Genomic DNA, 60,948 nt, shown 5'->3' with positions numbered 1-60,948 from the left:
TGACACAAACAACAACACAGAGTTAAACAAGGAATAAACAAACATACAGTTAATAATACAGTAGAAAAAGTATATATACAGTGTGTGCAAATGAGGTAAGATAAGGGAGGTAAGGCAATAAATAAGCCATGGTGGCGAAGTAATTACAATATACCATTAAACACTGCAGTGATAGATGTGCAGAAGATGAATGTGCAAGTAGAGATACTGGGGTGCAAAGGAGCAAGATAAATAAATAAATACAATATGGGGATGAGGTAGTTGGATGGGCAATTTACAGATGGGCTATGTACAGGTGCAGTGATCTGTGAGCTGCTCTGACAGCTGGTGCTTAAAGATAGTGAGGGAGATATGTCTCCAGCTTCAGTGATTTTTGCAGTTCGTTCCAGTCATTGGCAGCAGAGAACTGGAAGGAAAGGCGGCCAAATCAGGAATTGGCTTTGGGGGTGACCAGTGAAATATACCTGCTCGAGTGCGTGCTTCGGGTGGGTGTTGCTATGGTGACCAGTGAGCTGAGACAAGGAGGGGCTTTACTTAGAAAAGACTTGTATATGACCTGGAGCCAGTGGGTTTGGCGACGAGTATGAAGCGAGGGCCAGCCAATGAGAGCGTACAGGTCGCAGTGGTGGGTAGTATATGGGGCTTTGGTGACAAAACAGATGGCACTGTGATAGATTGCATCCAATTTGTTGAGTAGAGTGTTGGAGGCTATTTTGTAGATGACATTGCCGAAGTCGAGGATCGGTAGGATGGTCAGTTTTAGGAGGGTATATTTGGCAGCATGAGTGAAGGATGCTTTGTTGCGAAATAGGAAGCCGATTCTAGATTTAATTTTGGATTGGAGATGCTTAATGTGAGTCTGAAAGGAGAGTTTACAGTCTAGCCAGACATCTAGGTATTTGTAGTTGTCCACATATTCTAAGTCAGAGCCGTCCAGAGTAGTGAAGAGTAGTTGAAGAGCATGAATTTAGTTTCACATGCATTTAAAAGCAGTTGGAGGCCACGGAAGGACAGTTGTATGGCATTGAAGCTCGTCTGGAGGTTAATCAACACAGTGTCCAAAGAAGGGCCAGAAGTATACAGAATGGTGTCGTCTGCGTAGAGGTGGATCAGAGAATCACCCGCAGCAAGAGCGACATCATTGATGTTTACAGAGAAGAAAGTCGGCCCGAGAATTGAACCCCGTGGCACCCCCATAGAGACTGCCAGAGGTCCGGACAACAGGCCCTCCGATTTGACACACTGAACTCTATCAGAGAAGTAGTTGGTGAACCAGGCGAGGCAGTCATTTGAGAAACCAAGGCTGTTGAGTCTGCCAATAAGAATGTGGTGATTGACAGAGTCGAAAGCCTTGGCCAGGTTGATGAATACGGTTGCACAGTAATGTCTCTTATCGATGGTGGTTGTGATATTATTTAGGACCTTGAGCGTGGCTGAGGTGCACCCATGACCAGCTCTGAAACCAGATTGCATTGCGGAGAAGGCAGTGGCGGTTCTAGACCATTTCAACTGAAGTCCCACAATTGGCCGAGCGTTGTCCGGGTTAAGAGAAGGTTTGGCCGGGGCAGGCAGTCGTTGTCCGGGTTAAGAGAAGGTTTGGCCGGGGCAGGCAGTCGTTGTCCGGGTTAAGAGAAGGTTTGGCCGGGGCAGGCAGTCGTTGTCCGGGTTAAGAGAAGGTTTGGCCGGGGCAGGCAGTCGTTGTCCGGGTTAAGAGAAGGTTTGTCCGGGGTAAGCAGTCATTGTAAAATAAGAATTTGTTCTTAACTGACTTGCCTAGTTAAATAGAGGTTACATAAATAAATATTTGTAAATGAAAATTGTCTCAGACTAATTTGGTTGTATTATAAATAAGACACACCAGGACACTGAGAAAAAAACAGAAATGTTTAATAGTTAATATTCATTTCATCAACGCACAAATAATTAAATACGTGAATTATCATTATTTGGGTTTTCCTACAAGACACAATCAGTCTGTGCAAAAAGTGCAATTTCTAGAAACAGGCTAATGAAAGGTAGAGTGAAAGAAATGTCCTAAAGAGGAACAACGACAGGACAGAGAAAATAAATGAGAAGGAACAGAGAGAAAAGGACAGTGACAGAGAAAGAGGGACAGAGCATTGTTGATACATTCTGATATGAGACCATTATGAGTTGGGACTTCCTCCCATGGAGACCTCTTATCTCTGACAGAACTGTTACAGTCAGTAAAGTAAGAAGATAACTTAACTTTGGTATAATGACCACAGTCCAGCCATTTACTAGCAAGCAAACGGTAAGCATATCAGTTAGCTACCAGGGTTGGGCTCAATTCAAAGTAAACTACAAATCAATTATCAGGAAAAAAATAGCATTTACTTTCAAGGACTTCTCAAACTGAAAAGAAGCAGCTATTTATTTCAATTTTATTTTAATACAAAATCACTTCCTGAACTGACTGTCTTCAATTAGAATTAAGGCCAACCTTGCTACTGTAGCTACATGCCGGGTGTAGCTAAAAATGGACTGACTCTAGCTAGCATGCTAATGATTGCATGCACTGGTAGCTAACATGACAAGTTACCAGCAACACACAGCAGACTGACTTGTTTTCATGCTAATGGATACGTGCAGTGACTAGCTAGCATGCTAACAGCTACGTGCAGCATCATACAACATTCCAAGATGGAATACAATGTCCCTTTGTGTTTTGCTATTGTACAGGGTGTCTAGCCCTCTAGAGACCTAAAGGCACGCTAGTAGAAACAGAGATCCTTAAGGTCATAGTCTGAAATCCACAGAATGAACATGAGGAAAGTAAGAGAAGGTATACTGCATTAACATTAGCGCATCAATAATTGGCACTTGTGTTGAGTTCATGTGATTTCATTTTGGTGTTAAGGGCAGGGCTTTAAGATTTCACCTGCACAATGTGACTGCAAGGGCACAGAGCTCTCTCTCACCTCCCCCTTCCTTTCTAACAGTCTCCGATATCACACTCTCCTTTTTTTCTCCCTCTTGTCTTTTTTTTGTCTTACATTATTCTAAGGCCTTAGTATGTTTTCATAGAAACATCACGCAGAGGAGTCTGAGCTGCGTTCTCCAGCCCTCACGGCGATCCATAGTGTTAGTAAACAGTACAGAACAGTTACAGAGCAGTCCGTTACATTCCCTTAAACTACACAGACAGGTATGTGTAAGGTCACACAGTTAATCACTCCATTGTCCTCGCCTCCTCCTTTGTTATCTTCTTTTTAATGTAAACGTGAAGGTGCTGTCTGCTTTTCAGACACACACTCCAGAGTGGAATGACCTCATCACTCCAGACACTGGTAGAGTTCTCTGGTATAGAATGTGGAGTGTGTGTGTGTAAAGTCTCTGGTCTCGGTCTCAGGTCCAAACCTCCATGGGGACCATGGACTCCTTGGAGCCGATGGGAGGAAGTAGATTCTGCTCAGATAGGAAGTCGAGCGGAAATTGGACCAGGAAGCCACGGATCTTCTTCAGCTCCTCATGAGCGCGTGCAGAATCCTCCCTCTCCAACCCCGGCTTGGCTAGATAGCCTTCCAGTTCCAGAATGTTCCTGACATCACTGGAGGGAAGGCACCGGAACACCTGGGGGGAAAGAGGGAGAAGGTCAACTCTGTACTCTCTGTGATAGCAAAGCATAGTAGCATTATGACATAATACTGACGGGGTTGGTTCTAATGTTGCATGTTAGCGTTTGTGTACATTCTGGTAGATGGAGTGTTTTTGTGTGTCTGTTAGCTACCTTCTGATAGATAGTGGCGTTGCGAGCACAGGTGGTCATCCAAATCTCCTTGTAGAAGTGATCACTGAGAGGGTCAGACACGTCTATAGACAGATCAGTATGGGCCCCTAGGATAGTCCTGATGGACGGCGGGAGAGAGGGATGGAGGGAGTGACAGGAGAGAGAAGGGAAAAAGTCTCAGTATTAAAGAGAAGAGTTGATTCCTCAGTGAGGTCGTAAGTCAAAGCACTTGAAGGCTCACACACAGACACACACCTGAAGCACTCTAGACGTAGTGCCAGTGCATAGCGACCAGCCTGGTACTCCTGTCCATCCATCACCGCGGTAACGGTCTCCGAGTCTTCGACGATCACCGCCACCTCGCTGTCACGCTTCCCCAACATGCTGCGGTCGTTGATGTTGGCCGAACCTACAACATACACAGAGGAAGTGTTAGGTGTGTGTGTGGGTCCTTTGTGTCTGTCATTAGGACTTTCTCAAGCTCTTCTTTGGCGATGAGTTGGTGGATGGATGGATGGATGCAGTAATAACACTGACCAGCAGATGGTAATGTAAAGCTTAGGTTACAGACGTACATTAATCCAAACTTGCACACAGAAATCAAATACAATTTTATTGGTCACATACAGTTGAAGTCGGAAGTTTACATACACCTTAGCCAACTACATTTAAACTCAGTTTTTCACAATTCCTGACATTTAATCAGAGTAAAAATTCCCTGTCTTAGGTCAGTTAGGATCACTACTTCATTTTGAGAATATGAAATTTCAGAATAATAGAGAATTATTTATTTCAGATTTGATTTCTTTCATCACATTCCCAGTGGGTCAGAAGTTTACATACACTCAATTAGTATTTGTTAGCATTGCCTTTAAATTGTTTTGGGTAGCCTTCCACAAGCTTCCCACAATCAGTTGAGTGAATTTTGGCCCTTTCCTCCTGACAGAGCTGGTGTACCTGAGTCAGGTTTGTAGGCCTCCTTGCTCACACACACTTTTTCAGTTCTGCCCATAAATGTTGTCATGACTCTCTTGATCAGGTCAGGTTACAGGAGACCCCAACCCTACAGATTATCTCTCAACCACAAGAGGAGAGAGCTGTGGGTCTGAAAACATGGGGGGGGTTTATGGCCCCACGCCCCTTGTAAATCTCAGGCCACAGACAAATTCCTTTGTCCTGTCACTATGGAGAACCAACCTCAGAACATTAAACATGAAATAAAGAGACTTTGGAACAATGGTTTCCGTCAGCCACAATGTTGGTCATGACGATAGATGGAATATGAAAATATATGTCATTTTTGTTCTGTTATTAAAAGGTTAATAGATGACGTTATTACGAAAACATTGGAATGTGAAGGGTTTTCCTAGTATATGTTTGATGTTTATATATTGTACGTTGTATGGAAAATATCCAAATCAAAGAGAATGTTTTGGGGAAGATGAAATGTGAAGTTAGTTGTCTAAAATGGGATTTGAGAAAACCTAACCCTTGCCTCATTAACTTGGTACGCCCAGAGAATTGCCCTAAAGGCGGTTATGCCCACTTCTGACCCAAGGGTATAAAACTTGTGAGTATAGAATTTACGATAAGACTATGTGACCCCAGCTGCAGCAGGGTCTGAAAAGTCAAACCAACAGAGAACGCAACGCAAGTTTGAGGACAAAGAAATCCTTTTCTACCCAAGCTACGGATGAGTAGCTGTGTCTAAGAGGGTGAATTCAAGTCGCACCACCTAGCCTCCATCTCCCATCGAATCGTGGTATCTAAAGGGTTTCCTTCCTATGCTGTGAGCTCTGAGCTGTCTGTCCTCAGAAGACCCCTTCCAGAGAAAGGGGTGAGGGAACAGACTCCTAAGCCACAAAGGACACGGATACCGGGAGGACGAGCAACGAGGCGTGCAGGAGAGGTGCGTCATCGAACAACGGAACGGTCGACGCAGAGAATCCCCGGAGATCATAACCACAGTAATTACATCATTATATATTCTGACCCATGAGGGCGGCGTTTTGAGGCAAGGCTAGGGTTAGAATAGCATAGCTGACAAATTCACCCAAATGTATATTTCTCGTGTACTTTTTCTCTCTCTTTTGAAATTCCCATTGTGGGTAACATGCGCCATAGTGTGTTGGCCTGTTATACTAAGTTCTAATCAAAATCATAATTTTAGCTTTTTAGTAAATAAATATTCAATTAAAATTGGTGTGGCACGAATTCATTAGTGGGACCCGGGTCCGTGAAGATTCAAGGGCTATACGACGTTCAGATTATGACACTAATATAGGCAACTGATTAATTAGCGGCTGTTGTAAAATCGATATTCTAATATTCTTTGAGTTAATTTGGGAAATAGAAACTCAATAAAAACTAGTTTTCCCATGGTGCCCCAGGTTAATGAGTTAATAATTAGTCGCCACATTAACCAATACAACGTCACGACAATGTTCTACAGGATGGAGGTCAGGGCTTTGCGATGGCCACTCCAATACCTTGTCATTAAGCAATTTTGCCACAACTTTGGAAGTATGCTTGGGGTCATTGTCCATTTGGAAGATCCATTTGGAAGACCCATTTGCGACCAAGCTTTAACTTCTTGACTGATGTCCTGAGATGTTGCTTCAATATATCCACATACTTTTACTTCCTCATGATGCAATCTATTTTCATGATGCAATCTATTTTGTGAAGTGCACCAGTCCCTCCTGCAGCAAAGCACCCACACAACATGATGCTGCCACCCCCGTGCTTCACGGTTGGGATGGTGTTCTTCGGCTTGCAAGCATCCCCCCTTTTCATCCAAACATAACAATGGTCATTATGGCCAAACAGTTATATTTTTGTTTCATCAGACCAGAGGATATTTCTCCAAAAAGTACAATCTTTGTCCCCATGTGCAGTTGCAAACCGTATTCTGGCTTTTTTAATGGCGGTTTTGGAGCAGTGGCTTCTTCCTTGCTGAGCGGCCTTTCAGGTTATGTCGATATAGGCTAATTTTACTGTGGATATAGATACTTTTGTATCTGTTTCCTCCAGCATCTTCACAAGGCCCTTTTTGCTGTTGTTCTGGGATAGATTTGCACTTTTCACACCAAAGTACGTTGATCTCTAGTAGACAGAACGCGTCTCCTTCCCGAGCGGTATGACGGCTACGTGATTCCCATGGTGTTTATTCTTCCGTACTATTGTTTGTACAGATGAACCTGGTACCTTCAGGTGTTTGGAAATTGCTCCCAAGGATGAACCAGACTTGTGGAGGTCTACAATTTTTTTCTGAGGTCTTGGCTGATAAAAATAAAAAAATCCCATGATGTCAAGCAAAGAGGCACTGAGTTTGAAGGTAGGCCTTGAAATATATCCACAGGTACACCTCCAATTGACTCAAATGATGTCAATTAGCCTATCAGAAGTTTCTAAAGCCATGACATCATTTTCTGGAATTTTCCAAGCTGTTTAAAGGCACAGTCAACTTAGTGTATGTAAACTTCTGACCCACTAGAATTGTGATACAGTGAATTCTAAGTGAAATAATCTGTCTGTAAACAATTGTTGGAAAAATGACTTGTGTCATGCACAAAGTAGATGCCTTAACCGACTTGCCAATACTATATAGTTTGTTAACAAGAAATTTGTGAAGTGGTTGAAAAACGAGTTTTAATGACTCCAAGATAAGTGTTTGTAAACTTCCGACTTCAACTGTATTTTGCAGATATTATCGCAAGTGTAGCGAAATGCTTATGTTTCTAGCTCCAACAGTGCAATAATACCTAACAATACACACAAATCCAAACCTACCCACCTATGATGACGGTGTTGTCGTCTGCGATGAGCATCTTGCTGTGGACGTAGACGAGCTCTGTGACCAGGCGTCCCTCCAGTTCAGCATGGGTCCTCAGACCACAGAACGAGATGTAGTTCATCCACTGCTCGTCCACTGAAACACACGCACAGAACCAGTCCACTGAAACACACGCACAGAACCAGTCCACAGAAACACACACACAGAACCAGTCCACAGAAACACACACACAGAACCAGTCCACAGAAACACACACACAGAACCAGTCCACTGAAACACACACACAACCAGTCCACTGAAACACACACAGAACCAGTCCACTGAAACACACAGAACCAGTCCACTGAAACACACACACACAACCAGTCCACTGAAACACACACACAGAACCAGTCCACTGAAACACACACACAGAACCAGTCCACTGAAACACACACACAGAACCAGTCCACTGAAACACACACAGAACCAGTCCACTGAAACACACACACAGAACCAGTCCACTGAAACACACACAGAACCAGTCCACTGAAACACACACAGAACCATAAATAAAAGCAGAACCAGGAACCATAAAGGAGACAGTCTAATGTTAATCAAAGAGTAGGTCTGTGTTCGGCTAGGTGCGTGTGTTATTATTATTATTTTTTAAATGTAACCTTTATTTAACTAGGCAAGTCAGTTAAGAACAAATTCTTAATTACAATGACAGCCTACCCCGGCCAAACCCGGACGACGCTGGGCCAATTGTGCACTGGCCTATGGGACTCCCAATCACGGCCAGGTGTGATAAAGCCTGGATTCGAACCAGGGACTGTAGTGACGCCTCTTGCACTGAGATGGTGTGTGTTAAACTATGATTGGCTGTTTGTACTGGTCAGTATGACACCACTCTGGTGAAGAGGTTAGCCTAACTGTGTAATGTGGAAACTGGCATGAACTTCCCGTCACCCTTGCGCGCGCGCACACACACACACACACACACACACACACACACACACACACACACACACACACACACACACAACTTACTTTCTCTCTTCAGCTGAGATATGATGGAACAATCTCCTCTGTTCATGGTTCTACAGAGAGTGAGAGAATGTTAACTCCAGTACCTGCCACTTCTAGATTGATGAGTCACAGGAACAGGGAGGGATGTGTAGACAGCCTAGCCAGTGTGTGATGTAGTGTTTCCACAAGGATACTAATTTGACCCATAAAGTCCATCTCCATGGGTGGAGTACACACACAGACACTTTACTGCTGTGGTTGTAAAGTGAAGGCAGGTCTTCTCAGTGTCTACTCTGTGTAAACAGAGGTAGATATAAACCCTTTAACTGGCCTCCCAAGTGCCATCCCAAGCCTCCTCTGGCCACAGCCTTCTGAATCCCCTTATATTACAGCAGAGATACATTACACAGCCAGACATGTCTAATTTGATGACATGCCGCTCACACACCTGTAGTTGTAGTGCATGACAGCCTGAATGGCACTGCCTCCTCCGGTGTTGATGTCTCCTTCGAAGCCGGGCAACAAGGGGGTCACTACGTACACTCTGAACTTCTTACCCTCCCTAAAAGGACACACACACACAGTTTATTTCCCCCCCGGAGAAAGATGTGACCTTAAACAGTGGGAACATCCTCATGAAAGCTGCTGTTGCCAAACCTAACAGTTGCCATGTGGAGCTGGTTATTCTCAATGAGTGTGTTTCTACTGTACGTGTCATATCGTGTGTGTGTGTGTACATATGTGTGTGTACAGTACCAGTCAAAAGTTTGGACACACCAACTCATTCAAGGGTTTTTCTCTATTTTGACTATTTTCTACATAATAGCGAAGACATCAAAACTATGAAATAACACATGTAGTAACCAGAAAAAACAATAAATCAAAATATATTTGATATTTGAGATTCTTCAAAGTAGCCACCCTTTTCACTGATGACAGCTTTGCACACACTTGGCATTCTCTCAACCAGCTTCATGAGGTAGTCACCTGGAATGCATTTCAATTAACAGGTGTGCCTTCTTAAAAGTTAATTTGTGGAATTTCTTTCTTTCTTAATGCGTTTGACCTGGCCTCCACAATCAACCGACCTCAACACAATTGAGATGGTTTGGAATGTTGGACCGCAGAGTGAAGGAAAAGCAGCCAACAAGAGCTCAGCATATGTGGGAACTCCTTAAAAAAAGCATTCCAGGTGAAACTAGAGAGCCAAGAGTGTGCAAAGCTGTCATCAAGGCAAAGGGTGGCTACTTTGAAGAACCTCAAATATATTTTGATTGGTTTAACAGTTTTTTGGTTACTACATGATTCCATATGGGTTTTGTCAGTTTTGATGTCTTCACCATTATTCTACAATGTAGAAATGTTGAGTAGGTGTGTCCAAACTTTTGACTGGTACTGCACATGTGTGCATGTTTGTGTGTGTGGAGAGGGGCAGGTTACTTGTATGCTTGGATGATGCGTTCAGCGATGGCGTCTCCTATCTTGTTGAAGACATGTCTGTTATCAGTACAGCTGATGAAGAACTGGTTCTGAGAAACAGCAGGACATAGAAGCATGTTACACTACATAACGCCTATGTAGTGTTATGTAATGTACTGTATATGTACAACAGTACCTCTATGTAGATGTAGTGTTGGCTGTTCTTGATAGCATGGACGTAGGCGTTGTGGATGGATTCTTCATGGTACTTTATACCAGCTGACCAGTCGGATGCTGAGCGCAGGATCTGACAGTGGACACAGACAGGAAGAGAGTGGAAATGTGCAGTTGGATATTCAAGCCATAAAACTTGTGTGTGTAGGATGGTGCGTGTGTTAGTGTGTGTTTACCTGTACTTTTGCAGGGATGCAGTTGGGGACCTGGTATCTGATCTCTCCTGCGGTAGTGTGAGACTTGGGCAGGAGGTACGGGTAGGAGAGAGAACGATACTTTGGCTTCATTATCTAGAGCCAGATAGAGAGACAGACAAAGAGGAAGTGAAAGGGGGGATGCAAGACAGAGAGAGAAATTATCAATTACCAAAATGCTGTTCTTGTACAGAAATTGTGAAGGAGTCAGACATGTTACCTCTGACTCTTATTGACATCACTGTGACCTGTGTCTGACCTTGCAGAAGTTCCAGCGCTGGATGAAGTGTCTGGCCACATCCCTGGCAGCCTTCCCATGGACCACGGAGGCGATGTCATGCCACGGCATCCTGGGGTGGGTGTGTCTGTCAATGAAGTCTGGCGAGACGGGATACAGTGATGTACAGGTAGGTGTGTGTTTATGACCAGGTTCAAGTGTGTGTTCAGGTGATGTGCTTACCGTCAAAGGGCTTGTCCAGTTGGATCCAGTCTTTGTATACGAAGTTGCAGTAGTCTTTCCCATGCCAGAACCTTGTATCTCCAACCAACTCTCCTACTCCTCCTATTCCTGTTTGCATGCTACGCACCGTCTCTAAAGGCCAGACACATAGAAGTTAAACATTAAGCGTATAGGGCCAGGAGGTTTTCCTGACTGAAAACATTTCCCTGCACCTCCCAAAACCAGCAGCAGGGGGCAGTGGAAATCAGAAGGGGAAAGGGAAAGGGGGATACCTAGTCAGTTGTTCAAATGAATGCCTTCAACAGGTACCCTCCTAGTGGTTAGAGCGTTGGGACAGTAACCGAAAGGTTCGTGGATTGAATACCTGACCTGACAAGGTAAACAAACATCTGTTGTTCTGCCCCTGAGCAAGGCAGTTAACCCACTTTTCCAGGGGCGACAAAGACGTAAGGCGTCCCCCAGCACCTCTCTGATTCAGAGGGATTGGGTTAAATGCGGAAGACACATTTCAGTTGAAATCAGAAGAGACTCCAAGAGAGAGAGGTTGTTTACTATAAGTAGTTAGTTTCAAGGTTTAAATTAGTTTTATAAGGATTTGTTTCCTCAATGCATTAAACAAACAGTGGACAGAAAGACAGTTGAGAGTCAAAATAGTCCCCGGATGGACGGACGCACACAGAGAGAGAGAGAGAGAACACACCCCACAGAGAGAGAGAGAGAGAGAGAGAGAGAGAGAGAGAGAGAGAGAACACACCCCACAGAGAGAGAACACACCTCACACACACACAGAGAGAGAGAGCACACCTCACACACACACAGAGAGAGAGAACACACCTCACACACACACACACACAGAGAGAGAGAACACACCCCACACACACACACACACACACAGAGAGAGAACCCCACACCCAGACAGCCATGACACAGAGTCACAGTCCATCCTGTTTCAGACAGATATGTCAGCTCATTTACCCGCAGCAGCGGTCTTGTCTGAGTCTAGCTACACAGATTAACAACATTCACAGTAGTAAAAACATAGTGATCTGAGGAAAACATCTGAACATTCCCAGGCATAACCACAACCAGAAGTTGTGTGCGTGCAAGCTGCAGTAAGCTGACATTTTAAGGGATAATATGTCTGGGTGGGTCTTTGCCTCCTCCACATTCCTTGAAATTCTTCCGCCATAAAAACACACTGCAGAGGGCCTAGTCTGCAACATGGGGGATGCTTATTGACCTTGTACAAATAAAGTCTTGACATGAGCACAGACACTCATGCCATGCCAGGCCACGCCACACGGTGCAGAAAGACCTGGGGCCTCATTTATAAACATTGCCACACAAAATATGCCCCAAAACATGCGTGCACCAGTTTTCACGCAAAAGTCGGCCTTTATAAAAACGGAAATTTATGTTACAATGTGCTTATTATCCTCCCGTAAATCTCAGACCATGTGTACGCACAGTTTCTAATGGTTCAAGTATTGCATTGCAAATAGGCAACAGTAGACTAGCCTTGTGCAGGAATATATGTCACGACTTCCACCGAAGTCGGCTCCTCTCCTTGTTCGGGTAGCGTTCAGAGGTCGACGTCACCGGCTTTCTAGCCATCGCCGCTCCATTTTCCATGTATCCATTTGTTTTGTCTTGTTCCCTGCACACCTGGTATTCATTCCCCAATCACACTACATGTATTTATTACTCTGTTCCCCCTCATGTTCTTGTGTGAGATTGTCTTGTGTTACGTGTCTATTTTGATGCGCTATACTGGTATGCGTTTATTCCGTGTTTTATTTCACGAGATATGTTTATTTGTTTGTACATATTATTGTGACTGTTTGCGCGTTTGCCAATTGGCTGGAGGTTTGGACGCAGTGGCGTCCGTCTGTTGGTTTCTCCTGCCTAAATAAAGTGTGCGCCTGTTCACACCTCTCTGCTCTCCTGCACCTGACTCCGCTCCCAGTACGCACATCATTGACAATTTATGACAGTCTTATTTAAAACAAGTAGCTAAATATAATAAGATGCACTCATTTGCCATTAGTTAGAAGAGCAAAAATCTATTTATTTTATCTTTGCATTCTAAAATCATTTGAAATAATCATCTATTTCCTATTGTTTATTTAATTTCCACAATCATTGCAGACTAAAACCTTGTCTGACTGGGATGTTTTTATACTCGCTACATCTGAAATAGCCTATAGGCCTACAACAAGGTAGGATAGGCTACCATTCTTCCCATGTCTCTTAATTGGACCCACTTCACAGTAGTAAATAAACAGATATGCTTTTTAAGTATTTTGCTCTATGCGGACCGATGGTCCACTTTTCCATTGACGTTTGTAGACTACGTCTGAATATTGTAGCCTAATGTAACATTTCTTGAGTAAATAATATTTAAATTATAAACATAATAGCCTACATAATACATAGATATATCATACCATAGCCATTGCAGAATAAATTCCTCACATTTTCTGGCATGAGTTCATATTCCTGAAGTAGCCATGCAATAACTTAACATGCGCATCTCTCATTATGCCTAATAGATAGGCTATTGTACTTTCAGGTTATTGCTCTCTGCATCCGAATGGGAGCACGTTTTATAACATAGAGCTTAACAGGTGAACAGACAGTTGATATTTAGCGTTGAAGTGTGTTAACTACCACTGTAGGTAGGCCCACTGTAGTTTACATTTTTTCCCCCTGAGTAGACAATGTTTCAGAATTCGCTGGCAGTGCAGCATATTTAGGTTCGGGAAAAGGTCAAATGCAAAACATTAGTGAATTAAACCCATCTGTTTACAGGTCCACAACAATGTTCAATAGTTTGTCTTTCAGACACGGTCAGATACAGCAAATGTCACCGCGAAAGAAAACATTCTGCCAAAATCTCCAAAGACATTGATCAAGTTCGCCATTGCTATTTCCTTTAGATACTGTCTTGACCTAATTACAATAATTACAAAGTATACAGCAAATAAGGGCGTTGTCACCATAATAGATGAATGATGAGGGTTTTCAGGCGGAGTTATAATGCTTGTTTATACACGCAGTTTCTGCAGGTCTGATTTATAATGGGAAACTTGCCTATTTATGGCAGGCATGTGCCAAGTTGATCAATCTCAATATTTTGGTGCATGCTCAGTCTACAGATATTTCATATCAAATTTACACAACGGTTATAAATGAGGCCCCTGAGATATTTGCACTCTTTCAGAGAGACACACGTGATGAACACTGCAAAGCACACTGGGTGATGAGTTTAGCAGCGGGACAGTTGAAGCCCCGATCCCACAGCGCATCTTCCAATCAGAGACTCACTCACCAGCCTGTGCCAACCCAATGGGAGGGGCCAGTCTCAGCTCCACCCCTCTAGTAAGGATCAGATTGTGTTGGCTGTTGACGCTGTTCGTCCAACCTGGACACACAGACTGCCATTTAACCTCTGCAGACTATGGTCCTGTCCCTCTCTCTGCTACTGTGGTCTCTAAATGCGTGCTAGTGCGTGAATTTCTCATTCTGGGAGACTCCAGACCAAAATGGGGATAGCGAGCTAGTATTATAGTACCAAAGATACTGGTAACTAACCAAAGATATCTCATCGGCGTTGTTTCCAATGGGAGCAAATGAAGCACAGTGGGCAGAACAAGCAAGGAGGTGGGCAGAGCCAAGCATGAGCTGGCGAGATCCTATTGGAGCGTTTTAGCATGTAGTTGCATATTTTCCTTCTCTGTGAATTCCGTGTGTGCAATAACTCAATTTGCCCTTTCACTCCTTCTAAACAACGCATTTTCTTTTTACTTTGGCAAATGGTCAAGTCTACAAATGTTAGTGCAATCTTGTTCGTAACAAATTCTAGTTTTGGGAACAGATAACTGCATCGAGATTTATCGATCTGAAAGTTAGCAGAATGTCCGCCAGGTTTCATCTAGCTCCATCTTCTCCCACAAGTTCCAAACGGACGCTTCAGATCTGATTCTTCTATCTACATAATGCTAACGTGAACTGAGTAGATTGCTATGCTAACATTGGTATTGTTTACCAAGTGATAAGCAGAGCACCAGCATCAATGTAGCGTTGTGTTGAGTAGTTAGTAGAGAAGAGTTAGTGATGTTAAACATTCAAAACAGTTAGGCATGACGGTTAGATACACAAAGCAGCAAATGACTCCGTAAAATACAACAATTTGGGCAACGTTTAGCTTCTGCATGCGTTTATGACATGTGCATGTACGGACTCACTCTCTTCTGAGCTATCCACACTGCTAACAGAGTCGGCGTGGGCCAGTCCATGTTTCTGCAGGTGTCTCTTCATACTGAACCCTGTCCTCCTAATTCTCCCCAGACCCTTCAACTTGGGCTGGTCCCCTGAGTCCACTACCAGGGCAGCAGCACCCTTCCCATTGCTAGGGGCAGAACTACTGGTCGGTGCGGTGGCCATCTTGAAGGAGGATCCCTCAGCCTGTGGAGAAAGGAGGCAGGAGACAGAAAGACAGAGCGAGAGGAAAGTTGGTGTGGATGTCTGGTCCTCACATGCTCTATGTTGGCTAGTGATCATGTGACACTCAGACTGTGTGTGTGGTTGTGTGTCTGACCTGCTCCAGGGCTACAGAGCGCGTCACACTCCCCATGTCCGTCAGACGGTGCTCTCTGTCATCCCAGCGACCGTAAGCCAGGTCGATCCCACCCACGAAGGCCACTGATTGGTCGATGATGATGATCTTCTCGTGATGCGCCCACAGGTATACAGAGGAGGAGACATGGTCCGGATGACGCATCACCTACAGAAGAAACACACACACACACTTTTACTACATAAAAGGATACCTCTATACCAGTGGAGGCTACTGAGGGGAGGACGGCTCATAATAATGGTTGGAATGGAGTGAATGGAATGGCATCAAAAACACATGGAACCCATGCGTTTCATGCATCTGATACCATTCCATCGATTCCGCTCCAGACATTACCACAAGCCCGTCCTCCCCAATTAAGGTGCCACCAACCTCCTATACTCTATAAACAACTATAAACACACTGTAAACACATTTCACACACACACACACACACCTACCTTGACATTGGGGTGGAGGTGCATTAGTGTTCTCTTGCTGTATTCACTGTTGATGCCCAGAGCTAGCTCCACCTCCTTATACAGCATCACAAAGATACGCACTCCCTGTTGCTATAGGGACAGAAAGACAGAGTCACCGTTACTAATCACCACATAATCAAATCATTTAATCAATGATAAGATCCACACTAAGGCAGTTTGAGTGGTGCAAATGGACCAATGAGACAGCATTTTGTTGCTCACCGCTTTGCGTCTCAGGATGCAGTCAAGGCGCCAGCGGTTTCCCTCGACAACCGGCCTCTTCATAAAGATCTCAGGGCTCAGCCTAAAAACACACACATACAATCAAATGTATTTTTTAAAGCCCTTTTTTCATCAGCCGATGTCATAAAGTGCTGTACAGAAACCCAGCCTAAAACCCCAAACAGCAAGCATTGCAGATGTAGAAGCACGGTGGCTAGGAAAAACTCCCTAGAATGGCAGGAATCTAGGAAGGAACCTAGAGAGGAACCAGGCTCTGAGGGTAAACCAGGCTCTGGCGGCTGACAGCTGTGTGGGGTGGGTGTAACAGTATTCCAGGTCTCTGATTGTAACTCATCTGTTTGACCACAGTCTGCCTTGGAGGTGTGACCGCTCTGTGCTCTCCACACACACACACACACACACACACACACACACGTACCACCAGTCAGTGATGAAGATCTCTTCTTCAGCCTCCTCCAGAGCATCTGCCACGTCGGCCATGTAGGTCTTCCCATTCACATACCTATAAACATAGTTATATTATAGTCACACACTTAAAACACAGTGCGGTCTCTCTTTCATACACACACACACTCTCTCTCTCTCGGGTAAACAGACACACAAACCTTCCCACGCACGCAAGCATACAACCACCCACAGACTTTCACTGTTGCACCCCCCCCCATGTCTCACACAGACAGTATAGTGTTGCCCCAGCAGGTGACAGGTGATGAGAAGCCCAGTGTCATTTTCCCTCTCTTTGTGTCAGGTTACTCCAGTGAGACAGATATCTTTAAGGGCTGTAACTGGGCCAAAGTGTACCTGGGATTACCTGGGATAACCCACCTGCCACACTAGCTGGCCTTTATGCTCTACTGGGACTTTGGTGTGTACAGTAAATGTGTCTGTTACATTCTCTGGGAATGTAAAAAAATACATTCCCAGAGTAATTTCCCATTTTAAATATATATTCTGCATTGTTCTCACTTAATGTTCAGACTGGGGTGTTATTTAACTCTGACTGTATTAAACGTGTCGTGGTTTAATGATTGTGGTGTAGCCGTGGATACCATTTGGCTGGGATGTTGTGCTCCTGTCGGGCGAAGGAACCGAAGCGGTGGTCGGTCAGGAAGGCAGAGCCATGCTTCTGGACGAAGCCCTCGATGGCCTGACCCCACCACCTGGCATGTCTGTAGCTGCTGCATTTCAACACCAGGGCCCTGCAGAATATACACACACACAAAAACAATGATTGTTGAAACTCCTTTTTACTCAATGATTTGTCTGAATAATTTCTGTAGATTCTGTTTTTTTCAATACTCCTTGGTGAGGTAGCAACCTACTTTTGTATTTCTTTTTACAACCAGCATCTTACTCCAACCCACCCACCTGGAAAGGCTATCAATCCGTACTCCGTGTCTGGTCTCTGTGTCTTTGGAGTCCATTTTGATGCAGAACTCTTTATCCACCAGGAGAACAAAGGCAATGGCTCCCGAGTCTGGCTTCATGTAGAGGAGGAACGAATCCTTCACCACCAACCAGCTAGACAGACACTAGAGTTTATTATTACAGCACAGCTCAGCAGTATCAGCTGGAGCAGTAAGACTAGATATGAGACAACATCTGGACTCCAGAGGAGGATAGAATCATTCTCAGACTTTGATATTTAATCTACTATTCAGGGTACTGACCGTTTGGATCAGCGGTAGCACATCTTGATATTTCATCTATAATTCAGGGTACTGACATTTGGATCAGAGGTAGCACATCTTGATATTTCATCTATAATTCAGGATACTGACCGTTTGGATCAGCGGTAGCACATCTTGATATTTCATCTATAATTCAGGGTACTGACCGTTTGGACCAGCGGTAGCACATCTTGATATTTCATCTATAATTCAGAGTACTGACCGTTTGGACCAGCGGTAGCACATCTTGATATTTCATCTATAATTCAGAGTACTGACCGTTTGGACCAGCGGTAGCACATCTTGATATTTCATCTATAATTCAGAGTACTGACCGTTTGGACCAGCGGTAGCACATCTTGCTATGACCACAGCAGTTAAGTCCTGGGATACGATGACCACCTGACCGCTTGTACACCATCCCTTCTCTGGGGAAATGAAGAGAACAAGTAGAAGACTTCTCTTCCTGACTGAAGTATCATGGTGGTAATGAGTAGTTATTTACAGTAGATAGTGCAGAGTTACTCACAAGCCTTTAGGTCCCAGATCATGGATGAAGGATAGCTGGCTGACGTCTATAAACTCCATCTAAGACAAACAAGAACATTTGAAAGTTGGACATATCCTCGTAGCGTGGACATCTCCAGCAGTGTGTGTGTGTGTGTGTGTCTCACCGTAGCATGGTAGTTTCTGTACATAGACATCTTCAGCAGCTTGTTCAGGTAGTCCTCCAATGCTTTCTGTAATCAATAAAGACATACCGTGTTAGGAAGAGTAAAGCAGGTGATTAACAGGTGAATGACAAATGTGTTTGCCGAATGGCGTACCCTCCTGCTGGACACCTGTTCCTCCCGGGCCAGCTCATCCCCGCTCCCCCGTGGCAGAGTGGGCATGGCTCTGACCTCTGACCTCCGAACACTATGCCTTCTCACTGTGTGGCTGGAAGAGAGAGAGAGGGGGGAGAGAGAGAGAGGATGGAAAGAAAGAGGAGAGAAAGAGGGAGTCAATAGGAAATTGTTAGTGTCTTTTCAGTTTCAACATCTTTGATACTACCTGTGTGTGTGTGTGTGTGTGTGTGTGTGTGTGTGTGTGTGTGTGTGTGTGTGTGTGTGTCTGTGTGTGTGTGTGTGTGTGTTTGGTTTTACTATCCTAGTAGTAAAAAGAAGGAACACTTGGACAAGTGGGGATATTTTGCCAGTCCCCAGAAGGAAAAAGGCTATTTAAGGCTTAAGGGTTAGGTTTAGAGTTCCAATTAGAGTTAGGATTAGGGTGAGGCGTTAGGAGTTAGTAAAAATTTGATATTAAATAGGAATCCATTTTTTGGTCCCCACAAGGGTAGTAAAACAAACAGGTGTGTGTGTGTACCTGCGGGAGGGTAGTGGTATTCTCATGAAAGTCTTGTATCGGAGCAGTTCTCTATGGAGGTCCAGGAAGTGTTTCTCCTTCCTCTTGACCACCCAGCTGAACTCTCCATGTCTCATTTCAATCTTAAATACCGCAGGCAGACTCTACACAGACAGGAAAAATATAAAAGGTATGGCTGAGTGAGTGTGTGTGTGTGTTGTGATGCTTTGCTGAGGTATGTGCGTGTGTACCTTGTTGACACTGCGCTGTGATGTGATATTGAAGCGGTCCTGTGCAGAGGTGAATCTCTCCACTTCTAGTATCTTAGCGGTGATGGGAGAGGAGAGAAACACCTTGACCTCTGCCTCCTTAAACCCCACAGTATTGTAGACAGACGCAAAGCCCCGACGCTCCTCTGGGGGAACACACACACATCAGAAACTACACTACACACACACACATCAGAAACTACACTACACACACACATCTGTAAGACATAACATTCCCCACACAACATCTTGAGCAAAACTTACCTGCCCACACTACACACACTTTGTTGCTCATGAATAGGTTATAAATAGTTAGATGGGTAAAACTGTCTTCTTATAAACTAATCCATCAATCAATGAATAAAACATTTGCGCACACACACCCTACCTGGGAGTTTAAAGTCTGTAGTGTCATATTCCCCGTCTCCTAGGTACAGCTCACGAGTGTCCAAATTCTCCATAATTTCACTCATATCCGTAGCAACCAGGTGCAACGTGCTATTGGTAGGCTCAGATTGGCGCAGCATGGTTATTGGCTAGCACGCTCGGCGCCCAGGGCTCACCTGGTGAACAGGCAGGGGGGTAGGGAGAGACAGGGACAGACAGAGAGACCAGGTAGACAACATGACGTCAATGACAAGTTTATGGAGTCTGACTGCAACCTTAGTGTTACTATTACCCCCATGGCAGTAGGTTGTATGTGTGTGTAAATATGCAGATAAAGGCTGGTAAGAGTGTTTGAATGGGAACTGGTGAATAGCAGCACATCAGGAATGGCCTGTAGTAGCAGGCTAAAGACAACGAGGAGAGGAGAGGAGGAAACACAATGGAATTAACACACTGTTGCCATAGGCTGTCTTCTCTGTAAGCCACGGCTTAATGCTAAAATATAACAAGGCTGCTTCCACTCTCCTTAAAGTCCAACTCAACCAAAAAATAAACTTCTCCTTTTGTAAATTGTATATGTGGCATCAAAAAAAATAGTATAGTGTCAAAATTGACTAAAGTGTAAATAGAATCATTTTGAATAAATAGGATCATTTTGTTATCCACGTCGGCACCAACGATGTTAGGATGAAACAGTCAGAGATCACCAAGCGCAACATAGCTTCTGCATGTAAATCAGCTAGAAAGATGTGTCGGCATCGAGTAATTGTCTCTGGCCCCCTCCCAGTTATGGGGAGTAATGAGCTCTACAGCAGAGTCTCACAACTCAATCGCTGGTTGAAAACTGTTTTCTGCCCCTCCCAAAAGATAGAATTTGTAGATAATTGGCCCTCTTTCTGGGACTCACCCACAAACAGGACCACGCCTAACCTGCTGAGGAGTGACGGACTCCATCCTAGCTGGAGGGGTGCGCTCATCTTATCTACCAATATAGACAGGGCTCCAACTACTCTAGCTCCACAATGAAATAGGGTGCAGGCCAGGCAGCAGGCTGTTAGCCAGCCTGCCAGCATAGTGGAGTCTGCCACTAGCACAGTCAGTGTAGTCAGCTCAGCTATCACCATTGAGACATTTACATTTACATTTAAGTCATTTAGCAGACGCTCTTATCCAGAGCGACTTACAAATTGGTGCTTTCACCTTATGACATCCAGTGGAACAGCCACTTTACAATAGTGCATCTAAATCTTTTAAGGGGGGTGAGAAGGATTACTTTATCCTATCCTAGGTATTCCTTAAAGAGGTGGGGTTTCAGGTGTCTCCGGAAGGTGGTGATTGACTCCGCTGTCCTGGCGTCGTGAGGGAGTTTGTTCCACCATTGGGGGGCCAGAGCAGCGAACAGTTTTGACTGGGCTGAGCGGGAACTGTACTTCCTCAGTGGTAGGGAGGCGAGCAGGCCAGAGGTGGATGAACGCAGTGCCCTTGTTTGGGTGTAGGGCCTGATCAGAGCCTGGAGGTACTGAGGTGCCGTTCCCCTCACAGCTCCGTAGGCAAGCACCATGGTCTTGTAGCGGATGCGAGCTTCAACTGGAAGCCAGTGGAGAGAGCGGAGGAGCGGGGTGACGTGAGAGAACTTGGGAAGGTTGAACACCAGACGGGCTGCGGCGTTCTGGATGAACCGTGTCTGTGCCTCGACCTAGGTTGGGCAAAACTAAACATGGCGGTGTTCGCCTTAGCAATCTCACTAGGATAAAGACCACCTCCATTCCTGTCATTATTGAAAGAGATCATGATACCTCACATCTCAAAATAGGGCTACTTAAATGTTAGATCCCTTACTTCAAAGGCAATTATAGTCAATGAACTAATCACTGATCATAATCTTGATGTGATTGGCCTGACTGAAACATGGCTTAAGCCTGATGAATTTACTGTGTTAAATGAGGCCTCACCTCCTGGCTACACTAGTGACCATATCCCCCGTGCATCCCGCAAAGGCGGAGGTGTTGCTAACATTTACGATAGCAAATTTCAATTTACAAAAAAAAAAATGACGTTTTCGTCTTTTGAGCTTCTAGTCATGAAATCTATGCAGCCTACTCAATCACTTTTTATAGCTACTGTTTACAGGCCTCCTGGGCCATATACAGCGTTCCTCACAAAGTTCCCTGAATTCCTATCGGACCTTATAGTCATAGCAGATAATATTCTAATCTTTGGTGACTTTAATATTCACATGGAAAAGTCCACAGACCCACTCCAAAAGGCTTTCGGAGCCATCATCGACTCAGTGGGTTTTGTCCAACATGTCTCTGGACCCACTCACTGTCACAGTCATACGCTGGACCTAGTTTTGTCCCATGGAATAAATGTTGTGGATCTTAATGTTTTTCCTCATAATCCTGGACTATCGGACCACTATTTTATTACGTTTGCAATTGCAACAAATAATCTGCTCAGACCCCAACCAAGGAACATCAAAAGTCGTGCTATAAATTCACAGACAACACAAAGATTCCTTGATGTCCTTCCAGATTCCCTCTGTCTACCCAAGGACGCCAGAGGACAAAAATCAGTTAACCACCTAACTGAGGAACTCAATTTAACCTTGCGCAATACCCTAGATGCAGTTGCACCCCTAAAAACTAAAAACATTTCTCATAAGAAACTAGCTCCCTGGTACACAGAAAATACCCGAGCTCTGAAGCAAGCTTCCAGAAAATTGGAACGGAAATGGCGCCACACCAAACTGGAAGTCTTCCGACTAGCTTGGAAAGACAGTACCGTGCAGTACCGAAGAGCCCTTACTGCTGCTCGATCATCCTATTTTTCTAACTTAATTGAGGAAAATAAGAACAATCCGAAATTCCTTTTTGATACTGTCGCAAAGCTAACTAAAAAGCAGCATTCCCCAAGAGAGGATGACTTTCACTTTAGCAGTGATAAATTCATGAACTTCTTTGAGGAAAAGATTATGATTATTAGAAAGCAAATTACGGACTCCTCTTTAAATCTGCGTATTCCTTCAAAGCTCAGTTGTTCTGAGTCTGCACAACTCTCCCAGGACCTAGGATCAAGAGAGACGCTCAAGTGTTTTAGTACTATATCTCTTGACACAATGATGAAAATAATCATGGCCTCTAAACCTTCAAGCTGCATACTGGACCCTATTCCAACTAAACTACTGAAAGAGCTGCTTCCTGAGCTTGGCCCTCCTATGTTGAACATAATAAACGGCTCTCTATCCACCGGATGTGTACCAAACTCACTAAAAGTGGCAGTAATAAAGCCTCTCTTGAAAAAGCCAAACCTTGACCCAGAAAATATAAAAAACTATTGGCCTATATCGAATCTTCCATTCCTCTCAAAAATGTTAGAAAAGGCTGTTGCGCAGCAACTTACTGCCTTCCTGAAGACAAACAATGTATACAAAATGCTTCAGTCTGGTTTTAGACCCCATCATAGCACTGAAACGGCACTTGTGAAGGTGGTAAATTACATTTTAATGGCATCGGACCGAGGCTCTGCATCTGTCCTCGTGCTCCTAGACCTTAGTGCTGCTTTTGATACCATCGATCACCACATTCTTTTGGAGAGATTGGAAACCCAAATTGGTCTACACGGACAAGTTCTGGCCTGGTTTAAATCTTATCTGTCGGAAAGATATCAGTTTGTCTCTGTGAATGGTTTGTCCTCTGACAAATCAACTGTAAATTTCGGTGTTCCTCAAGGTTCCGTTTTAGGACCACTATTGTTTTCACTATATATTTTACCTCTTGGGGATGTTTTTCGAAAACATAATGTTAACTATGCGGATGACACACAGCTGTACATTTCAATGAAACATGGTGAAGCCCCAAAATTGCCCTTGCTAGAAGCATGTGTTTCAGACATAAGGAAGTGGATGGCTGCAAACTTTCTACTTTTAAACTCGGACAAAACAGAGATGCAAGGTCCCAAGAAACAAAGAGATCTTCTGTTGAATCTGACAATTAATCTTAATGGTTGTACAGTCGTCTCAAATAAAACTGTGAAGGACCTCGGCGTTACTCTGGACCCTGATCTCTCTTTTGAAGAACATATCAAGACCATTTCAAGGACAGCCTTTTTCCATCTACATAACATTGCAAAAATCAGAAACTTTCTGTCCAAAAATGATGCAGAAAAATTAATCCATGCTTTTGTCACTTCTAGGTTAGACTACTGCAATGCTCTACTTTCCGGCTACCCGGATAAAGCACTAAATAAACTTCAGTTGGTGCTAAATACGGCTGCTAGAATCCTGACTAGAACCAAAATATTTGATCATATTACTCCAGTGCTAGCCTCTCTACACTGGCTTCCTGTCAAAGCAAGGGCTGATTTCAAGGTTTTACTGCTAACCTACAAAGCATTACATGGGCTTGCTCCTACCTACAGTGCCTTGCAAAAGTATTCGGCCCCCTTGAACATTGCGACCTTTTGCCACATTTCAGGCTTCAAACAAAGATATAAAACTGTATTTTTTTGTGAAGAATCAACAACAAGTGGGACACAATCATGAAGTGGAACGACATTTAGTGGATATTTCTAACTTTTTTAACAAATCAAAAACTGAAAAATTGGGCGTGCAAAATTATTCAGCCCCCTTAAGTTAATACTTTGTAGCGCCACCTTTTGCTGCGATTACAGCTGTAAGTCGCTTGGGGTATGTCTCTATCAGTTTTGCACATCGAGAGACTGACATTTTTTCCCATTCCTCCTTGCAAAACAGCTCGAGCTCAGTGAGGTTGGATGGAGAGCATTTGTGAACAGCAGTTTTCAGTTCTTTCCACAGATTCTCGATTGGATTCAGGTCTGGACTTTGACTTGGCCATTCTAACACCTGGATATGTTTATTTTTGAACCATTCCATTGTAGATTTTGCTTTATGTTTTGGATCATTGTCTTGTTGGAAGACAAATCTCCGTCCCAGTCTCAGGTCTTTTGCAGACTCCATCAGGTTTTCTTCCAGAATGGTCCTGTATTTGGCTCCATCCATCTTCCCATCAATTTGAACCATCTTCCCTGTCCCTGCTGAAGAAAAGCAGGCCCAAACCATGATGCTGCCACCACCATGTTTGATAGACACAACAGTGGTAGGCTTGATTACCAACAATGACGAGACGGCCTACAGGGAGGAGGTGAGGGCCCTCTGAGTGTGGTGTCAGGAAAATAACCTCACACTCAACGTCAACAAAACTAAGGAGATGATTGTGGACTTCAGGAAACAGCAGAGGGAACACCCCCCTATCCACATCGATGGAACAGTAGTGGAGAGGGTAGCAAGTTAAGTTCCTCGGCATACACATCACAGACAAACTGAATTGGTCCACTCACACAGACAGCATCGTGAAGAAGGCGCAGCAGCGCCTCTTCAACCTCAGGAGGCTGAAGAAATTCAGCTTGTCACCAAAAGTACTCACAAACTTCTACAGATGCACAATCGAGAGCATCCTGGCGGGCTGTATCACCGCCTGGTACGGCAACTGCTCCGCCCTCAACCGTAAGGCTCTCCAGAGGGTAGTGAGGTCTGCACAACGCATCACCGGGGGAAAACTACCTGCCCTCCAGGACACCTACACCACCCGATGTTACAGGAAGGCCATAAAGATCATCAAGGACATCAACCACCCGAGCCACTGCCTGTTCACCCCGCTATCATCCAGAAGGCGAGGTCAGTACAGGTGCATCAAAGCTGGGACCGAGAGACTGAAAAACAGCTTCTATCTCAAGGCCATCAGACTGTTAAACAGCCACCACTAACACTGAGTGGCTGCTGCCAACACACTGACACTGACTCAACTCCAGCCACTTTAATAATGGGAATTGATGGGAAATGATGTAAATATATCACTAGCCACTTTAAACAATGCTACCTTATATAATGTTACTTACCCTACATTATTCATCTCATATGCATACGTATATACTGTACTCTATATCATCGACTGCATCCTTATGTAATACATGTATCACTAGCCACTTTAACTATGCCACTTTGTTTACATACTCATCTCATATGTATATACTGTACTCGATACCATCTACTGTATCTTGCCTATGCTGCTCTGTACCATCACTCATTCATATATCCTTATGTACATATTCTTTATCCCCTTACACTGTGTATAAGACAGTAGTTTTGGAATTGTTAGTTAGATTACTTGTTGGTTATTACTGCATTGTCGGAACTAGAAGCACAAGCATTTCGCTACACTCGCATTAACATCTGCTAACCATGTGTATGTGACAAATAAAATTTGATTTGATTTAGTGGGGATGGTGTGTTCAGTGTGATGAGCTGTGTTGCTTTTACGCCAAACATAAGGTTTTGCATTGTTGCCAAAAAGTTCAATTTTGGTTTCATCTGACCATTTGGTGTGTCTCCCAGGTGGCTTAAACAACACTTTTTATGGATATCTTTAAGAAATGGCTTTCTTCTTGCCACTCTTCCATAAAGGCCAGATTTGTGCAATATACGACTGATTGTTGTCCTATGGACAGAGTCTCCCACCTCAGCTGTAGATCTCTGCAGTTCATCCAGAGTGATCATGGGCCTCTTGGCTGCATCTCTGATCAGTCTTCTCCTTGTATGAGCTGAAAGTTTAGAGGGACGGCCAGGTCTTGGTAGATTTGCAGTGGTCTGATACTCCTTCCATTTCAATATTATCGCTTGCACAGTGCTCCTTGGGATGTTTAAAGCTTGGGAAATCTTTTTGTATCCAAATCCGGCTTTAAACTCCTTCACAACAGTATCTCGGACCTGCCTGGTGTGTTCCTTGTTCTTCATGATGCTCTCTGCGCTTTTAACGGACCTCTGAGACTATCACAGTGCAGGTGCATTTATACGGAGACTTGATTACACACAGGTGGATTGTATTTATCATCATTAGTCATTTAGGCCAACATTGGATCATTCAGAGATCCTCACTGAACTTCTGGAGAGAGTTTGCTGCACTGAAAGTAAAGGGGCTGAATAATTTTGCACGCCCAATTTTTCAGTTTTTGATTTGTTAAAAAAGTTTGAAATATCCAATAAATGTCGTTCCACTTCATGATTGTGTCCCACTTGTTGTTGATTCTTCACAAAAAAATACAGCTTTATATCTTTATGTTTGAAGCCTGAAATGTGGCAAAAGGTCGCAAAGTTCAAGGGGGCCGAATACTTTCGCAAGGCACTGTATCTCTCTGATTTGGTCCTGCCGTACATACCTAAGACGTAGGCCTCCTAATTGTCCCTAGAATTTCTAAGCAAACAGCTGGAGGCAGGACTTTCTCCTATAGAGCTCCATTTTTATGGAACGGTCTGCCTACCCATGTCAGAGACGCAAACTCGGTCTCAACCTTTAAGTCTTTACTGAAGACTCATCTCTTCAGTGGGTCATATGATTGAGTGTAGTCTGGCCCAGGAGTGGGAAGGTGAACGGAAAGGCTCTGGAGCAACGAACCGCCCTTGCTGTCTCTGCCTGGCCGGTTCCCCTCTTTCCACTGGGATTCTCTGCCTCTAACCCTATTACAGGGGCTGAGTCACTGGCTTACTGGGGCTCTCTCATGCTGTCCCTGGAAGGGGTGCGTCACCTGAGTGGGTTGATTCACTGATGTGGTCATCCTGTCTGGGTTGGCGCCCCCCCTTGGGTTGTGCCATGGCAGAGATCTTTGTGGGCTATACTCAGCCTTGTCTCAGGATGGTAAGTTGGTGGTTGAAGATATTCCTCTAGTGGTGTGGGGGCTGTGCTTTAGCAAAGTGGGTGGGGTTATATCCTTCCTGTTTGGCCCTGTCCGGGGGTGTCCTCGGATGGGGCCACAGTGTCTCCTGACCCCTCCTGTCTCAGCCTCCAGTATTTATGCTGCAGTAGTTTGTGTCGGGGGCTAGGGTCAGTTTGTTATATCTGGAGTACTCCTGTCCTATTCGGTGTCCTGTGTGAATCTAAGTGTGCGTTCTCTAATTCTCTCCTTCTTTCTCTCTCTCGCAGGACCTGAGCCCTAGGACCATGCCCCAGGACTACCTGACATGATGACTCCTTGCTGTCCCCAGTCCACCTGGCCGTGCTGCTGCTCCAGTTTCAACTGTTCTGCCTTATTATTATTCGACCATGCTGGTCATTTATGAACATTTTAACATCTGTTTGTCTATGTAACAGTTTAGCTTCCGTCCCTCTCCTCGCCCCTACCTGGGCTTGAACCAGAGACCCTCTGCACACATCGACAACAGACACCCTCGAAGCATCGTTACCTATCGCTCCACAAAAGCAGCAGCCCTTGCGGAGCAAGGGGAACAACTACTTCAAGGTCTCAGAGTGAGTGACGTCACCGATTGAAACGCTATTAGGGCGCATCCCGCTAGCCATTTCACACCGGTTACATCTACACCTGTTGTTTATGAAGCATCTGACAAACACAACTTGATTTGAGATCTGCATGAGATGAAAGTCACCCCAGGTGCATTTGTTTTTATTTAGTTTAGGAAATGGAGCATCGTTGTCAAAAAATACTCTGCTGTTCTATTTGCGCGTGCACTGATGTCTGATGGGAAAAAAACAATGTTCTTGGTTTGAAGTAACGTCTTTGTTGTAATATTGCAAATGGACTTGGGAGTTTCACAGCTACGGATTCCAGCTTTATTTAAAGATAAAGTTAATTATATCTCATCTCTCTTACATCCCTTTCTCCCTCTCTGGTCACAGAGCAGGCACTAAACAATAAGATTATCAGAGAGAAACAGGACAACGGTGGAGGTATGACACAGCAGTGTGATGTTTAATCCAGCATTATTTGTATGTGTGTATTTGTGTGTGTTCTTTAAAACCTAAACAGCAGATTCAAATCATCTAAAACAGGTCAGACATGCGCTCCTGAACACGTTTATGACTATCTGAGAGTAAGTGTGTATTGACAGAAACATTGAGGCAGGTGAGCTGCTCAGACATGGTGAAACAAGTGAGAGATTAGAGAGATGGCGCCAAACAGACTGGCCCAGAAAGAGAGCATGGCAAGATCAGCAACCTGGTGTCCTACCAACAGAGCTGCAGTGTGTGTGTGTGTGTGTGTGTGTGTGTATGCTTGCATGTGCAAGCATGTGTGTGAGTGTGGGTGCGCCTTCCTGGCAAGGTCTCCCCTTTATCATGGCATTAATTTCCTAAAATGGTTCCTGGAGAAACAGAGAGAGTCTACACACACTTCCATTCACTCCCTCTGCTTTCACTCATTCACTCCGTATGGAAATAACGCTCACTTCATGCAAATACTCATGCTTCCGTTACCTGCATGTACCATATTATATTACCCTACACACACACACTTTCATGTAGGTATTAAAAACATACACACACTGTGCTCTATAAATGTTGTTTTCTGTAAATAAGGACACGACAGCAGGAAAGCCACCTACAACTAATACCATACCTCCTAAACACACACACACCTCTGGACATATGTCTGTGTGTCTTTATGAACTTGCAGAATTGTTTTAGAAAGTAGAAGAGAAATTCCCCCAACTCTTCATTTAAAAAAAATAAAAAAAAGTATTTCTTTCTCTATTGAGAGAGAAGTGTGAGGTGTGTGCTGCGATATTCACTGTGACAAACATTTAACAATGGGTCCGGTTAGACCGGTGCTGCAGGGAGTAGCCACTGAGAAAGGAGGAAGATTAGGAGGAGAGAAAGGAGGGTGGCAAATGAAAGATTTAAAAAAAAAATGGGCTAGTAGTCTACTGTGGGTCAATAGGAGTTGACCGATACAGTTTCTTATGAAATTGTGTTGCATGCTTGAGTCCACGGGACAACACTAGATGTACAGCCAGCACTCACTCTAATTGAGGAGGCCAAGGCTGACCACTCTGGATCTCTCACCAGCCAGGTGGCAGCATGCATAGTTATCTCACAAACACCCTCAGACAAAGTCATGCAAGACACACACACACACACACACACCCCCACAGCAACTTCAATTATAAAAGAAAGCCAACAGTAGCAAAACACACCTTTTCCTGAGCTATGAAAAGACAGACCGAGAGAGAGAAAGATGAATAGAAAGAGAGAGTGAGACCCACACAGTGAGAGTGTTTCACTGACCTGTACCCACTCACGGTGTGGGAACCCCATGATTTCCAAGCCTGTCCTATTCTCTCACGTCAGATAACACACACACACACTCTCTCTCTCTCTCTCTCTCTCTGTCGGAAGACAGCAGATCTAACTGTACTCTAGCTGCGAGTTGGAGTGAATGTGAGAAGGAATAGAGGGAGGGAGGATGAGGTGGGGCCTAGGGTAGAACTATTGGACAAAGACATGTCAATCACTGACAGACGGCCAATGGGGAGCTGGGGGTGAGATTCATGTCTGGGATCTCCTATCCCTGGGAACTGTCTGTCTACACACCACCCACGTGTAAGTGAGTGTATGTGACTTTGTGGTATTGACAATGGAATCCATCCTAGCCTTAGCTCACAAGATCATGTGACTCATTGATGACTTTCCAAAGACTTCCGGATGACGTCTTTGGATGACGGGGGGGGGGGGGTCAATACAGTCACTATAGCAACATTATTTTGGGACGATATTATATCAATATTTGACTCCAAGTATCAATTTGTAAAGAAAGAAAAATATATATACACTACCGTTCAAAAGTTTGGGGTCACTTAGAAATGTCCTTGTTTTTGAAAGAACACATTTTTTGTCCATTAAAATAACATGAAATTGATCAGTGTAGACATTGATACTGTTGTAAATGACTATTGTAGCTGGAAACAGCTGACTTTTAATGGAATATCTACATAGGTGTACAGAGGCCCATTATCAGCAAACATCACTCCTGTGTTCCAATGGCACGTTGGGTTAGCTAATCCAAGTTTATCGTTTTAAATGGCTAATTACTCATTAGAAAACCCTTTTGCAATTATGTTGGCACAGCTGAAAACTGTTGTCCTGATTAAAGAAGCAATAAAACTGGCCTTCTTTAGACTAGTTGAGTATCTGGAGCATCAGCATTTGTGGGTTCGATTACAGGCTCAAAATGGCCAGAAACAAATAACTTTCTTCTGGAACTCGTCAGTCTATTCCTGCTTTGAGAAATGAAGGCTATTCCATGTGAGAAATTACCAAGAAACTGAAGATCTCATACAACGCTGTGTACTACTCCCTTCACAGAACAGCGCAAACGGGCTCTAACCAGAATAGAAAGAGGAGTGGGAGGCCCCAGTGCACAACTGAGCAAAAGGACAAGTACATTAGAGTGTCTAGTTTGAGAAACAGATGCCTCAAGTCCTCAACTAGCAGCTTCATTAAATAGTAGCCGCAAAACACCAGTCTCAACTAGAGGTCGGCCGATTAATCGGAATGGCCGATTAATTAGGGCCGATTTCAAGTTTTCATAACAATCGGAAATTGGTATTTTGGGGCGCCGATTTTAACAATTACAAAAAATAATAATAATATTTGTTTTTTTATACCTTTATTTAACTAGGGAAGTCAGTTAAGAACACATTCTTACTTTCAATGACGGCCTAGGAACGGTGGGTTAACTGCCTTGTTCAGGGGCAGAACGACAGATTTTCACCTTGTCAGCTTGGGGGATCCAATCTTGCAACCTTACATTTAACTAGTCCAACGCTCTAACCACCTGCCTCTCATTGCACTCCATGAGGAGCCTGCCTGTTACGCGAATGCAGTAGAAGCCAAGGTAAGTTGCTAGCTAGCATGAAACTTATCTTCTAAAAAACAATCAATCAATCATAATCACCACTACCCATGGTTGATGATATTACTAGTTTATCTAGCGTGTCCTGCGTTGCATATAATCGATGCAACGCTGGGGGATGATTTAACAAAAGCGCATTTGCGAAAAAAGCACAATCGTTGTACGACTGTACCTAGGACAAACTGTAATTAGGACATAACATTGAAGGTTGTGCAATGTAACAAATATTGAGACTTAGGGATGCCACCCGTTAGATAAAATACCGAACGGTTCCGTATTTCACTGAAATAATAAACATTTTGTTTTCGAAATTATAGTTTCCAGATTCGACCATATTAATGACCAAAGGCTCGTATTTCTGTGTGTTATGTTATAATTAAGTCTATGATTTGATAGACCAGTTGATATAGCAGTCTGACTGAGCGATGGTAGGCAGCAGCAGGCTCGTAAGCATTCATTCAAACAGCACTTTCGTGCATTTTGCCAGCAGCTCTTCGCAAGCACAGCGCTGTTTATGACTTCAAGCCTATCAGCCTAATGGCTGGTGTAACCCAATGTGAAATGGCTAGCTAGTTAGCGGGGTACGTGCTAATAGCGTTTCAAATGTCACTCGCTCTGAGACTTGGAGTGGTTGTTCCCCTTGCTCTGCAAGGGCTGCGGCTTTTGTGGAGCGATGGGTAACGCTGCTTCGAGTGTGGCTGTTGTCGATGTGTTCCTGGTTCGAGCCCAGGTAGGGGCGAGGAGAGGGACAGAAGCTATACTGTTACACTGGCAATACTATAGTGCCTATAAGAACATCCAATAGTCAAAGGTATATGAAATACAAATGGTATAGAGAGAAATAGTCCTATAAAACTATATTAACTACAACCTAAAACCTCTTACCTTGGAATATTGAAGACTCCTGTTAAAAGGAACCACCAGCTTTCATATGTTCTCATGTTCTGAGCAAGGAACTCAAACATGAGCTTTTTTACATGGCACATATTGCACTTTTACTTCTCCAACACTTTGTTTTTGCATTATTTAAACCAAATTGAACATGTTTCATTATATATTTGAGGCTAAATGGATTTTTATTGATGTATTATATCGAGTTAAAATAAGTGTTCATTCAGTATTGTTGTAATTGTCATTATTACAAATAAATAAATAAAACCGGCCGATTAATCGGTAATGGCTTTTTTTGGTCCTCCAATAATTGGTATCGGCGTTGAAAAATCATAATCGGTCGACCTCTAGTCTCAACGTTAACAGTGAAGAGGCGACTCCTGGATGCTGGCCTTCTAGGCAGAGTTCCTCTGTCCAGTATCTGTGTTCTTTTGTAGTTTTAAAGATAATTTCCTGCAAATCTACACATTTTGCCCAGGGCCGTGTGTTATGATACCCGAGTGACTCAACAAAATCAATGTGGGCCCCCTGGGGGGTAGAGTAATCTGGCAATGATAATTACAAGATTTAGATAGATGGGTAAATTAGGCTAACCCGTTATCTAACATGGTCAGTAGTTGATCAACTGGACATTTCTGACAGGTTATATCTCTCTAAGCAAGGTCTGCCAGTGAATGACATAAGAGGAAAACTGACCGTGCCCTACCCAATTTCAATTCTACTATTACAACTCTCAACAGTAGCAAGTTAAAATCCCAACAGAATATTTGTTTTATATATGGGCAACATCTGCCAGTTGAGTATGGCTGGTCATTGATCAGGTTAGTCACCTGATCTGGATGGTCATTGATTTGCCTGCCAGAATATTGTTGTATTACTCCTGAGTGCATGTCAATAGTACAGTCTCCATCCTTCATCTGCACTTACGTGAAAGAACTGCATAAGTAAAAGGCCCTATAAGGAGGAGGGTGCACAATGGAAATCTGCTAACTCCTATACAGTCCTTTCATATCAGGTCAGATGAAGGGTAGGAGGAGAGGAGAAGAGAGGAAGCCACTTCAAACAGCAGAGTTCAGTTGCTTTGTAATAATCTGTTTAGACATGGCAGAATATTTAAAGGTCTTGCATGATCAGCTCTTGTTATGATATCCCAGCATATGGCTAATCATCAGATGCACTCCCCCTCCCTCAGTCCTCCGAAACTTCTAAGTGCTCAAACATGTTTTGTTATTTACTTTCCAAATGAGCAATATCACATGTTATCACCCTGCTACAGAATCACATTCATCTGCCTATTTCCAAATCCTCCTACACTCGTAAGATCCACACCCAACTAACTGCTAAACATATTAGACCTAGCATGGGTTTGTGACGATACAGAATTTACTTTCTGCAATGTTGATAGGTTCCCAAATGTTTTTCCATTGCAGCCCCTAAAAAGACTTACCACCAAATAACTACAACTCTGTTTAACGGTGTTTGGCTGTAATCCATGAGGAACTGGCCACAACCCACTATTTTGCACACAACACTAGTGTTTGTTTACATGCATGACTATGGTACCATTGCCATCTTCTGGTAGACTGAGCTACATGCACCTGGAATTAAAAACTTCCCCTGTCCTGCAAGAGAGGAACGACACACACACAAACACTATCTTTGCACAGGGTCATGTGTGTGTGTATGTGTTAAATACATGGTGTTTATGTTTTTGCAGCTGGTAGATTAGGTCATATCTGAGTAGAAAACAATCTGATGATACAGTGATGCAGAATCACAAGCCCCACTTCACTTCCTGCAACCCTATGACACTTCTGACTAGACAGACACCACTTCCCCTTTCAATGTGGAGAGAGAGAGAAGGAAAGAGAGAAGGAAGGATCGAGAGAGAGAGACCCTATAGCCCATCACCAGCCAATTTATATCTTGGAAGATTGGTAAAACCATAATTTCAGATCCTGTCAGGTGGGGTTTGAAATGGGATCAGCTGATGGTTGTTGGTAGACTAGGTTCCCTGATGCCCATCTCATGACCAACTCACTCACATTCCAATATTGGACACAAACAGTGAACTGTGTGCACCAACACGCAACACTTCCTTACTGTGTGTGTGTGTCCCCATGTCATTACATATAACTGATAATGTTGTTCTAAGGTTGGACCTGTCCCCCACACCTACTGCTCCTTGAGCTCACTGTATCCGCAATCAATGTTGGGCCACGAGGTGTGTATGTGTATGTCTTTTGCCCACACCCATAAAGTCAACCAAACACACCTATACAGTGTTTGCCTGGGTGTCTTTCCTGAAGAGAAAAGACAAGTGGTTCCAAGTGAATTATCTTCACCCTAAATGACATGTAGGGAACACTCAACCACGGTGAAAAAGCAGGTATTTTCTTTAAAAACACACACACAAGTTATAAAGAATGCCATTCCAGAGAGGAGAGAGATAAGTTAACACCACAATACACTCTCTCCATCCCTCTCGCTTTCTCCCCATCTCATCAACTCTCTCTTTCCTTCCCCCCCTTTGGTTGGCTAAGTGTAATATCTGCATATTATTTCCTCAGATCCTCTCTGATCTCCACAAGTGCCTTAATAGGAGCTAGGTTTTTCGTTTGTAAAATAAGACTTTTTCAGGACTGTCTGTTTCGTAACTTCCTCTCTCCCACCCCAGAGTGGTGGGGTGATGGCTAAACACTACTTCTGCTAAAGCCTAAGTGTGCTACACATTCTGGTTCAAGTGCCTTACTTGGCCTTAGATCAGTGGGATAAAACAGGGGCGACAACCCAGGTTCAATACCCAGTTGCCTATGTAACAGTATAACTTTAGACCGTCCCCTCGCCCATACCAGGGTGCGAACCAGGGACCCTCTGCACACATCAATAACAGTCACCCACGAAGCATCGTTACCCATCGCTCCACAAAAGCCGCGGCCCTTGCAAAGCAAGGGGAACCACTACTTCAAGGTCTCAGAGCAAGTGACGTCACCGATTGAAACGCTATTTAGCTAGCTAGCTATTTCACATCCGTTACACCTACATTGGTGCTGTGTCCCGGATTTCAAATCAGCACACCCAAGAAGCTGGCCATCTGCAGTGGGCTACTGTACTGCAGCATCCCGGTCGCCCCTGCACAATCAGTTATACGTAATTGGATTTCAAAAACACTAACTGTAATCAGTTACGTTACCAGCAAAAAGTATTGTAATCAGATTACAGATACTTTTGAAAAACTAGATGTTACTTCTTGAATTACTTTTACATTCAGAAAGGAATTTTGTGGAAAAAAATACATGATACCTTTCTGTTTTTCAATTACTTTCAATTCAGCATTGAAAAAAGGAACAAGTTTAAGTTTCATCAGACTATGATGGTGTGTCGTCATAGCAGCCAGAGACCAATATGATGACACACCAAATGCACTTTTTTTAATTTAACCAGGTAGGCCAGTTGAGAACAATTTCTCATTTACAACTGTGACCTGGCCAAGATAAAGCAAAGCAGTGTGACAAAAACAACAGAGTTACACATAAACAAACGTACAGTCAATAACACAAAATAAAAGAAAAATAGAAAGATCTATGTACAGTGTGTGCAAATGTCGAAGAGTAGAGAGGTGGGCAATAAATAGGCCATAGAGGCGAAATAATTACAATTTAGCAGTAACACTGGAGTGATAGATGTGCAGATGCTGGTAGAGATACTGGGGTGCAAACCAGCAGAAACAAATAACATGGGGAAGAGGTAGTTCGGTGGGCTATTTACAGATGTCGTGTCTTCTTCTAATGCCTCTTGCGGAAAGTACTCAAAAAGTAGCATAAAGTACTTATATGATGTTACTGAGTTTGGTTAATCCAAAAATGACGTTACTGATTACAATTTTGGACAGGTAACTAGTAACTGTAAATTATTACAATTAGAAGGTAACCTAGCCAACCCTGACCATACCCATTGATTCGATCTGACAAGGGAGTCGACCAGTCAGATGTTTTTCTACGGTTGGAGGATAAGAGTTTGTTTGCTTGTTTGATTTCGAATACAAATTAACCATGGAGTGGGACAGACTCCCTCAACTTTTTCTAGACATTAATCTTCGTCATCAAGGAAAGAATTTAACCGGAGTTTATGACAATATACACAACATAGGCAAATTACCCTACATAAAGGTTGTGAAAATGAAAACATAGCTACCTCATTAAGTAGAATCGGGTAATTAATTACACACGGTTGAAGGCTGGTAAATTAGGGGTTCCCTGTGATCGGTTTGAGGAGTAAACGTCGAGTGCAAGGGAGCCAGAAGGAACCATCTGCCCAACCACACCACGCTACACTACGCCACGCCCCCCTCCGCTCTCTCTCTTTCGCACTGTCTCTATCTCTCTCTTTCGCACTGTCTCTATCTCTCTCTTTCGCTCTGCCTCTCTCTCTTTCGCACTGTCTCTATCTCTCTCTTTCGCTCTGCCTCTCTCTCTCTCTTTCGCTCTGCCTCTCTCTCTCTCTTTCGCACTGTCTCTATCTCTCTCTTTCGCTCTGCCTCTCTCTCTTTCGCACTGTCTCTATCTCTCTCTTTCGCTCTGCCTCTCTCTCTTTCGCTCTGCCTCTCTCTCTCTCTCTTTCGCTCTGCCTCTCAGCTGGGGAAAATAAATTATGCAACTAACCTGTCAATCGCAATAGGTTTATGTCCCCCAGTCAGAGAGATGAAGAAAGAAAGGGAGTCAATGCTGTTGTGTGTATTCAGCTGCCCAGACGTGCAGTGAATAAAATATTGATTGCGGCAACCTCTCTCGCTCTCCTTCCCTCCCCCTCTCTATCTCCTCTGGTAATCAGAAAGCAGTTGTGTTGAAAATTCACCAATAAATGACAGCCATTAACCTTCCACACAGATGCGGATTGAAGCTCCCACATACTGCCTTTATTGCACTCTCTCTCTCCTTCTCTCAAATCAAGAGCAATATTTTGGCATGGGAAACATGTTTACATTGCCAAAGCACTGTCTCACCCGGGGATGGTTGGGAGGTCTGTTCTGGGAAGGGAGCGGAGATAAGCGGAAGGTTGTGGGTGCGTTCCAGATAACGCACATTAGGCAAGTTGACTTGCACAGAATATCAAATCTTTACGATGTCTGGGGAAGCGTCTCAGCAACCACGTCACTGATTTCTGCAGGTCTGCAGTGCACAATGTGTGTATCTGGAACGCACCTTTATTTATTCCCCTGCTGCTGTTAAAACCACTGCAGCAAGGTGGTTCATTGGTTCAGCCGACTAATACAACCAGAAATGATGCAACCATAAACAAAAGCTGGACTCTGAAAGCAACCCAGTCTCTACATACACACACTTTTTTTTCAGATGAGTAATTTTGCACAGTGGGTACCAATACAGTCCAGAGGAGCCTTGCATTCCGAGAGAGGGAGAAATAGAGAGCAAGAGAAATGTCAAATAAATGTGTATTTGCCACATGAATGGAAGACAACAGGTGTAGACTAACAGTGAAATGATTACTTATGGGTCCTTTCCAACAATGCAGAGTTAATGTTAAGATAACTATTTTTGTATTTGATTAAATAGTGACATGATGAATAAATACAGTGAAAAACGAATAAAAATAAAGAGTAAAAATAACATGGCAATATACAGGGAGTAGAAAATAACATGGCTGTATACAGGGAGTAGAAAATAACATGGCTGTATACAGGGAGTAGAAAATAACATGGCTGTATACAGGGAGTAGAAAATAACATGGTTGTATACAGGGAGTAGAAAATAACATGGCTGTATACAGGGAGTAGAAAATAACATGGCTGTATACAGGGAGTAGAAAATAACATGGCTGTATACAGGGAGTAGAAAATAACATCGCAATATTTATTTAACCTTAATTTCACTAAACTTGCATAAAAATGTTTAACTAGGCAAGTCAGTTAAGAACTGTAATGAATTTCCTCCTCCTCCTCCGAAGAGGAGAGGCGAAACGGATCGGAGGACCAATATGCGTCGTGGTAAGTGTCCATGGTTCTTTTTAATACGTTAAGGTACACATGAACAACTGACTACAAAAAACAAGAAATGTGAAAACTCAAAACAGTCCTATCTGGTGCAAACACAGAGACAGGAACAATCACCCACAAACACACAGTGAAACCCAGGCTACCTAAGTATGATTCTCAATCAGAGACAACTAATGACACCTGCCTCTGATTGAGAACCATACTAGGCCGAAAACATAGAAATACCCAAAACCTAGAAAAACAAACAGACTGCCCACCCAACTCACGCCCTGACCATACTAACTAAATACAAAACACAGGAAATAAAGGTCAGAACGTGACAAGAACAAATTCTTACTTAAAATGACGGCCTACCCCTGCCAAACCCAAACAACGCTGGGCCAATTTTGCACCGCCCAATGGGACTCCCAATCACAGCCGTTTGTGATACAGCCAGGAATCGAACAAAGGTCTGTAGTGAGACCTTTAGCACTGGGATGCAGTGCCTTAGACCGCTGCGCTACTCGGGAGCCCTATATACTGCTAGTGCCAGTACCAAGTCGATGTGCAGGGTATGAGGTAATTGAGATAGCTATGTACTGTACATATACAGTGCCTTCAGAAAGTATTCAGACCCCTTGACGTTTCACATTTTGTTAGGTTACAGCCTTATGCTAAAATGGATTAAATCGTTTTTTTCCCTTACTGGGTGTCCTTTGTCAAACTCCAAGCGGGCTGTCATGTGCCTTTTACTGAGGAGTGGCTTCCGTCTGGCTACTCTACCATAAAGGCCTGATTGGTGGAGTGCTGCATAGATGGTTGTCCTTCTGGAAGGTTCTCCCATCTCCACAGAGGCACTCTAGAGCTCTGTCAGAGTGACCATCGGGTTCTTGGTCACCTCCCAGACCAAGGCCCTTCTCCCCCGATTGCTTGGCTAGGCGGCCAGCTCTAGGACGAGTCTTGGTTGTTCCAAACTTTTTCCATTTAAGAATGATGGAGACCACTGTGTTCTTGGGGACCTTCAATGCTGCAGAAATGTTTTGGTACCCTTCCTCAGATCTGTGCCTCGACACAATCCTGTCTCGGAGCTCTATGGACAATTCCTTCGACCTCATGGCTTGGTTTTTGCTCTAACATGCGCTGTCAACTGTAGGACCTTATATAGACAAGGATGATCTCAAGGATGATCAATGGAAACAGGATGCACCTCATAGCAAAGAGTCTGAATACTTATGTAAATACTTTTTTTCTGTTTTTCATATATTTATTTTTTGCAAAAATGTCTAAAAACCTGTTTTTGTTTTGTCATTATGGGGTATTGTGTGTAGATTGCTGAGATTTTTGTTTTTATTTAATACATTTTAGAATAAGGCTGTAACGTAATAAAATGTGGAACAAGTCAAGGAGTCTGAATACTTTCCGAAGGCACTGTAGGTAGGGCTAAAGTGACTAGGCTACAGCATAGATAAAAGACAGTTGCAGCAGCATATGTGGTGAGTCTGAAAGTGTGTGTGTGTGTGTGTGTGTGTGTGTATGTGTGTGTGTGTGTGTGTGTGTGTGTGTGTGTGTGTGTGTGTGTGTGTGTGTGTGTGTGTGTGTGTGTGTGTGTGTGGCATCAGTATGCATGTGTGTGCATGTTATGTGTGTGTGGGTGTATATGTGTGTAGGGGTGTCAGTCTATGTGCGACTGTGGGGGTAGAGTCCAGTGTGTCTGCATAAAGTCAGAGCAAGAGAGTTAGGGTCAATGCAGGCAGCCCGGAGAGGGGGAGAGTGGGAGGAAGGGAGAAAGTAATCACTCTTCCGGTTCAACAGAATGTCTGCTCTAATGACCACATTTCCTCTCCTACCTGTTCCTGTTACAATACAAGCAGTTGAAAAAAAATTGAGATGGAGTGAGCATGATGCAACCAACTGCTAAGAAATCATGGTGTTGTGGTGATAGAGCAAGAACAGCCAACACAGGGCTTGAACTGGCAACCTTGCTACTATAGGACAAGCTCACGAGGTCCAGACCTCTGTGTGGAGGCTGTAGTGCCCTCACATTGAGGGTTGCTACAACTAGACTGAGTGCCATAGTGCCAATGTAACATTCTCTAGCAGAAGACTTTGGCTCTGTTTCAATCTGATAATGACATAATGGACCTTCCTGCCTGCCAGGACAGGATTCTAGTGTGCTGTTATGATATTACTCCAGCAGTCTATAGCACTGCTTTACAATCCTTTCTAGTCTAAGCTCCATGCTATTGTGACCCTCCTGCTCGAACATGTCAGGACAGTTAGGTGGGAAGATTAGGTGGAGGACAATTGTTAGGGAATTCAGCCTCCCTCTTTCTCTCTTTCAACTCAAATAAATTGAAATGAGCTTTATTGGCATAAATGGGTATTGGGTACAACTGTTGTCAAGGCAATGCAATTAAATAATTCCAATAGGTTAATTGTTACTTTCAATTATCTCTCTCTCCACACTCCCTTTCCCTCTCTATGTCAGTCTGTCTCTTTGTGAAGGATAGGAGGCAGTAGGTGAGAGTGTGGTACATTTTTTTACCTTCAGCATCACTCTGTCAAAAGGAAATATAGTACTCTTTCTAACACAGATATCTACTTACAGTACCAGTCAAAGGTATGGACAAATCTACTCATTCAAGGGTTTTTCAATATTTTTACTATTTTCTACATTGTATAATAATAGTGAAGACATCAAAACAATGAAATAACACATATGCAGACCTTTGGCATTATAGTTGTCAAAATTTGTTGAGGTAATCTGAAGAGATTTCACCCCATGCTTCCTGAAGCACCTCTCACAAGTTGGATTGGCTTGATGGGCACTTCTTAAGTACAATATGCTCAAGCTGCTCCCACAACAGCTCAATAGGTAGCCTAGTGGTTAGAGTGTTGGGCCAGTAACTGAAAGGTTTCTAGATCAAAGCAGACAAAGTCAAAATCTGTTGTTCTGTCCATGAACAAGGCAGTTAACCCACTGTTCCCTGGTAGGCTGTCATTGTAAATAAGAATTTGTTCTTAAATTACTTATCTAGCTAAATAAAAAATTGGGTTGAGATCCAGTGACTGTGCTGACCACTCCATTATAGACAGAATACCAGCTGACTGCTTCTTCCCTAAATAGTTCTTGCATAGTTTGTTGTCATTATCCTATTGTAGGAGGAAATTGGCTCCAATTAAGCGCTGTCCACAGGGTATGGCATGACGTTGCAAAATGGAGTATTAGCCTTCCTTCTTCAAGATCTCTTTTACCCTGTACAAATCTCCCACTTTACCACCACCAAAGCACCCACAGACCATCACATTACCTCCACCATGCTTGACAGATGGCATCTCTTCATTTTTTCTGCATCTCACAAATGTTCTTCTTTGTGATCCGAACACCTCAAACTTAGATTAGTCTGTCCATAACCCTTTTTTTCCCAATCTTCCTCTGTCCAGTGTCTGTGTTCAGTCTGATCCGGGTCAACAGCATCAATGTAACAGTATAACTTTAGACCGTCCCCTCGCCCATACCCGGGCGCGAACCAGGGACCCTCTGCACACATCAACAACAGTCACCCACGAAGCATCGTTACCCATCGCTCCACAAAAGCCGCGTCCCTTGCAGAGCAAGGGGAGCTACTACTTCAAGGTCTCAGAGCAAGTGACGTCACCGATTGAAACACTATTTAGCGCGAACCACCGCTAACTAAGCTAGCATTTCACATCCGTTACACTGCCAGTTGAGGACTTCTGAGGGGTCTGTTTCTCAAACTAGACACTCTAGACACTCCTCTTTCTATTCTGGTTAAAGCCCGTTTGCGCTGTTCTGTGAAGGGAGTAGTACACAGCGTTGTATGAGATCTTCAGTTTCTTGGCAATTTCTCGCATTGGAATAGCCTACATTTCTCAGAACAAGAATAGACTGATGAGTTTCAGAAGAAAGGTCTTTGTTTCTGGCCAATTTGAGCCTGTAATCGAACCCACAAATGCTGATGCTCCAGATACTCAACTAGTCTAAAGAAGACCAGTTTTATTGCTTCTTTAATCAGAACAACAGTTTTCAGCTGTGCTAACATAATTGCAAAAGGGGTTTCTAATGATGAATTAACCTTTTAAAACGATGAACTTGGATTAGCTAACACAACATGCCATTGGAAGACAGGAGTGATGGTTGCTGATAATGGGCCTCTGTACGCCTATATAGATATTCCATTAAAAATCAGCCGTTTCCAGCTATAATAGTCCTTGACAACATTAACAATGTCTCCACCGTATGTCTGATCAATTTGATGTTATTTTAATGGAGATATTTCTTGCTTTTCTTTTTTAAACAAGGACACTTAAGTGACCCCAAACTTTTGAATGGTAGTATATACATATATACAGTTGAAGTCAGAAGTTTACATACAGTTAGGTTGGAGTCATTAAAACTAGTTTTTCAACCACTCCACAAATTCCTTGTTAACAAACTATAGTTTTGGCAAGTCAGTTAGGACATCTACTTTGTGCATGACACAAGTCATTTTTCCAACAATTGTTTACAGACAGATTATTTCACTTATAATTCACTGTATCACAATTCCAGTGGGTCAGAAGTTTACATACACTCAGTTTACTGTGCCTTTAAACAGCTTGGAAAATTCCAGAAAATTATGTAATGGCTTTAGAAGCTTCTGATAGGCTAATTGACATCATTTGAGTCAATTGGAGGTGTACCTGTGGATGTATTTCAAGGCCTACCTTCAAACTCAGTGCCTCTTTGCTTGACATCATGGGAAAATGAAAAGAAATCGGCCAAGACCTCAGAAAAAAAATTGTAGACCTCCACAAGTCTGGTTCATCCTTGGGAGCCATTTCCAAACGCCTGAAGGTACCACGTTCATCTGTACAAACAATAGTACGCAAGTATAAACACCATGGGACCACGCAGCCGTCATACCGCTCAGGAAGGAGATGCGTTCTGTCTCCTAGAGATGAACGTACTTTGGTGTGAAAAGTGCAAATCAATCCCAGAACAACAGCAAAGGGCCTTGTGAAGATGCTGGAAGAAACAGGTACAAAAGTATCTACATCCACAGTAAAATGAGTCTGATATCGACATAACCTGAAAGGCCGTTCAGCAAGGAAGAAGCCACTGCTCCAAAACCGCCATAAGAAAGTCAGACTATGGTTTGCAACTGCATATGGGGACAAAGATCATACTTTTTGGAGAAATGTCCTCTGGTCTGATGAAACAAAAATATAACTGTTTGGCCATAATGACCATTGTTATGTTTGGAGGAAAAAGGGGGATGCTTGCAAGCTGAAGAACACCCTCCTAACCGTGAAGCACGGGGGTGGCATCGTCATGTTGTGTGGGTGCTTTGCTGCAGGAGGGGCTGGTGCACTTCACAAAATAGATGGCATCATGAGATGTAAAATGTATGTGTATATATTGAAGCAACATCTCAAGACATCGACAGGAAGTTAAAACTTGGTCGCCAATGGGTCTTCCAAATGGACAATGACCCCAAGCCTACTTCCAAAGTTGTGGCAAAATGGCTTAAGGACAACAAAGTCAAGGTATTGGAGTGGCCATCAAAATGCCCTGACCTCCATCCTATAGAAAATTTGTGGGAGGACCAGAACCAAAAGCATGTGCGAGCAAGGAGGCCTACAAACCTGACTCAGTTACACCAGCTCTGTCAGGAGGAATGGGCCAAAATTCACCTAACTTATTGTGAGAAGCTTGTGGAAGGCTACCTGAAACATTTGACCCAAGTTAAACAATTTAAAGGCAATAATACCAAATACTAATTGAGTGTATGTAAACTTCTGTCCCACTGAGAATGTGATGAAAGAAATGAAAGCTGAAATAAAATATTTTCTATACTATTGTTCTGACATTTCACATTCTTAAAATATATTGGTGATCCTAACTGACCTAAGACCGGGGATTTTTACTAGAATTAAATGTCAGAAATGGTGAAAAACTGAGTTTAAATGTATTTGGCTAAGGTGTATGTAAACTTCCCGACTTCAACTGTATATACACAGTACCAGTCAAAAGTTTGGACTACTCATTCAAGGGTTTTTCTATAATTGTACTATTGTCTACATTGTAGAATAATAGTGAAGACATCAAAACTATGAAATAACACATATGGAATCATGTTGTAACCAAAAAAGTGTTCAACAAATCAAAATATATTTTATATTTGAGATTCTTCAAAGTAGCCACCCTTTGCCTTGGTGACAGCTTTGCACACAATCTTTTGACTGGTGCTGTATATTTCAGGATGTTGTGTATCCCCGGACATAATCTGAATTCATGTACATATTGCAGTTTTGAAAACATATAGCTTTTCCAAAAAGAGTGGTCTCTTGGCACACAAGTTTAGTCCCAGGACAGGGTAAATTAAGCCGCCTACAAATTTCTGTCTTGAATTAAATATGACCAGTACCTTTATAAAACCATGTCTATCTTTATTTCCCAAACACAATTCAACACACCTCGACCTATTGTTCCGCGCTGTTGTTTCCGATGTTTATTTTGTTTTTATTTTTGGCTATATGTCAACACCAGCTACCAGCTAGCTAGCTAGGTTGCAATGGAGCCCACATCGCCTGGAATTGTCACGTTGTGTATGTAGGTGGCAGGGAAGTCAAGCGCAGGAGAATCAAACTTGGTATAACTGGAGTATTTTAATAACTCAAAACAAAAACTCCAAAACCAAAGTCCATAATAAAATGTGGGTACAAGAAACCCATTGCACACCAATCCATAAAACATGAACATAACAATAAACCATCTCTGACAAGGACATGAGGGGAAACAGAGGGTTAAATACACAACATATAATGAATGGGATTGGAACCAGGTGTGTAAGAAGACCAGACAAAACCAATGGAAAATTAAACATAGATCAATGATGGCTAGAAGACCGGTGACGTCGATCGCCGAGCACCGCCCGAACAAGGAGAGGCATCGACTTCGGCAGAAGTCGTGATAGGAATAGCAAACTAACGTTTCCAGCGATGTAGAAGCTGTGTTTATTACATTCTTATCCGGAACAATATTGACAATGCAGCAATTGTGTGCTTGCAGAGGTTTACAGGAATGAGGTAGCTATCCTTAGCAGGCACATTTAAATTCTGCATGAACTTATGGGGAAAACGCAAATTGGAACTTTCTCATTCTTAACTCCTGTGACTGGACGCTGTTCCGGCCTGATGGAGGTATACCCGCCTTGTCATCTGTCCCTACCCGAATGGCCTTTGCTACCTGGAACTTGCCTTCAGAGGAAGTCGTCTCCATCTTCTTGTCCCTCCATCTTGTAGTGGAGTGGACGGAGAACAGCAAGAGGATTGTTCCAATTAGTGTTGGTCCCATGTCACAAGTCGTGGAAACCGAAGGCAGTGGCATGCTGCTAAGAGGACTGGAGTGTCTGCGAGAGGTTCGGAGCAGATTGACATAAGGAAAAGCTTCTCGTTCTGGTGCCTGATCTACCTGTGGCTTCATCGCCGGGATTGCCTGTGTCTGCAACGGCTGTGCTGACTCCAACTATGCTGACTCCAGCAGAGACTTCGTCGTTGAGTTCGGCTCCTTTCCCTCTCTCTGGATCTGACAGGGCACTGCCTGCTGTGGGAGGTCTGGACCTATCACCGGGAGCAGGGGGCGTATGCTATCCTGCTTCTTGTGGGCCTGTAAAAGGTTCAACAAATTGTATGAGGGGTAGTAATGGGCGGATATCTCCATCCCTTTGTCCGGCCATTGTATTGGGCAGTTCAATGGTGAGAAATGTCTCTGGAGCAAAAACGTTGTGCTATCTAGCAGCATGAGTACAGGACATCAATAAGCTGCTCCCAAACATTTTAAACCTGCATCATGAAATGTAGTATATCATAGTTCATGTGAGATTCAATGACATTATGAAGGGCAACTCGGAACAACTGAAGATTGATTTTTTTAAAACTGATTGGGTCCTTTGCCCTCCCTAAATCGTGGCATTGAACGGTTCAGCAGACTTTTAGCCCTCCATAACTGGCTACGGGACTATTGCAGCTCTGTCGGTGTAACGTGTATTGACAATTTTGATACCTTCTGGAAACAAAGCTTGTTTTATAAGGAGGATGGGATCCACCCAAATAATTTGTGTTCCTGGATCCTTTCACAGCATTATAAGGCTGCGTTGAGACAATGACTTATCAATGACCCAAGGCCAGCTCGGTTAATCCCTTCCATTTTGTCAGTGAGTTGTCATAATGCTTCAGCAAATGTACATTATCCCAGGTGTGTTGGAAGTCACAATGTAAGTAACCTGATCCTACAGCTATTGTATGCAGAAATCATGTGCCTATTAAGTTACATTGTTAGCACTGAGGTGTTGTGTCCAAGTAGCAAGTCCACTGTGTGAAGCTGAACCTGCACTATCATAAATAACATGAGCATGTCTACTTCTGCAAAGCTTCTCTTCTGCTAAGCTTCTCTTGCAATGAAAGCAATCAAGCATCCCAGAAAAGTACTAAAATAGCTCACGTTAACATATGTAGCTTAAGAAACAAGGTTCATGAAATCAATCATTTGCAAGTAACAGATGACGTTCATATTCTGACAATCTCTGAAACTCACTTAGATAATACCTTTGATGATACAGTGGGAACAATACGTGGTTATAACATCTACAGAAAAGACAGAAATGCCAAAGGTGGAGGTGTTGCCGTTTATATTCAGAACCACATTCCTGTAAAGCTTAGCGAGGATCTCATTTTTAATGCTGCTGAAGTAAGATGGCAACAGGTTCATCTGCCTCACCTAAAGGCCATTCTGGTGGAAAGCTGCTATAGACTACAAAGTGTTAACAGTCAGTATCTGGATAACAGTGTGAAATGCTTGAAAATGTATGTGATATCAACAGAGAGGTATATTCAAGAGAAATCTTCAAACTGTATCTAGTTCCTGAATCAGTCAACCTACCAGGGTAGTTGCAAACAGGAATGAAATCAACATGTATTGATCACATCTTTATTAATGCTGCAGAAATGTGCTTTAAAGGAGTATCCAAATCCATCGGATGTAGTGATCACAATATAGTAGCCATATCTAGGAAAACCCGAAGTCCCAAAAACTGGGCCTAATATAGTTTATAAGAGGTCATACAATAAGTTTTGTAGCTATTCCTATGTTGTTGATGTAAAGAATATGTGTTGGTCTGTGGTGTGTAATGAGGAGCAAACAGACACTGCCCTTGACACATTTATGAAATTGCTTATTCCAGTTACATTAAGAAAATGACTGCAAATTGTTAAATCCTCGTAGATTGATGAGGAATTAAAAAATGGTATGGTTGCGAGGGATGAGGCAAAATGGCAAATAAGTCTGGCTGCACAACTGATTGGCAAATGTACTGCAAATGGAGAAATCATGAGACTAAACTCAATAAAAAGCAGATGAACCTACACTATGAAACAAAGATAAATTACATAAAGAATGATGGTAAAAAGCTTTGGAGCACTTTAAATGAAATTTTGGGCAAAAAAGCAAACTCAGCTCCATCATTCATTGAGTCAGATGGCTCATTCATCACAAAACCCACTGATATTGCCATGGCAAGATTATCAAACTTAGGCATGACATGCCAGCAACAAACGCTGGAAAATTACTGAGGATAATAGCGGACAATATTGCCACTCCTATTTGCCACATCTTCAATCTAAGCCTACTAGAAAGTATGTGCCCTCAGGCCTGGAGGGAAGCAAAAGTAATTACGCTACCTAAGAATAGTAAAGCCCCCTTTACTGGCTCAAATAGCCGACCAATCAGCCTGTTACCGACCCTTAGTATGCACCAGTGACTGATGATTGGCTGAGAAAAATTGATGATAAAAAGATTCTGGCAACTGTTATGTTAGAATTCAGTGCGGCTTTTGACATTATCGATCATGGTCTGCTGATGGAAAAACATATGTGTTATGGCTTTATACCCCCTGCTATATTGTGGACAAGGAGTTACCTGTCTAACAGAACACAGAAGGTGTTCTTTAATGGAAGCCTTTACAACATAATCCAGGTAGAATCAGGAATGATCCAGGACAGCTGTCTAGGCCCCTTACTTTTTTCAATCTTTATTAATGACATGCCACTGGCCTTGAGTAAAGCCAGTGTGTCTATGTATGCGGATGACTCAACACTATGCACGTCAGCTACTACAGTGAGTGAAATCACTGCAACACTTAAAGAGCTGCAGTTAGTTTCAGAATGTGTGGCAAGGAACAAGTTATTCCTAAATATAAACAAAATATAAAAAATAAAAGCACTGTATTTGGTTGTAGCGTCCAATTATTTATATATATATATATATATAAATAATTGGACAAAACACACATCACATATATATATATATATATAAATAATTGGACAAAACACACATCATGACAAGAGACAACACAGCACTACATAAAGAGAGACCTAAGACAACATTAACATAAATGTGATATTAAAGTTTTTTATATAAATATATAAATGAGCAAAAATGTCTAAAAACCTGTTTTTTCTTTGTAATTATGGGGTATTGTGTGTAAATTGATGAGGAATAAGACTCTAACGTAACAAAATGTTGAGGTCAAGGTGTCTGAATACTTTCAGAAGGCAGTGTATTTTTGAGGCCATTTAGATGCTGCTACCTGGTGGCAGAAGAAGAGAATGACACTTTCACATAAAAAGGCAAGAGACCTTTATCAAAGACAGTACAGTGTGAAGATAGGCAGAAACTGCTTCTGCAATAGAAATCACCGAGAACACTTGTAGGCGATGTCATGGCTACGTTGGCTAGTTAAACTCATGCGTATAAACACGTCGGCGGGTGTAATGGACGTGTCATGCCGAAATGCTAACGTCAAATTAGGCATTCCTTAAAGTTGTTTTTGACGAACATGAAAACGTGACAGTTTGCGATGTTGCGTCTCTGGGTTTAGAAACTCTGTGCCTTCATGCTACGGGTGAGTAGACGTTCAAGCCCAGCACTGATTGTCACTCCTTATTAATGACATATATCTACTTTGTGGTTGTCCCTTCAAACGTATTCAATTATTCCTGACGAAACATTTGTCAAGTTCTCCATCTTGTTGTAGTTGAGTCTGAATAGTTTGACTAGTATAAACTACAGTTCCCATGAGCGCTACGCGTCTCTTTACGCAATCCTGAGAATTTCTTATCAGCTTCTACGTAATGCAGCTAACTTTCGAAAGCAAAAGCCGGGAGCAAACTTCAAAATAAAAGCCACCTCAGACTGAAATCCACAACATCTAGGCCTATTTTGAAAGGTATAATATTGATAACAGATGCTCTTGTATCTGATTTTATATTGTAGGCCTACTGGACTCTAATGGGCTTGTTGAATAAAAATACTTGGAATCCAATAAAAAAATTAATCATAACAGGACTTTTATTCTGACACCACTATTAATCCTCATTCTTGTCTACGTTTCTGGTTTACCCCCAATGTTAAACCGACCGCTACCAACCACGGGGATACAGAAAAAAACGAGTCACCGTGAATTCATTTCACATCTCTTTTATCGGGTGAACGTGCCCCGGTGACAGTCCGTTTTCCCTGCAGTTATGAGGCTCCGCTGGTCCGGGGGCGTGCTGCTGTCGGTGGCGGCTGCCTACTACGTCTATACTCCGTTACCGAGTGCGGTGAGCGAGCCCTGGAAGCTCATTCTGCTGGACGCGCTGTTCCGGAGCTTCATACATGCGGTAGGACTGACTGGTAATGACTTGAAAATAGAATAGAACGTATTAGTGAAGGCAGGTGTTTTGCTGTAAATAGTATTGAATACTAGAATTAGTCGGTTCATGACATTAGTGCAGCGAACTGGTTAGCCTATGAGTCCCATCAGGTCATACAGCCCACAGGACAGTCAAATAACCTATAGTACCTTGACAGTCCATTAAGGGCACCAATCAGGGGCGTCATGCACCCCAAAAATCTGTGGGGGCACAAAGTATGTAAGGGATGTGGTCTGGGGAATACATTTGAGAATTGAACATTTTTCAAACACCTGAGACAGCTTTCCCCTGCAATCTTGAGCCATAATAAATATGCTTAATTCTATGTAAAAACAATCGGTCTATTTCTATATATATATATATTTTTTTTAATTTGACCCCATTTCTCCTCAATTTAGTTAAGACCTTGTCTCATTGCTGCAACTCCCCAACAGTCTTGGGAGAGGCGAAGGTCGAGACATGCGTCCTCTGAAACATTTTTTTATTTTTTATTTCACCTTTATTTAACCAGGTAGGCTAGTTGAGAACAAGTTCTCATTTGTAACTGCGACCTGGCCAAGATAAAGCATAGCAATTTGACACATACAACAACACATGACCCGCCAAAACACGCTGCTTCTTAACACTCTGCTCACTTAATCTGGAAGTCAGCCGCACCAATGTGTTGGAGGAAACAAAGTTCGACCCTCCCCTAACCCAAACGGCGCTGGGCCAATTGTGTGCCACCCTATGGGGTCCCAGGCTGTAGTGGTGAACCCCAGGCTGTAGTGGCGCCTTAGCACTGCGCCACGTGGGAGGCCAATACAACTATATTTCATCATATCTAAGCATACCTCTTGAGCTATCTGTATCCTGCTGACTAGTGGTTCTTTTTTTAAACAAACTAAATATGCTTCTCTGCATCTCTGCTAATATCTGGGTCTTATTCAGTACATTGCTTTTCTAAAGTCTACCAACCTTGCCAGCAGGCATGTCAGCTAAGATAGATGGACAAGCTAGCTTGTCTAACTTGATTGATAGCCTGAAATGGCTTCTTGGTAGCTAGTTATGAGGTTGGGAGATTGGGAACCTATCTGGGCTAGTTAAACCCAGCTTCAAATAATTGCTAAGTGGCTGGTAGTGTTACAGAGAAAAAAGAAAAACAAATGATATATCTGTGGGGGCATGTACCCCTGTGCCCCCTATGGGTATGACACCTCTGGTAATAGTGTTTTGGGTTGGAGAATAGTAGCATGACATTATAGGCCTTGAACTTTGAACCTCTATCATTGGCCAGCTACAATAAGGACATACACACAGGACTTGTGTAGTGATAAGCTGAGTACACTGCATTCTTTTCCAGAAAGTAGCCTGGCCCTCTTTGAAGTCACGTAGGTTGATTCATCCATCTCTTTTTATCTATAAATCTCTCTTACAAAAACTCCCGCCGTGCCTAACATCATTATTCATCTTTAGTTACTATATCCGATCCCGGGGATGGCTAACCCTGAAAATCCCTTTGGTCTCCTCAGAGTTAGGTAAAACTGCTTTTAGTTCATTTGCAGCCCATGTATAGAACAGATTAGAGACCTCCTTGTTGTGGAATGTGGTTGTTTTTCTTGACTATTTGTATTTTTACATTGTGTGTTATTTTTTGGGGAAAATTGTGTATATGCAGGGCTCCTTGCTCCCTTGCAGAAGAGACCTTGGTCTCAATAGTGACTCCATTCAAATAAATAAATAATGAAAATTGTCACAGTGGTCACTGGCCTTGTGCAACAGTGGTCAACAACAGTAAGGATCTGATGAAATAGAGAGTGGGGAGTGGCTGAAAGTCATCAACACGCCTTAACCTGTGTCTCTACCTAACCTCCCTCTAACCTGAACTACCAGTCCAAACACCTACCTAGCTTATTAGTAATACTGTAGAAGATTACACACACTGATCACACTGAGACCTGCAGTACCAGTCCCCACACCCTATACAATATATCTGGATGGCTGGTTGTAGTTTATACATCCCATCACTGTGTGCAGATATTAAACTGAGCGTGTGTGTGTGTTCCAGGGTGATGCGGCGCAAGCTCTAGGGGTGTGTCACAGTGTCCATATGTTGAACTCTGTGGTGTCTCGGTTGGAGGTGATTGAGCCATGGTCTAGTCCTACTGTACGTGTCACTGACTCCGCCTTGGGGGGTGTGCCTGCACGAGTGTTCCAGCCAGTTGGAGGAGGAGCCAAGCTCAGGAGGGGAGTGCTTTACTTCCATGGTGGGGGATGGGCCCTTGGCAGCGGACGTAAGTGTGTGTGTGCTAGAGTGTCTTTTTAAACATTCCATATGTGTTTATGCACAAAATGTTCTGCATTTGTATGTATGTGTAGGAATGAGATCTTATGACCTGCTGTGTAGGAGGATGGCTGAAGAGCTGGATACAGTCGTTGTGTCGGTTGAGTGAGTATCAGAATAATACTTAAAAAATATATCTACATAAATCATATGGGAACCGAACTGGAAACCGGAAGGCTACCATTGTGCCCATGAGCAAAGCACTTATACTAACTTAACTTATGGTGTGTTAATTGTTGTTACCATAGTTACCGCTTGGCCCCTGATTCAGTGTTTCCAGACCAGTACCATGATGCTCTAGCAGCGTCCAGGGCCTTCCTGTCCCCAGAGGTCTTGCAGCGCTTTGGGGTCAACCCAGCCAGGGTGGGGGTGTCTGGAGACAGCTCTGGGGGGAACCTCGCTGCAGCCGTGGCCCAGCGGGTACACATATGTAAACTTACACACATGCACACACACACACTCACACACATAAACACACACACACTCACATTTTTTTTCTGGCCACAGATTTCTGCAGATGACAGTATGAGTGTGAAGTTCAGTATCCAGGCGTTGATCTACCCAGTCCTCCAGGCTCTAGACCTGAACACCCCGTCCTACCAACAGAACCACAACGTACCCATCCTGCACCGACACCTCATGGCCAGGTACAACACACACACACACACACACACACACACACACACACACACACACACACACACACCTGTTACTAACCTTCCTTTCGCTCTCTAGGTTCTGGCTGATTTACCTGGGGGCTGATCCCTCTCTCCTCCCTCATCTCCTCTCCTCCTCCCTCCTTCATCCCTCCATCTCTCCTTCCATCCGTTCTCATCTCAACTGGACCTCCCTGCTCGCGGCCAAACACCAAAAGCATTACCGGCCCGTTGGCATAGAGACTGGGTCGCGGGAGGTCACGGGGATAGTGCCGGGGTTGGTGGATGTGCGAGCGGCGCCGTTGCTTGCAGAACAGGGGATTCTGGGTAGAACGCCGCGAGCGTACGTGATGACGTGTGAGTTCGATGTTCTGAGGGACGATGGGTTGATGTACGCCAGGAGACTACAGGACGCGGGCGTCACGGTTACCAGTGTTCACTATGACGACGGTTTCCACGGCTGCATGGTCTTCTCCTTTTGGCCGTTTTTGTCCTCCGTTGGCCAGAGGAGTCTGGACAACTACATCCAGTGGCTAGACCACAACCTCTAGAACAGCCATACTCAACAGGCGGACCGCGGTCTGGAACCAGACCCAGAAGAGGGTCGATACGGACAGTGTGTTTAAAATCAATTTTTTAAGAAATCAATCAGGCTTTTAACTTACTGCTGTTGAGTAGTTATCATGGGCAGGGGACTCGACCCCAAGGGGGCCCCCATGTATTTTGTTGAATCACTCAGGTATCATATGAACACACATAAGAAGACATGGCAAAATGTGTAGAATTGCAGGAAATTTGCTTTAAAACTGCAACAGTTTTTTTTGCCCCATGTCAAAATGTGTGGAATTGCAGAAAATTAGCTTTAAAACTGCTACGTTTTTTCTCCGCCAGCAGAAGGGGTGTGAATTGTTTGAACAGTTTAGAGTTACATGCGTTGCGAAGGGCGGGTTTGTTACTACGCCGACAGATGACAATACCCATCCGGACCTTTGCCACTTAGGAAATTTGTGTGACCAGACCATCTAAAATAGTAGTCTAGAACACGACAGAACCCTATGGAACCCAAGTTATGTTGAGAATCAAAACTATAGGATCACAACCTAGAATCCAATAGGAGCACCACTAGGACTAAAATGTCCAGGCAACCAGACAACCACACCTCCCATGCCTCTTTCCTTTTGACTACCTAGCTGATCCTGTGGTTGTTCAATGTAAAGAACGTGAACTGTCAGCTGTCTATGGAAACTGATTTAAAGCTTTGGATGCTAACAGTCTGATACACTGAAAGACTGACCAACATACACATCTGTGTGGAATCTCTGGGTTGTGCAATAATATGTTGTATTTATTTATTTGACCATTCCAAGCTTAGAGAAGCAGGCAGAAGAGGGCCAAAAACAGACCTCACCACATGTTTTAACTACAGCCCCCGAGGAACAGTGTTTTACCAGGGTATAGGACCACTAAGAGAGAATCTGACACGGCATGAGACCAGACAGGCTGAAAAGTATTTTTTATAGATATTATTTTAGAAATGAAGTAACTCACTGGGCAAAAATGGTTGAATCAACATTTTTTTCCACTTAAAAAAATCTGTGATGGAAAACTGATTGGATTTGCAAAAAGTCATTAACTAAAGGGAATTTTGTCTATTTTTTCACCCAACTTTTGACCTAAATCCAATGACATGGTGAAATTGTTTGTTGATTTCACGTTGAATTTACATTATTGACAACTCAACCAAATGTAAATCAAAACTACACGTTGAAATGACGTCTGTGCCCAGTGTGAAGATATGTTATGTGCAGAGAGAACATTGACCATAGAACGTGTGTGTTTTTTTAGTATAAGGAATATTGTCTGTTCTAAATCCGTCAAAGGATCAGGTGTTTGTGTTATGTGAAGATATAAAGCCATGTGAACCAGGAATTCCAGGTATTCCAAATGGGCTTTTATTTTAGAAAGATCTGTCCTCTTTTCTCACACAATGTACGTAGCTATTGGTTTGGCGTATTATGTTGATGTGTTTTACTTTTGCCTGATATTTGTTGACCACTCGGACATTTCAATGTACTTTAGGCCTGGCCAAAGTCAAACATTTAGAAATATGGCTCTGGGCCTGGCTATTGACCCTGGGTGTAATACCACTACTAGACAGATGGTGACACTGTTGTGCCCTACAGATTAGAAAACCCCTTCCAAGAATCAACTGACTGTAAACTGGTAGGGAACAAAGGCCTCCGTTTGAGCTTCAAAACTGTGAAGTTTTATATTATCACTGGAGAGAATTTAAACTAATGAATATATGTACATAAAATATATATTTTATCTGATGTTGAGTCTAAATGGATCTGAAGTTTCAGTGGCGTGTATTGGTTCAGCTAACTTCCTGTTCTGTGCACAGTATTGTAATATACACTGCTCAAAAAAATAAAGGGAACACTAAATAACACATCCTAGATCTGAATTAATTAAATATTCTTATGAAATACTTTTTTCTTTACATAGTTGAATGTGCTGACAACAAAATTACACAAATTATCAATGGAAATCAAATTTATCACCCGATGGAGGTCTGGATTTCGAGTCCCACTCAAAATTAAAGTGGAAAACCACACTACAGGCTGATCCAACTTTGATGTAATGTCCTTAAAACAAGTCAAAATGAGGCTCAGTAGTGTGTGTGGCCTCCACGTGCCTGTATGACCTCCCTACAACGCCTGGGCATGCTCCTGATGAGGTGGCGGACAGTCTGTGGTGCAATGGAGCGAGACCTGATGTCCCAGATGTGCTCAATTGGATTCAGGTCTGGGGAACGGGCGGGCCAGTCCATAGCATCAATGCCTTCCTCTTGCAGGAACTGCTGACACACTCCAGCCACATGAGGTCTAGCATTGTCTTGCATTAGGAGGAACCCAGGGCCAACCGCACCAGAATATGGTCTCACAAGGGGTCTGAGGATCTCATCTCGGTACCTAATGGCAGTCAGGCTACCTCTGGCGAGCACATGGAGGGCTATGCGGCTCCCCAAAGAAATGCCACCCCACACCATGCCCCCTTTATTTATCCTACGGTTCTGACTTGGTGTACAGGGTGAATACTGTAAGAAAGACCCATGTTCTGAATCCACACCATGACTGACCCACCGCCAAACCGGTCATGCTGGAGGATGTTGCAGGCAGCAGAACGTTCTCCACGGCGTCTCCAGACTGTCACGTCTGTCACATGTGCTCAGTGTGAACCTGCTTTCATCTGTGAAGAGCACAGGGCGCCAGTGGCAAATTTACCAATCTTGGTGTTCTCTGGCAAATGCCAAACGTCCTGCACGGTGTTGGGCTGTAAGCACAACCCCCACCTGTGGACGTCGGGCCCTCATACCACCCTCATGGAGTCTGTTTCTGAGCGTTTGAGCAGACACATGCACATTTGTGGCCTGCTGGAGGTCATTTTGCAGGGCTCTGGCAGTGCTCCTCCTTGCACAAAGGCGGAGGTAGCGGTCCTGCTGCTGGGTTGTTGCCCTCCTACGGCCTCCTCCACGTCTCCTGATGTACTGGCCTGTCTCCTGGTAGCGCCTCCATGCTCTGGACACTACGCTGACAGACACAGCAAACCTTCTTGCCACAGCTCACATTGATGTGCCATCCTGGACGAGCTGCACTACCTGAGCCACTTGTGTGGGTTGTAGACTCCGTCTCACTAGAGTGAAAGCACCGCCAGCATTCAAAAGTGACCATAACATCAGCCAGGAAGCATAGGAACTGAGAAGTGGTCTGTGGTTATCACCTGCAGAACCACTCCTCTATTGGGGGTGTCTTGCTAATTACCTATAATTTCCACCTGTTGTCTATTCCATTTGCACAACAGCATGTGAAATGTATTGTCAATCAGTGTTGCCTCCTAAGTGGACAGTTTGATTTCACAGAAGTGTGATTGACTTGGAGTTAAATTGAGTTGTTTAAGTGTTCCCCTCTTTTTTGAGCAGTGTACTTACAGGTGAAAAATGTTTTTATTTTATTTAACTAGGCAAGTCAGTTAAGAACAAATGCTGATTTACAATGATGGCCTACCCCAGCCAAACCGTAACCCGGACGACGCTGGGCAAATTGTGTGCTGCCCTATGGGACTCCCAATCACGGCCGGATGTAATACAGCCTGGATTCGAACCAGGGACTGTAGTGACGCCTCTTGCACTGAGTTGCATTGCCTTAAACTGCTGCGCCACTCAGGAGGTGAAAAATGTTCTTCCTGTTAAAAAGAACAATTGTGTGTGTGCTGTTCCAGTTTAAAGAATGCAGTTTGAACCTCCAGGGTGTTTTGAAACTGAGTGGCACGTCTCTTTATTGCTACAGGGTAAAATCACACACACACACAGACAGATACATACATACAGTGCACACACATACACTAACACACACATACATGCACACTAGCACGCCAGCTATATGGGAGTGTGTGAATTGAATGGTAGCAGAAGGTTTTAGGCAGGAGATGGCGTCCCAAATTGAGAATTAGGGAACCTGTTCTAATTTTCTATCTTTCACGCTCTCCCTTCGCATTCTCTTTCTCAACTTCTGCCTTCCTTTCTTTCCTGGTCTCTGTCTCTTTTCTTTCTCACACCCTGAAGAGGAAGAGGGTAACCTGACCCATCAGATGATCACATGACCTGTGACATGACAGTAGAAGGTGAACAGGTACAGTACATGCTCGATCAACACATCTGAGTGTGTGTGTGTGTACGCAAGTGACTACATGTTAGTGACTGCATGTCAGTGTGTTTGTGCGTGTCCCTGACCTTGTTTGGGGAGTTAGTCTCTGTGCCCTGGGGAGTAACCTGTTAATCACATGCTGCTGGATGATTATTTCAAAAGAAAACAAAACCTACAGAATGAAAATGGAGAGGATGTGAAAAAAGAAGTGTGGGAGTCGATGGGGTAATGTGAGAGGAGAATGTTATCACTGAGAGTAAAGGTTACATTGTTCACTGCTTCCTGACAGGGAGAATTAGGGAGAGAGATGGAGGGGGGAGTAAGGGAGGAAGAAGTAGGGAAAGAGAGAGAGAGAATGGGAGGAAGAGGGGTAGAGAGAGTGAGAGTTTGTGCTTCAGGGCAGTGTGCTAGAGACCAACATAAAGACAGTCTGTATCTAGCCCCGTTTATACCTGGTTCTAACATGCATCCTTTGTCCTGGGCTCCCGAGTGGCACAGCGGTCTAAGGCAATGCATCTCAGTGCTAGAAGGGTCACTACAGACACCCTGGTTTGAATCCAGGCTGTATCCCAACTGGCTGTGATTGGGAGTCCCATAGGGCAGCGCACAATTAGCCCAGTGTCGTCTTGATTTGGCTGGTGTAGGCCGTCATTGTAAATAAGAATTTGTTCTTAACTGAATTGCCTAGTTATATTAAAAAGATGACTTCCATATTCTGATTGTGTCCACATTTTCAGACAGATGTAGATGATTAAAAGATGCATTGTGATCACATTTTTTCTGACCACCTCTGGAGGTAGTCAGGCACGCATTGTGCCTAGATATCTTACTAATGTAGACAGATCTGAAAAGTGAAATCACATCAAATCTTATTTGTCACATGCTTTGTAAACAGCAGGTGTGGACTAACAGTGAAATGCTTACATATATAAGCTGGGGCTTCCGTGTATGCAAATTATCCAATGGATATTCTTAAAAAAAAATAATATGAATGTATTTATTTGAAGACAATTACTGATGCAATAAGTCAACAGTGCTACCTGTCAATGAAATTAGAGGCTGGTATAATGATATTTTAAATGGTTTGACCATCCAGATATGTTTACACTTGATTGAGGAGGTGGTCAGGATGAGCTGATCACAATCAAATCCGTGTGTCCGTTAATTGTTTTACACCTGTCTAAAAATGTGGGCACAATGAGGATGTGGACCAGATCATGACAAAGGGCGCATGTTAGCACCAGGTAGAAAAGGGCTTCTGACATTGTATCTCACTCTCTCCCCCCACGTTGTAGGTTGGTTCTGACTGACTGCCTGATTCCTGAAGTGAAATGAGGCATTGAGTTAGCAGCTCCCACTACAATAGTTACACACACACACAGTCATACAGTCACACAGTCAGTATATCAACTTTAGTTGGGGCTTTTCCTGGCGTCAGAAAAAATAAACAATGCAAAAAACAGAACTCTGGAAAACCCAACATTTCCTCATTGGCCATTGGTCGGTTCTCTGATTCCCAATCTTTCAATTGGCCCATTCTATTGTCTCCTGCCTTCCACCCCCCTGTAGTGTGCGTGTGCCAGATATTACTGCAATGGTCATGGATGCATTGTTTAGCTGTATTGTGTGTGTGTGTGTGTGTGTGTGTTACAGCCGTGTGGTTGACTGAATTGTTTAGCTGGGAGAGAGTTCTGAGGAGGTCATCTCAACATCAAGGTCTAGAGAGAGAGAGTTGGGAAAGAAACAGAAAATAGAGATTGGGGGAGTAGAGTAGCAGTACTGTATTATGATTATTATTATTAGTAGTAGTAGTATTATTAGTAGTAGTACAGTATTTTTAGTAGTAGTAGTACAGTATTATTATTATTAGTAGTAGTACAGTATTATTATTAGTAGTAGTACAGTATTTTTATTAGTAGTAGTACAGTATTATTTTTATTAGTAGTAGTACAGTATTATTAGTAGTAGTAGTACAGTATTATTATTATTAGTAGTAGTACAGTATTATTATTAGTAGTAGTACAGTATTATTTTTATTAGTAGTAGTACAGTATTATTAGTAGTAGTAGTACAGTATTATTTTTATTATTAGTAGTACAGTATTATTTTTATTATTAGTAGTACAGTATTATTAGTAGTAGTACAGTATTATTATTAGTAGTAGCATTAGTAGTTGAGTATTTTTAGAGGACAAAGTTGGGAAAGAACTGAAAAATTGGAGAGAGGGGGAGGGATTTGGGGAGTAAAAAAGTTATCTTGTGGTGTGTGTGTGTGTGTGTGTGTGTGTAACATCATAGATAAAGTGACTCCTGTCCACCCACTCTCAGCAGGGATAATGATGACTCTATCACTCAGACCTCCCCATGTCCCCGAAACAGAGCTGGCTGGGAGAGGACAGACACACACACACACATTTCAACTGGAACTAATAAGAACAAGGAACTGACTGAACCCCCCCACACTCAGAATACCAAGTGAAACCGAATAAGTCCGAGACTCTCAGGGGACACGCATGCATGGAGCACAGATTGAGGCCAGATGTTTACAATACAGAAACAGAGAAACAAGATACATGTATAAACCGAAAAGAATAATCCTGTTTTTCGTTTGGAATAGAACAATGGAATAATATAAACATTTATTATTGCCACGTAGCTATATGCAATACCTACAGTGGTTGAATAGAAGGGCAGATGTATAGGCCTATAGCGTTGGGCCTAAATCTCTGTGATCAACAACAGATAGTCTATAGCAGACTGACTTCCTAGCCTAATAATAACTGCGTATCAGTGTTGGTTCAGCTCTAGCCAGAACCGAAATCTTCTCCATGACTCAAGTCATGTTTTTGTTCTTCACCGTGGCCTTGCCTGCTCCTCCCTCTCTCTTTCCCTCTCCTCCCTCTGCCTCTCTCTTTCTGTGCGGGAGGAAGGGGGGCAGAAGTTATAGTTACTCTCTCTTCACCGCTTTTGTTCTGAAACCGGAGCGTAGCAGAGCAGGGCGCGAGGCGGTGGTCGGTATGGCGGGAGGCTC

General features: G+C 43.3%; 3 protein-coding genes across 10 annotated transcripts in view; 2 read left to right on the top strand and 1 right to left on the bottom strand.

Moving 5' to 3' along the window:
* Positions 1-1,869: 1,869 nt before the first annotated feature.
* On the bottom strand, positions 1,870-36,800 carry LOC115104991 (phospholipase D1-like). Of its 3 annotated transcripts, none has more exons than XM_029626470.2 (26): positions 36,682-36,787; positions 19,880-20,054; positions 19,474-19,637; positions 19,244-19,386; positions 18,706-18,817; positions 18,553-18,618; positions 18,408-18,466; positions 18,214-18,306; positions 17,577-17,729; positions 17,258-17,407; positions 16,627-16,710; positions 16,188-16,269; positions 15,945-16,055; positions 15,466-15,651; positions 15,113-15,332; positions 10,866-10,997; positions 10,665-10,783; positions 10,388-10,501; positions 10,174-10,284; positions 9,999-10,087; positions 9,007-9,120; positions 8,580-8,629; positions 7,548-7,682; positions 4,007-4,160; positions 3,752-3,869; positions 1,870-3,594 (listed from the first exon to the last, which is right to left on the bottom strand). In XM_029626470.2, exons 2-26 carry the CDS (start codon positions 20,016-20,018, stop codon positions 3,370-3,372), a joined length of 3,123 nt encoding a protein of 1,040 aa, XP_029482330.1. In that variant the 5' UTR covers positions 20,019-20,054; positions 36,682-36,787; the 3' UTR covers positions 1,870-3,369. The 3 variants fall into 3 exon arrangements, with proteins under 3 accessions (XP_029482330.1, XP_029482331.1, XP_029482332.1); XM_029626471.2 differs by lacking the exon at positions 36,682-36,787 and adding an exon at positions 29,970-30,075; XM_029626472.2 differs by lacking the exons at positions 1,870-3,594; positions 3,752-3,869 and having other exon boundaries at positions 4,024-4,160; positions 7,544-7,682; positions 36,682-36,800.
* Positions 36,801-49,201: 12,401 nt separating this feature from the next.
* Positions 49,202-55,664, top strand: LOC115104990 (neutral cholesterol ester hydrolase 1-like). Of its 5 annotated transcripts, none has more exons than XM_065007032.1 (6): positions 49,202-49,440; positions 52,281-52,506; positions 52,592-52,661; positions 52,805-52,976; positions 53,064-53,203; positions 53,292-55,664. In XM_065007032.1, exons 1-6 carry the CDS (start codon positions 49,432-49,434, stop codon positions 53,761-53,763), a joined length of 1,089 nt encoding a protein of 362 aa, XP_064863104.1. In that variant the 5' UTR covers positions 49,202-49,431; the 3' UTR covers positions 53,764-55,664. The 5 variants fall into 5 exon arrangements, with proteins under 5 accessions (XP_064863104.1, XP_064863102.1, XP_064863101.1 ...); XM_065007030.1 differs by adding an exon at positions 50,061-50,200 and having other exon boundaries at positions 52,805-53,203; XM_065007031.1 differs by lacking the exon at positions 49,202-49,440 and adding an exon at positions 49,826-50,200.
* Positions 55,665-60,722: 5,058 nt separating this feature from the next.
* Positions 60,723-60,948, top strand: part of LOC115104989 (tumor necrosis factor ligand superfamily member 10-like) — a 10,482-nt gene continuing 10,256 nt past the window's right edge. Inside the window, exon 1 of one of the 2 annotated variants that reach the window (XM_029626465.2) lies at positions 60,723-60,948. This exon is cut by the window's right edge and continues 103 nt beyond it. In XM_029626465.2, the coding sequence (XP_029482325.2) occupies positions 60,746-60,948 (203 nt within the window). In that variant the 5' untranslated portion in view covers positions 60,723-60,745. The other variant, XM_029626467.2, reaches the window with a different exon arrangement.

Source organism: Oncorhynchus nerka, linkage group LG22 (assembly GCF_034236695.1).
Source record: "Oncorhynchus nerka isolate Pitt River linkage group LG22, Oner_Uvic_2.0, whole genome shotgun sequence".
Classification (NCBI taxonomy): Eukaryota; Metazoa; Chordata; class Actinopteri; order Salmoniformes; family Salmonidae; genus Oncorhynchus; species Oncorhynchus nerka.
Note: the sequence above shows the minus strand (reverse complement) of the source record. Positions and strands in the feature narration are given on the sequence as shown.

Bases quoted from the DNA above. Each gene is read 5' to 3' on its own strand.
- LOC115104991 (XM_029626470.2), bottom strand. From the start codon at position 20,018: ATGCTGCGCCAATCTGAGCCTACCAATAGCACGTTGCACCTGGTTGCT. The intron at 19,638-19,879 runs GTAGGGTGTGTG...GTGTTCCCCCAG, and splicing joins TACAGACTTTAAACTCCCAG to AGGAGCGTCGGGGCTTTGCG. The intron at 10,784-10,865 runs GTAAGCACATCA...CCGTCTCGCCAG, and splicing joins ACTGGACAAGCCCTTTGACG to ACTTCATTGACAGACACACC.
- LOC115104990 (XM_065007030.1), top strand. From the start codon at position 50,063: ATGAGGCTCCGCTGGTCCGGGGGCGTGCTGCTGTCGGTGGCGGCTGCC. The intron at 50,201-52,280 runs GTAGGACTGACT...TGTGTGTTCCAG, and splicing joins TCCGGAGCTTCATACATGCG to GGTGATGCGGCGCAAGCTCT. The intron at 53,204-53,291 runs GTACAACACACA...TTCGCTCTCTAG, and splicing joins CACCGACACCTCATGGCCAG to GTTCTGGCTGATTTACCTGG.